The sequence below is a fragment of the Magallana gigas genome, chromosome 4 (genome assembly GCF_963853765.1).
Source record: "Magallana gigas chromosome 4, xbMagGiga1.1, whole genome shotgun sequence".
NCBI lineage: Eukaryota > Metazoa > Mollusca > Bivalvia > Ostreida > Ostreidae > Magallana > Magallana gigas.
Window position 1 is genome coordinate 10081275 of NC_088856.1, and position 72089 is coordinate 10153363.

At 32.7% G+C, this 72089-nt stretch overlaps 3 protein-coding genes and 2 long non-coding RNA genes across 16 annotated transcripts; 2 read left to right on the forward strand and 3 right to left on the reverse strand.

The window, feature by feature from the left end:
- The first annotated feature begins 6705 nt into the window (after window positions 1-6705).
- On the forward strand, window positions 6706-24714 carry LOC105317879 (uncharacterized). 3 transcript variants are annotated; one of them, XR_010712757.1, is made up of 5 exons: window positions 6706-6897; window positions 8709-8786; window positions 15353-15504; window positions 22360-22437; window positions 23407-24714. It is a non-coding gene; the product is annotated as an uncharacterized lncRNA (long non-coding RNA). The 3 variants fall into 3 exon arrangements; XR_010712756.1 differs by lacking the exon at window positions 6706-6897 and adding an exon at window positions 7717-7884 and having other exon boundaries at window positions 23407-24713; XR_010712758.1 differs by lacking the exons at window positions 6706-6897; window positions 22360-22437; window positions 23407-24714 and adding exons at window positions 7720-7884; window positions 16836-16910; window positions 17294-18355.
- Window positions 24715-25949: 1235 nt separating this feature from the next.
- On the reverse strand, window positions 25950-26914 carry LOC105317880 (uncharacterized). The gene is made up of 3 exons (XR_010712759.1): window positions 26737-26914; window positions 26517-26607; window positions 25950-26168 (listed from the first exon to the last, which is right to left on the reverse strand). It is a non-coding gene; the product is annotated as an uncharacterized lncRNA (long non-coding RNA).
- Window positions 26915-29482: 2568 nt separating this feature from the next.
- Window positions 29483-37551, reverse strand: LOC105339752 (uncharacterized). The gene is made up of 10 exons (XM_034450374.2): window positions 37364-37551; window positions 34145-34316; window positions 33759-33904; window positions 33302-33419; window positions 33023-33081; window positions 32781-32897; window positions 32376-32462; window positions 32071-32140; window positions 31234-31320; window positions 29483-31041 (listed from the first exon to the last, which is right to left on the reverse strand). Exons 1-10 carry the CDS (start codon window positions 37460-37462, stop codon window positions 30980-30982), a joined length of 1017 nt encoding a protein of 338 aa, XP_034306265.2. The 5' UTR covers window positions 37463-37551; the 3' UTR covers window positions 29483-30979.
- A 63-nt stretch (window positions 37552-37614) lies between these two features.
- Window positions 37615-60117, forward strand: LOC105339753 (tyrosine-protein phosphatase non-receptor type 13). 9 transcript variants are annotated; one of them, XM_011445460.4, is made up of 10 exons: window positions 37615-37719; window positions 40904-41011; window positions 49616-50428; window positions 50808-50955; window positions 52464-52551; window positions 54062-54100; window positions 55287-55380; window positions 56169-56271; window positions 59009-59054; window positions 59165-60117. In XM_011445460.4, the coding sequence occupies exons 3-10, from the start codon at window positions 49715-49717 to the stop codon at window positions 59775-59777; spliced, it is 1845 nt and encodes a 614-aa protein (XP_011443762.2). In that variant the 5' UTR covers window positions 37615-37719; window positions 40904-41011; window positions 49616-49714; the 3' UTR covers window positions 59778-60117. The 9 variants fall into 9 exon arrangements, with proteins under 9 accessions (XP_011443762.2, XP_011443763.2, XP_019927575.2 ...); XM_011445461.4 differs by lacking the exon at window positions 37615-37719 and adding an exon at window positions 40472-40615; XM_020072016.3 differs by lacking the exons at window positions 37615-37719; window positions 40904-41011 and adding an exon at window positions 42246-42375.
- A 5706-nt stretch (window positions 60118-65823) lies between these two features.
- On the reverse strand, window positions 65824-70710 carry LOC105319285 (methylglutaconyl-CoA hydratase, mitochondrial). Of its 2 annotated transcripts, none has more exons than XM_034450375.2 (9): window positions 70509-70710; window positions 69459-69526; window positions 69166-69253; window positions 68821-69000; window positions 68206-68262; window positions 67587-67774; window positions 67086-67136; window positions 66756-66803; window positions 65824-66038 (listed from the first exon to the last, which is right to left on the reverse strand). In XM_034450375.2, the coding sequence occupies exons 1-9, from the start codon at window positions 70666-70668 to the stop codon at window positions 65961-65963; spliced, it is 918 nt and encodes a 305-aa protein (XP_034306266.2). In that variant the 5' UTR covers window positions 70669-70710; the 3' UTR covers window positions 65824-65960. The 2 variants fall into 2 exon arrangements, with proteins under 2 accessions (XP_034306266.2, XP_034306267.2); XM_034450376.2 differs by lacking the exon at window positions 65824-66038 and adding an exon at window positions 66092-66626.
- Between the last annotated feature and the right edge of the window lie 1379 nt (window positions 70711-72089).

Here is a 72089-nt window from a genome sequence, read left to right on the forward strand (position 1 = left end):
TTTAATTGTTTATACTCTGTGGGGCTAATTCATCAATGTTAATTTAACCATTTTATAGCCACTATATAAGAGCTTTTAAGACATGTATTTGTAGGAAAGAGCATGTACGAATGATCTTTATTTAGAACAGTTTGATGTTGCTAGGATACAGGTTTCAGATCCATGATTTGATTGGTTAATTTAGATATTGAATCTCGAATTTCGAATCTCGAATCTCGTATCTCGAATCTCGTATTTCGAATCTCGAATGATCCTTCTCGGCTTTCGTATATAACAGTGTTTGACTGTCTTGATTTTTTTTTTTACATTTAATTGCTCATTTGTAAATAAAACGTTAACTATGAAAAGGACTTTCGATTTCCAGAAGAAGTTAATAATCAGGGCGATTATCACCTGAAATAACATGTTGCGTTAATGGTTGATACCTGTGCATAAATGTATTCATTGAATAAATTGTTAATTGCTCTGACGGTACATATTCAACCAGTTAAAGCACTCTGCTTAAAAGAAAAAAATTCTGACCGGCCTTGCCTTTCTTTGAGTACATCAGCATAAGAATAAAATAATGGAACCCATATAAACCTTCAATAACTGTACCGTGATATGATGTGCGGTCGGTGCTAGGCTGCTTAAAAATGACCGCAGGAATCTAAGGGAATTCCTTGTTCATTTAATGCTATTCCCCCCCCCCCCCCCCCCCCATGGCCCAGGTCTGAATTTTGAAATTAGCAGCAAGAATATCTCTTGTTAAATATTATATAGGATATTTGACCAATTAGAAAATGTGGCAGGTGGTAATGACCTAAGTACATTTGTTCAACATAGAATTAAATTTATTGAATTTAACGAGCCTCACAGATCCTCAAGATATAGTACAAATAATTGAAAGGCAATCATTTTTGTACTTTAATTTCAAAAGATGTACATTTGTCCTTGACATTTGCACCATTTAATATCTATGTTTACAAAAGTTACCCGTGAATAAATCTTTTTAAGTGTAAATGAACTCGTTGGCTACAAGATGTATCTAAATATAGGTTCATTATGCTACTAAGCTCTATTAATCTATTAATATAAAAAATTGTAACTTAAGCTATTCAAAGCTCATTTAGCAAATTATTGAAATGAAAAAAGTCACTTTTATCATGTTTATAAATTATCTAATGGCATAAAAGTTACATTCATCATGTTTACCACAATCCATTGCAAAACATTGCATAAATATAGAAGTGATGAAAACTGTTTACAAGAAAAAAGTGTGGCTCCCGATCTCGACGTGAATTTAACATACTTCATTTTCCGAGATTGGCTAGCGTGTAGTAAGTAAATTGCCTAAAAAATTCAATGGCTATGATTTTTTCCACAGAATTGATGTGAAAATATGAAAAATCAGTCAAAAACTAGCTGAAATCTACACGCTCCGTTTATCGATTGGTCGAAACCTACAGCGACCAAAAAAAAAATCACGGACAGCCGTGAGTGATCATTGCAGAAAATTTAACATAACTCGCTAACGTGGGTTATGTATTTTTCATATCCCGCATGATTCAACGAAAGGAGCATTTTAATGTTTAAATATTGTCATCATAATAATAATACTCCAACTATTCCTATAGATGATCATCACAAAACAAATGAAACATTTATCCATATTGATCAATCCTCTCCAACATGTGTATCCAAAAATGAATAACAAATGCAGTCGACGTAAAACCAATCAAGCCAAATATTTAGGTAAAACCCAGACATGTAATTGTAGGTGCAGTATTCGTAATTTCGGGTATATATCAGTAACTTGTAACATACAGGAATATTCAGAGCTAATTTTATTCTTCTGAAACCCTATTGCAGACATGAATGCATTTAGTTAACCTTATCAAGTACAAAACTCAGTATAAAATTTAAATCTTCTGGAATGGCAGCCATGTAGTCGAAAGCATTGTTAGGTCGTATTTATTGTGCTGTTTACATGTTGACACTTAAAGGTTTAATTTTGAAGATATTGTTATATTTTAAAAAGTATTTATTTCATCATATGTGCAGAAGCGACATGAACCCAAAACTAATATATTTTAAAAGAGAAAGTAGTGCAAATAATACAAGTATCTTATACATTCATACTCAATTTGCATTTTGTGAAATACGTCCCCTGTAAATTGTTGCATGTACAAAATTTCCTAATGTATATATGAACCATAACAATTTTTTTCGACTTGAATATAAAACAATGACATGAAAGATCTATTACATGTTATTTAATTAAATGAATATTTCATATTTATTTAAGTTAGATTAATGTAGAGTAGGAATATAAAATATCCCAAAACTGGGTTGATAAAATACCACCTTTGCACTGGTGCTTTATTTGACACCGTGGTTTATGCTTTTTAGGTAACCCAGGTAATTTATTGCTATCTTCGTCCGTCGTCGTGCGTCGTCCCTTAACAATTTTATATTACGTATTCTTTTTGAAACTACAAGACAAATTGTGACCAATTTAATTTAAAATATCTCTAGGATGAAAGAAATCTCAATTGTGAAATTATTAATCCTATTACCCCTGGCGCTTCATGGGCGGTGGGATAAATGCTTTAAAAAATATTATTCTTATCTACTTGCATTGCAAATAAATGCATGGTTATAATGTCTATGAAGCCCTCTACCAAAATCATGAAATTATATGCGTATGTGCATAATCATTGAAACTGAATAAAATAACAGGTTGACCGTTTAAGGCCTGCAAGTCTCTTCTCTACAAACATTTTACAACGTTTGGTCCCTAGAGCTAGGGTATAGATTATCCTGAGATTCCTCCCCCGCCACCTTTATGAATTGATGTTTGCACTGATCAAATAATAAAAAACGGGGGGAAGGGGGCTGTCAGAGAAGTCTCGGATAAGGGTAAAGACTTCAAAATGATGCTTAAATGCAAACATGAAAGTCTATGTTACAACTAACAAAGGGCTGTGATACTCGTGACCGTCAGGGCCTGTAGGTTTCTTGGCCTTTATGCGGAGGATGAAAGAAAAAAAAATTATAAAAAGGCGCCCGTGCATAAGACATGTAAAAATTAAACAAATTTGACACAAATTTTTCTTTGAATATATCCGGCTCCTAATTGGGACAACTGTTAATAACGTTGATACAACTCTTAACCTTGAACCAGTTCCAATGGTGTCAAATGTTGCGTTATATAACGCTATTGTTTTAATTGTCAGATTTAAAAAGACTACCAAACTTTGATTCAAAATGATTAAATCTCTTGGGTATTTGTGTTTGTTTATAACGGATGTGGTTTTAGATTTTTTTTCGGGTGAAAAATAATTATGTGTCAATGAAGATATCTTGGATATTTCCCTTTCACGGATTTCAATTACACTTCTTTCACAGGCATGATTATTTTTTTTAAAAGATATACACTCTATAGCTTGCGTCAATTTTGAATGACAGGGGAAATGCATATTCCTGCTTACTTATAAAAGTTACTTTTGTGCTGTAAACCACAATGCTTCATTCGATCACGTAACAAAGATTAATTATTTCTAAACAATAAAAATATTTATTTTCTCCAAGAAAGTAATGCCTCCCTATGAATAACAATCTATAACGTGATATCGACAGCCACTGTTCAACTACCATACATGTACTAACATTGGTGGAGGGTCAACACCTTCATAATTGTTTTAGTTTCACAAAGGAATGGATGGGTTTTTTTTAAGTTCAACACAAAATTTGTCCTATATAGGGTTACGAACAAAAGAAACCAAAAACACTATTATAAGAATGGGCAAGTACATCGTATATACTTCTCTTTAACAATGACTTAGGCCCATGTGTTTTCCCCTTATAGTTTTTTAGTTCGCGTGAAAGTAAGGATATCGTGAATTACACTCCGAATACATGTTTATATTTCAAATTAACAACTGTAAAGCATGTATAAATTTGAGATGGATATGTAATTAGGTAAACAATAACGGCCACCTAATTTCCCGCCGACATGCGTAATGAGCTTGGTGTGGCTCTTCAGTCATCAATATTCATGAAAGGCAAATAAACAATTAAAATTCTATATCTTTGTAACGAGTCGGAATTCACCGTTGTTATATACAAAATAAAGGTATCTCAAATTAGTAAAATAAAACAAAAAAAGAAACAAATTAATATTTTCCAGATTAATGAATTTTGGACCTAAAGGTAATTAGTAATTACTTTTATAAGTATTGTTGTGTCTGGTTTCTCCTCAAGAATAATACATATAGATACATATATATGCATATAGATTACTTGATTTAATTCATTTTTTGATTTGCTAATAATCAATTTAAATATTCATCAGTGGTAAATTAGTAGTGCATAAAGATCAAACAAAAGATAAATGAGTGTACATGTATTAATTGTTTCAAGTTCTCATAAATAGTAGACCAAGGTCATTATCATTTCCGAAACAAAATAACCTGAAACTTGTGGTCTTTTTTAAATGTAGTTTCGATTCAGAAGTAGTCAGCTATTTAAAAACGTCGCGTCTTCACAAATCCAAGCTGCAAGGTAAGACATATGACATGGTACAGTTTAAATTTTGTCATTTAAGCTTTATATTTGAAACAAAAATAGATGGTGTATTTCTTTTGATAAAAAAATTTATGAAACTTTTTAAATATGAATTATCCTAAATTTCATAACTCACAGCTTGAACTTTATTTTATTTTATGTATTATTAATTACGCAAATACATTATCATGATTAATTAGTACAGTTCATTTTCTTTATTTGCATATATACAGTATGCTGGGACTGTCATTGTTTCCGAAATTGCTTTATCCTTGGTCGTAGTTGTTTCGTTCGATGTCTGTTCCAATTTTACCTGATTTGGGTTTGGTTCATAGTTTAATGTAAAACATGTCATCGTTTTGCATCGAAATTGAAAATAATGAAAAAATTGAGTTAAACTGAAAAAAAACCTTTAACAAATTTATTTTTGTCTATGCAACTCGATTTAGGATTCTGTCAAGGAGTTTATTAAAAATTAATATCAGGCAAACTTCCCCTGGTATATGTTGTTACTTTAGGTAGTTATATGATATCGTAAATCGATTGTTCTGAGAAACAATGTCTTTTCATTCATCAGAATATACAAAAACCAGTACATATTATGTCCTCAAATAGAAGGTATTTAAATTTGTTATTAGGAACAGAGATTAAATCGAAACCAAATCTGTTTGATTCGGGGAATTACGTTGAATTACATAAACATTAGTTTACATACAAACTAGATTTAAAATTATCAGCTGAACATATAATTATTTTCATAGCAAATGTCCAAATTGAATAGGACGGCAATCTTCTGCATATTTCATTCTTCTAATAAGTATAACATGTATCACTTGAATATTACATTTTAACTAGTGAAAAAACAAAATCAGATATTTTTTTTTCACTAATACATACTATTTAGATACGGGTAGGTTATTTTTTTCATTGAAATAAATAAGTTAGTTTGGATACAAAAATATCTTTGTTGTATACAAACAACTCTTTTAGAAAGAAATTATTGATAATGAAAATACACTGAGCAGAATCAATTTCTTGTTAAAGTTGTTAATAAATAAAATCAGTAAAATATTACATCGTTTTGTTAAAGTTCAATATCATATTTAAAGGCGCGTTGGCTGTCGAAATGTAAACATAAGAACCATTTTCACACAAATCCTTCTATAAATACATATTACTCAAGATTGGGAAATATATTGGCAATGATATCACCCTTTGCCTTGAACCAGTTCCAAATAGTTCTGCAAATAGTGCATCTATATTACTATTGTTGTAATTGTACGCTTTAAAAAGACATACGAAGCTTTAATCTAAAATGTTTTTGTATTTGTTTACAACAGATGTTGTTAAAACAGAGAACGATTGTGACTGCATTTTTAAAACCTTATAAAACCTAATCAAGTCTTATTTTTATTTGATTGAATTAATGAAATATCGAACTTAACACATTACAAATTTCCTTAAAAGCAAAAAAAATTACGGTTGATTCCGATAGTCTTAAAACCCTTGCCATCGAATAAACTCACTTAATTTCTCAGTTCACATCGCTTCAGTTATGAGACTTTATTGTGATTGGCTTCGGCCGATCACAGTTGTGTACATATGAGGCATACGGCAATTGTTTCTATTTGCGCACGCATTACGGCTTGCACTATTTTTGTCTATGCCTTGCCATTTCGGAAATCAACAAAACGGTGCTACATATAGATCATTGCATGTAGCGTAATGCTTAGCACTACATTAACAAAGCTGACCAATGATATTACATGCCGAGCATAAGAGCATAAATAATAGTCATCAACATTACCTGCATAATGGAGCACATGGCTCAGTGTCACAAACGTTAGGCCAGTATCCCAGTGGTCGCTGGTTTAAGCCTTGCAGTTGTCACTAGATGTTGTGTGTTATACCCTTAGGCAAGGCACTTTATATATTGCCTCAGTTGTCCACACAGCTGAAATTGGGTACGAACATACGCTGGAAGTTAACCTGTGTCCTATTCCTGTGGAATCAGTGACTCTCATCCGTTTAACACCACGGAAACCGGGAATATATACCGGTCTCATATTACCAGCATTAAATTAAATATCTGCAAGTAAACATTTTTGCGTATATTATTTTTTGTCAACATTTACTCTTATTTTTTCTAACAGAAATAAGTCGTCAAATGTTGAACTTGTCACAATAACTACCGACTTAGCGTTGAAAGGTTAAAAAGTTCTCATAATAGCTAAGGAAGTGGGAAGAAAAAGGTACAGTACGACAAAAGGGAAAGCTAACAGAAAGGGCTATCAAACAGATTTCGCTATAGCTATGGAAAACACAGGAATAGTTGGTGATGGGATTTTGGTAAGAAGCCTTCTTTCAACAATAACGATCAATTGTGGATGTACAAACAAAAGAGTTATGCTGTATTATTTATGAAATACACACCATTCAAGCCCTCGATATGTCAATTTATTAGGATACATGATCATGCATTTCTTATCATATCTTTACATTCATTTTCTCCTGTATTTATGAAGCAAACCGATAGTAATTCACAGCGCTATTGAAACTGGCAGAACTGATATCAACACGATCGAGTTCTAAACAGTTTATAAATCGGTCGAAACCTCCAGCAACCTAACAAAAATCACGGACTAACAAAATAATTATGATGATGCCAGAATCAAATTCCAATAAAGAAAACTTGGCTCTTTCTTCTATCTAACGTGCTGATGTACATCAACAAAAGTTAACGTACTTTAACCTATTTTTTATGATTAATTTATGTAAATAAAACATTTAAATTCTATTTTTAATGATTCATGTCGACTATGAAGGTAACGGTCATTGCAAAAAATAACTACATAACCCGCTAACGTGGGTTATTTATTTTATATGCAACGTCGCTACTTTTAAATCCCACATGAATTGCCAAAGATAGCATTTGATATTGTAATATGTTTATTATTCTCCAAATCAAGACCACATCTTATGTGCATACATAGAATACATGATCATGCATTTATAATCATATTGAGTTTGAAATGTATGTGTATACTCTGTAATAGAAAACTAAATAGCATCCAAGTATACCTCGACAACACCAAATGCATGACATTACATAGTAATACCGTGTCTATTTTACTTTTGATTTATCCTCAATGTGGTGATGAGGAACTGGTCGATTTACAATGAGTCGTTATTCACGTAAAGTATTCTACTGTTAGAAGTCAAGATGAGTGTACTGATTTCGAATCCATCTCAGTCTTGGCATTTGTCTAGTCTGTAATGTTCGTCGTCTTCGTTTATGGGAGTTTCTTTGCATAAAATGAGTTCTTGAAACTGATGGTAAGACTTGACATTTATGATTTAACAAACATTGTATATTAAAGTACAATTAACATTGAAAAATCTTTAATTTCCAAATTTACTATTGTTACGTGTATAAAACGTTAATCAGTATTGTTCTACCAAAAGAAAAATTAAACGCTGGTAGATTTTCGAAATAATATATATTCTTATTCAGTGTAGTATTTGTTCAGTTCTCTCCAACCTCAACCTACGTGTGAAATAAAGCATTCACTTTTCAAATATAACGTCACGTCTAACATTTAAAAATAGCATGTCATGCGCTGTGAATACAACTTCAATACACGTGTTTAGTATGACGACCAATGCACATAAATTGAAAAATGCTGAAAAACTATAATAGATACCATATCTTAAATGTGTTGACCATAGATGCCAACAAAATCAATTCAACTCAAGTAGTTTAAGACTATAAGTGTTTTCGGATTATCATTCAGTTTTTCTTAAACTGAATCAAAAATACGTAACGTTTAGAATATTCATAGAGAAAAGTCAGACTAGAATATTTTTTTTTTCATAAATTGTTGCCTGAAATCTATATATTTGTATCTATTTATCTACACTGCACTTTATATAAACTGCATTTAAATTTTCAAATATTTTCTCATCTATGGTGTTAACATTTTGAAACATTTTTTGAAATAATAAATAACACTACAATCGAAATTCTATAGCTCAAAATATCATCTGTGGATTAATTTTTACAATGAGTAAACGCCATCCTAATGATGCTACTTGCATGTGTATATCATTGTGTGTGAGCGTTTTCCCCGACAATATATTTTGTTTTTGAACATTTTTAGAAACCTTTGGTAATGTCAACAAAATATAATAAAGCAGAGAAAACAGATATGATGAAATGGTGCAATGATATCAGAAAGGTAGGGGAATTCCAGAAAAGTCACATTAAAACGAATTAATAATATTATTTATCAAAACAATATCATTTACTTGAAATGCCATTGAAATTCGTAAATTCAAGAAAAAGGAAAAGTTTAAAAAAACTTTGAAACGCTATTCCAGCAGGGCTTTTTTGATTATTTAGGAGGGACAAACAATTGAACTTTAATCAAACCAATACAATTAAAACTTACATAAGCTGAATTTTACAGAGCATTTTGTCTTGGATAGTCTAAATTGACATTTAAGGCAGACGCAGTGGCTTTCGTGTCTGGGTTTTTTTTTACACAGCGTGATAAATTTCGGTCATAGTTTTGTAGGGATCAATGATCATTTAAGATGACATGTATTTGATTTAAAATATTGTACAAGAATGATATAGTGGCTTCAGTACAAATATATTGCTCATAGTTTTCAAAAGGAAAGAAAAACCATAAGTATATGTCAAAAAAAAAAAACTTGGCGGAAAATTAATTGCAGGAAGGGGGGAGGGTTCTACTGCACTTGTTTCTACGGAAGTGCAAGCTAAGACAAAAAAACTGATATTTTTGATACAGTTTGAATGAGTATATCCTTTTCAGTTACTGTCAGATTATGTTTATTTGGTATATTCGATTTTTTCAAATGTTTGCAGAAATAAAACAACTTGTAAAACTAACTCTAACAAAATAGGGATATACATGTCCAAGAGACTTTCAAACAAAGACGAACTGGTCAATTTTGATAAACTATGTCTTTGTTGGTTTTTTGTTTTGTTCTGTTTTGTTTGGTTTGGTTTGGTGGGTTTATTTTTGCTAGCAAAATATATTACTCTTCGTAAATGTTGAATAAAAATAGTATGTAAACCGTATAACTTTTGAGACATTTCCCAAAATATAAAATATTGTGAATTTTTGGAACCCAGTGTGAAGATTAGAATTACTGTAACATTTTTTTGTATATTTTCATTTAACAACTATTATTAGATTTTATTAAATTATAATCTCAAAAAGTATTTGGTACAAAATTTAATAAATAATGAGATCATGCTCACAGTGTTAAAAAATGCCTGTTGAATTTTTTGGACCTTGTATGCTGATGCTCAATGTAGGAAATCAAACTTGCAAATGCATAAATATTTTGGTCTCTGCAGTAACTTAATAACTAAGTTGTTTTGACTGTTCAAATTATAAAAAAAAGTTTGATTTTACACACACTTTTAAAACACTGGGTCTACCTTAAGGCAGAAATGTTGGTAAAAAAAACCATTCATTCAACGTAAAACGAGTTGTTTTTGTATGATTTGACCGTTGTTAACAGCTCATCATAAATTTAAAGATAATGCGTTTTTTTATTTGCAGAGCTGCACATTTGGTTTCGTGGTCCTCCTTATATTAATGGCAGTCACAGTTCTCTCCATCCTCTGTACTATTCTCTTCGGGGAGGATATTTATAAAAGTCTTTTTCAGTAAATGATATATTAGTATTTTGCGATAGAAACCTGATTTTTGGCGACAAACCTTCGAAACTCGGGCTTTCAATATATGTTTTTTTTCTTTAAACAAAGCGTGCCGAAAATTGCAGTTTTTATCGCATGCGAATAAAAATTGGTCAACAGTTTCATAATATGAGGTACCTGTATGTTCCATATATTTAAAATCTTGCCTCTTTGTACATGTATATGCATGACTCAATTGCCGACGATGATGAATACAAACATTTGGTGCAACCATTATCTCATGTTACATGTATCACTGGCTGACATCTGAAAGATGTCGACTGACATCATTAGGCATTGAGTTTGACTGGTATTTCTGGTTTTATTTCAACACTATTATTATGTATAAGTGTATTCAGTCAAAAAGATATTCATGGCATTCTCGTTCAAAAATTTGAATACCCAAACTACTTCTTATCATTTTATATGAAATGCGAAGAAATGCTAGATTTTTGACATAAATCCGTCTTGACCATCTATACCCGGAAAATCTTATAGTCCATTTATGAAGTCATAGTAAATAAAGTACTATAAAGACAATACTTGCCCATTCTAACTAGATCCTAACCTTAAACAGACATGTCAAGTATACATTTTGCTGTTCTAAAAATGAATATATTATATAAATAGTGCCTGTTTGGGAGGTAATAGATGAAATTGATACTCCGAGTAAACCATTGACAACCGACGCGAAGCGGAGGTTGACAATGGTTTTCGAGGGGTGTCAATTTCAACTGTTATCCTCCCAAGCAGGCACTGTTTATTTTATTTTATTACCTAATCAAAGGTATTTTGTTGTTTTATTACAAATATTATATCTGCGTCTATTTTGAACTGCCGGTCAATAGACTGTGATTTATTAGGCCGCCGGTCAATATACTTCGATCTATTGGACCTCCGGTCAATAGACTGCGATCTATTGGACCGCCGGTCAATAGACTGCGATCTATTGGACCGGCAACGTATTTCAGAACGCGTGTATGTTAAGATTCCCGATTGATTTCACAGCGATGTTTAGGAAGTATTTTTCTGTGCATCATACGTTGTGACTTCATAATTTACTTAAGAAATGAAGATAATAATTTTTTCTATTGATCGACGTATCAAAGAAAAAATTTGCTACGCGCTTTGATGAAAAAGTTTCCCGGTCAATTTTTTCTTTGATACGTCGATCAATAGAAAAATTATCGTCATTTCTTATCATTTAAAAAAACATTTTGAAATAAAAATATGTGAAGTGTCATTGATCAAAAATGTATATAATGTAAATGAAGCGGCGCGTATGAGTACAAAACAACAACAGCAACAATATTCAAAATGGATGCGCCTTCAGCTGATGCAGAGCTATTTAGCTGAATTTAATGGATTAAACACAAATAGTGAGTTAAAATCTGAACCGACTGAATTGAAAACGAGAAGAAAATACATGCGATAGCTTGTGATATTATTCACTGTGCAGAAAGATTCGTAATAAAACTGGTTTTCATGTGAGATCGCTGGAATATGCAACTGGACATTGCCATCCAAGGAGAGGCGATTGTAGACGAAATGAGTTGATATATCGACAAAGAATAGTATGTTTAAGCGACTTTTGTAAACATTGTTTTAACTAGATAGCCAGTGATTTACTTAAATGGTTTATCTTGGAATGCACCGAAAGAGTTGATGCATTACAAGGGCTTTGCTTTACGATGCTTATTCTGATGACGATCATGTACGTGTGTAAATTTACAAATCATTGTTACCAAATTTGAACAGCAGCGTTACCGTGAAAGTGTATAAGCCTGTGTGTTCGTTATAATTAATCTGGAAAAGGAACAGCCAGCCTTGCAGTAATGTTGATTGATCTCAAGCAGACGAAATCGTGGGAAGACGCTTAATTTTCTATTTCGTGAATCAAGTAATATGTTTTGTTTATTTTTGAATGTTAAATGTTCAAGTTTTTATGTTTATAAAGTTGTATTTTGTTTGCTGACAATAAAACAGACACAACTTTACATTTTGTTTACAGTGTTTATTTGGAAATTCCCGTTCTATAAATAGTGTTAGATCAGAACAGTTGAGAAAAGTAGATCCGGCGTTGTTTTATTGATGCAGGTATCAAAGAAATTTTTCGACCAATCAAAAGCGCCAATATCTCATCAAACGAATAAATATTAAATATTTTTGACGTCACTGTCTTCATCCTTTCGTTAGTTCTCAGGGATTGTATCGTAACGTTACGCTGTTTTTAGTACTTGGTGAAACAAAAACCTATGTTTTCAATATTAAGTATCAAATATTCAACAGTTTTAAAGCCTCATATAAGGCAAACGACTATTTATAATCAAATGGGTTGGAGACTCCCCCTTCTATGTGTAAACTAATATTAAGTGGAGATGTTTTTATGCATGCAACAGGTTTGACGCATGTAAAAGATGGGGAGAAAAATCTCTGTATATTGCATAATGGCACGAAAACCATCTGTAATATGCAAATTGTAAACCCTGAAAACTAACTAGAAAAAGAAATTAGGTAATAAAACAATTATTTAACGCCTGAACAGTCAATAGAGCAGAATTTTTTCCACTGGTGCAGGGAACAGCTCAGTATGATCTAATGCCCTCGGCCGTTGGCCTCGGGCAATAGATCATACTGAGCTGTTCCCTGCACCTCGGGAAAAATATTCTGGTCTATTGACTGCTCAAGCATTAAATAATTGTATAATATTGAATGTCTTAATTTTAGAGAATTTTTTACTGCTTTACGTGAATTCTACGGCGAACAGTACGCGCATAATTTACGCACATGAAACAATTTGATGTTACCCGTTACTAAGTGTGTTGCTAACGCTGAGGGTAATAGAACGGATTATCAAGTGCTTCTAAACCAATCAGATTTCAGTTTTTAACATGAAAGTATCATAAAAAGTTTTATGACATTTTGTATTTGGTTTGCTGTATGTGTTATCAATTTTAAGATTGTTGATTTTACTTTTCTGTGAAGTGTTTTATAGCTTTGGTTGATAGAGAAAGACTGATTCTGAGTGGATTCTGATTGGACCATCAGGACCATCATGAATATTAACCAATGAAATTAAGTTTAACATTTTCTATCACAATGGCCGGTCTGGTCAAAAGTTGATGTGGCTGCAGAATAAAAGTTCAGTTTGGAGAGTATTTAAAGAATATTATCGGAATTTAAGGATGTAAGTAGCGTGTGTTTGATGAGAGATTTTAAAAGATTAGTGCAAATGTTTCTCGACTTGTTGCAATACTGCTGTTGTCATAGGCAAAATCCCATCGTGAGCCCTGGACCAGTAAATGTCCGAGTATGAAAAATACATGCATATTGCAAATGTTATAAAAAATAATTGATTTATTAGGCTTTTGAAGCAAGCTGGCAGTTTTTTTTATCTGGGTCAGAGTTCGACCCCTTTCTTTATTTATGGTTACATTGAAATCAATGTTAAAACGGGCTTGGCCCCTGTGAATATTTGATAAAAAAAAAAAGCGTTATAGATTTTAGTCCTCAGAATATACAATAAACTGTATATATTATGTCTTCATATAAAACATCTTCAATTTTCATAAAGGACCAGAGGTTGCATCGAAACCGAAAGAGTTTATTTTAAAAAAACTAGAATTTTTTATTTGGCCGTTAACATTTTTTTCAACAATGGAACAGAAACCACCGCTCTGGTCGATGACCTGCCGTTCTAATAATCAAATAATACATATGACTCATCTAATGGCTACTGTCCAAATCGAATTGGTATGGTAATAAATTATCATTTTTAATGCAAACAAAACAGACTTAGATATTCATGAAAATACACTTTCATATATCTATGTCTAATGCAAATGAGTTAAAATACTACAGTACTACATTTTTTCCATATACAAAAAAATAACGGTTCGCATGTGCATAAAAATGTAAACATTAACACCAGTTTGACACAAATACTTCTTTAAATCAATTCTTTGTCAATTATTTGAATAATGCTTTACCCTTTACATTGAACCAAAATCAACGGTGCATCTGTAGTATATCAGATTTAAAGCGATATTGCCAAGTTTTAGTTTAAAATGATTAACGTTTTATTTGCATTTGTGTTTGGTGTCGATGGTAGATGTTAAAACGGAAGGTAGATTTTAAACGGAACGCGTTTGTGAGTACGTTTTAGATTATTGCATTTCCTTTCACTTTCTATTGTATTGCATTTATAAAATTCTGTAGTATACTACAATATATAGGGTATGAACTAATGTATAAGGCTATCAGCACATGAAATAAAGAAGTACGGGCAAACCCTTCTCCTTTTTCTTTGCATGAGCATTTTCATAAGAAACAAGCAAAGGTACATGTATAGAAGATGTTACTTCCTGATGGCACAAGAACTGCTAATGATTTTAGAATTGCATGCAAAAGAATACAACTTTTCCCCCCAAAATATAAAATACCCTAATGTGTTTATTTGATTTGTAATTGAATTGATGAATTGTCGAGTACATTTAGGATTCAATTCGAGAAAAACAAAGGCATAATAATGCAATTCTCTAATCCTAAAATATAAGCACAATAAAATGAACACACTTTTTCATCTCGCAATACTTCTGTTCTGAGTCTTTTTTTCTTTTGACATCAATATCATACGAATATGGCTGCTATCGGTCTTCCTTTGGTTAGTATTATTTCATCGGGCTGATTGATACGGCGCGTACTATGAAAACGGGTCTATATTATATGATATTTATTAAAACAACTGCTCTTTAACTTAAAATTTACGACTTTCTTATTAATACATGTACCTGTAATGATATAATTTTTGCATTAGCTACTATTAATCATACAATGATCTGTTTGATAACAATTAAAGCACATGTGTCTATAACAAAATTTTATGTAAATTGAGGGAAAGGGGGGGGATAGTATAATTAAATACGAGCATTGTGCAATAGCTGCGTTTTTTAATTAAGAACCAAAAGTATTTTTAAACTGTTGTTTTTTTCCTAAATATTTGAATTTTCCTGTAATTTTCTTTGTAACAAACATTTTTAACTTGCTACACCTCTCTACCTTTATAATTAGGTGTGAAAAGGTAGAGTTGAAAACTAAAAGTTCTCGTAATGGCCGAGGAAAATAGAGGGAGGGGATACTGCCCGACATACGGTGAAGGCAATGACAGTCGTCAATTAGATGTGGCTATAACGATGGTAAACAAAGAAACACCAGAGAATAAAGTAGGAAACTTTCATTATTTGTACTGAATACATTTCGTTTAAAATGATACTTTTATTACTTATTAGGTCTTTACACCACAGTGTAAAGGCCAATTGATATTGTTCTGTTTATTAAATCTCATTCTTGCTATCTTTCTTACTTTTCTTTTATAAGCGAAGTAAATTTTTGGTTCGCGACATATCGAAAAGCTTTTAAGTGCAAAGGATGCATTTGAGACATCACTAGACCATTCCCCCTGCATATTGAAAACACCGGACGTTTCGAAGTCATCGTTGCGTTCGCCCTAAAGTTTGTTATCGCTACTCCTTTAAAGCCGTGACCCTTGAGCTCAACAAATATTTAAGGATGTTAACAGTGTGACGAGTTTTTGCAGATCACCGAACGACAAATGGTTTCGCAGTTTCCGATCTGAGAAACTGTCCAAGGAGTTTTTTGAGATTTTGCTTGCAATACTTTGCTTTGAAAATATTCGTAGGAATCTAAAGAAAGTATTTGATCATTTAATGCAATATAATTTGAAACCAAAGACGAGGAAAAGGAAGTCTACTATCGTTTAAAAGAAAAAAATTAAAAAGATTCAAAGACGTTTGTCCTGTTAAAAATAATAGTGACTCACGAAGCGAATATTAATACTGCCACACACAAGGCGAATGTACTTCTGTTGCACGACAATCGTAAGACACAAGTACAGTTCCATCGCGCGTTGCATGCAGTAATATGTCTCCAAATAAAACCGCATATAACATCATTTCTTGCTTCAGTTCTCTTTTATTGCTGTACGAGTTGATCAGCCACGGAAGCCAAGAACAACAAAACCCGTAACACACGCACGTTCACCGAATACATACGAATAGTTTACCAGAGGCTTAATGTTCTGCAGTTGACACATTTGTGAATAACCAGAATATGGTCATGAGATCCTTTTACAATGAGTGTATATTCAAATTAAGAAGTCTGCAGTTGGATGAAGAATTAGTAATGTTGCAGTTTAATCTTGAAAATCTACTCGCCTTGGCCCTTCTCTAGTTCATGTCGTTTTTCTTTGGATTTGAAAGTTTAATTATTTGTATAAAATGAAATATCACGTGTGGAATATTCGTACCTTCATTTTGATGATAAGCAAAAACAGTATGTTTCTACCAAAGTGCAGATAACTCGTAAGAAAATTATGTTGTATACCGACTGGACATTTCGAAACTCATGATATAAACTGCTTAATGATTGAATAAAATCTACGATCAGCTGTGAAAAAATCAGCTATCAAAGTCCAACATCTGTGCTTTATTTATATATATTAGTTAATACTTAAAGTTCACTTATCAATTTTCAGATTCCCTTGATGCCAAAACATTCTAATGAAGCAGAGAAACCACACTGGAGGAAATGGTGCAATGAGATTAAAAAGGTAGAAAAATTCAAAGAGTTAAATACTCATAAAACTACAGCAAAGCACCATACTTTTGTATTAAATGGTCATTCAAAAAAAAACAACTGCAATGTGTATATAACAAAATAAATGTAAATGTAATATATAAATTCTAAAATTCCAAAAAATGTAAGTGAACCGTCAAAACAGGAGAAACTTGTGGGATATGAAAAATGTAATGATTTGTCTTCTTTTTTTAATTAATGTTTATTATATATATATATATATATATATATATATATATATATATATATATATATATATATATATATATATATATATATATATAAAGGAATTATTTTTGAAGGCATGCTGCAGCTCATCATGACGTCGTAAAGTACTGGTTTTTCTTTTATTTACAGAAACGTATATATGCGGTCCCCCTGTTTTTGATTGTAGCCGCAGCTCTATCCATTCTATTTTTGGTTTTTTTTGGGGAGGGTATTTTTAAAAGCCTCTTCAATAAATGAAACACTAAAATTAACAGAGAAGGACATAACATTTTCATATCTGTCTTGTTTATCTCTTTTTTGCAGTTTATAGCGGATTAATGTTTTGTTAAATTGTATACAATTGTAATATTTTTTATCATTGTAAACCAGAGTTGTAAGAGAGATAAAGTGATTTTTGGCGAACGATTTTCGAAACTGGGCCCTTTCATGTACTGTTTATCTTATGTCAATGGTCGTATTTGTCACAATTTCGGGAGTGGGAAAAAAATTCGCGATTTTTTCCCGCATTTTTATCAACTTTTTGTTAACACTTTTGTATTAATATGTACCTTACTTTGTATATACATGTTTTGTTAAATCAAACCTGTTTGTTGATGTCTCGATTGCAAACTATGCATATAATGAAAACAATCATTTTGTGTTACCAATAATTCCTGCTCACCACTAAAAAATATCACAAAGCAGCATATTTCCTTTATGACGTATCATTCTGTGTCAGTGATGTTTCAAAATTATGTTGACTTATCACAAAAAAAAACAACCACAGGAGCGTGTTAATTACTTACTTGTGTTGAGTAAAACGAATGAACTGAACATTTAATAGTCATGCCTTTCTTTGCATCATTTACTAGAGCTAAGAAATAAACCTGCAAATATCTAACATTTAAGATGTAAAAGGTTCTCAATGACTGTATAGCTTGGTTAAAAGAGTATATGGAAACATTATTTTCGAGACATCAACCATAATGACATTCATTTAATGTGTCTAGCACAAAAAATACATTCTAAATGCACTTCACTAGATATGATGTGTCCAGTATTTATTTTGCTGTTCAATGATGAAATATTTCAAGTAACTGTTTCATATTACTTCATTTTGAATTTGTTTAAATACGTCATTCATATTTAGTTAACTTTTCGTTTGTTTGTTTTTTGTATTTTTCTTTATTGTAGCATTAATTGAATGCAGATTTCCACTATAAACAACTTTTATTTATATATATATATATATATATATATATATATATATATATATATATATATATATATATATATATATATATATATAATAAACATATATATATAATAAACACAAACATTGCAATAACTGTATTCCACCTGTATCTCAAGCGACTGTGTAGTGCGCGGCCAGTGCGCTAGGTTCCGTTCGTCATCGAAAGCAAGGTTTTTGTCTTGCCTAGATGGCGGAGTGGGTAGCGCGGTGGCCGCTCACTGCTAGGAGAATGGGTTCCAGAGGTCGTGAGTTCAAGCCTCGGTCGGGGCGGAGGTGGAGCTCCAACAAAAGTGAATTTCCTTATATATATATATATATATATATATATATATATATATATATAAATATATATTTGGGGTCTGAACTTGATTTAATTAGAATTAATATATTTGGGGTCTGAACTTGATTTAATTAGAATTAATCAAGTGCATGGCGCTTTCGACCACAAGGATTATTTTTTGCATAAATTATCTAATCAATCACATCATTGATTACATCAGTAATGGGAGTTATGGATTATTTTAGTTGCAAAATATTATGGCATAAAGAATCAAATATTCATAATTTTATGATTAATTTTATAAACTTATTAATTATTGTTATATAATCATCTATTGTCATTTTCCTGATTATTTCAAACCGAATTTGGTTAAATAATAAAGTCGTAAAAGTGGCAGAGTGCAACATACCTATTTGTTATGTGATGTTTTACTGTACAAAGATGGAGGGCTCAGTTGGTTCAATTTCGAGCAGATAGAGGTTAATTATTTCATGAATATGCGTGGAATAATGCTATATGCAGTAATTGTCTATTTCGAACATTATCAATTATATATATATATATATATATATATATATATATATAGATATAGATATAGATATATATATATAGATATATATATAGATATATAGATATATATTGGTTTAAGCATAAAACAATCTATTCTGTGTAAGAAAGAGTGAAGAAGTCCTGCAAGTCCTCGTTTCCCGTACAGAGGTATTTAAATCAATCTTTCGAAGATTCATTATTCGAAATAGCAGCTGTTCATTTAATAGTGCTGACAACTGTCAAATTTCATAAGGGTGATGTATTTTTCATTCATTAAATACATGTCTCTTCATTCACGTATAATATTACAACTAAACAAAAGCAACTACATTGGATGTTTCGTCACATTTATGCATATTGTGATAAATGCGAATCAGAGACAGGAACGTATTTTAACTTTGTTACAAAGAAATAAAAAACATTATAAACATTTTTTTCAATAAACAACTTCTTATAGAAAAATTCAAAAACTAAATTGATAATAATAAAAGTTGTTAATATATGAAATGAGTAAAAATCATGTACTTTATGTTGAGGCACACAAAAAATACCAGACACGTATGCAGGTTATATGTAAACATTAAAATCGATTTGGCACAAATACAGCTATAAATACATCCGATTCATTAATAGGTAAATATTTGATAGGTGGTTCGTTCATAATGCTATTGTTTCATTCGATTCATATGTATGCATCGAAACCGAAACCAAAGTTCTGAGGAGTCATCCATCAAAATATTTGCTGTTTGAATATAATATGTTCAATGTACGACAACTGTACCAATTGAAATGGGGGTTAATTCTTTTTTATTTCATTTATATAATTTATGCAACTACAAGAAATATTGCAACAAATCAAAATCAAAACAAAATCAGATGTTACTTTAAATGTATGCATATTGTAATAAATGCAAATCAGAGAAATGTAATTTTGGATTTAAAAAAAAGTTTGTTCTGATATTAAAGTATGAGTTTTACACAAAAAACCTTTTGAAAAACTATATTAAGATTCCTACAGAGACATTCGAGAATCAAACTTGTCAGTATATGATCTGAAATAAAATCAAACTTTTTGTTGAGGTATACAAAAAAATACATATGCAGGTTATATGTAAACTTTAAAATCAATTTGACACAATTCTATGAATGCATTCGATTCATCAATGGGACACAGATGTTGCAATTGTTGCGTAAAGTTTAAGTTTGAAAAGTTTCATATTCATGCGTAAACACCTATTTAAAGTTTAAGAGAAGCATCTTTTTTCAATTATTTGCTATTCAATAAAATACGTTCAATGAGCGACAACTGTTCATTAAATGTTTGTATACTTCTTTCCCATAATCTATGCTGCTTTACATAATTGCCACCTGGTACCACGTGTGCCGAAGGATAACGACCTGACACCTGAATCGGTGTTTCAGGAACATCAAGGAGATGTTTCAGGGTCTGCCCTTCATCAGAAGTCCAACCCGGCTTCATTTTAATTGTACACAATAAAAATGTGCATCAGTCCGAGCAGACCGTTTTTAAATAAGCAAGATATTTTATGTATTACCATTTGTATGGAATAGTTGTTCTAAATCTCATTCATCTTTCTAATTCATGTTCTTAGTTTTTTACTATAATCTGTCTGAAGCTTCAACATCTTTACTCAGCAAAGTTTTGAAATTTATTACCACATCTTGGACGCGCTTTATATAACAGAATCTGTTACGTAGCTATAATGGATGGGCAAAAAAGTAAGATGTAGGATACTCTTCCATACATATGATATGTAAATGCATATGACACAAAACTGCATCCCTTACATATCAATACACACTACAACCCTGGCAACATATCAAACACGGTCTTGGAAAATTATCTCTATGCAAACAGAATGGACCTGTGTAAAAATTATTTTCGCGAGCTGCCTTGTCAATACTTCAAATTGAGTCGATAATTATCATATAAAAGGCGGACTAATATAGTAAGCACTTACAAAGACAAAGTAAGTACGAAGACATTGCAATTTTTTATGTTTGATCTGTGACTGAATCGATGAATTATCATATGCATTAAGGATCATTTTCTTTGAAGGATAACAATTCTAGTAAGTTGGATTTTAATAATCTTAAAACTATTGCTACAGTTTGAACATGTTGTTGCCTCGGGCTGATACATTATTATGAATGAAAAAAGTAAAGTAAGGAGGGGGTAGGCGAGAGTTAAAAAATAGTTATGGAAATTACCTGCAGCGTGGTTCACATGGCTTAGTTGTCATATGCGATAGGCCAGTAACCCAAAGGACGCTGGTTCGAACCCTGTTGTGGTCATTTAATGTAAACAAGGCACTTAAGCTACACTGTCTCCGTCCACCCAATTGATACGTGTATAAAACGTTCATCATTATTGTGTTACCAAAAGAAAAACATACTATGATATTGGATGGTTATCATAAAAATTAAACGCTGGTTTATTTTTGAAATAATATATATTCTTATTCAATGCAATATTTGTTCAGTTCTCTCCAACCTCAACCTACGTGTTAAGTAAAGCATTCACTTATCAACTGTAACGTCACGTCTAACATTTAAAAATAGCATGCCATGCGCTGTGAATACAACTGCAATACGCGTGTTTCGTATGGCGACCAATGCAAACAAATTGAAAAATACTGAAAAACTATAATAGATACCATATCTCAAATGTGTTGACCATAGATGCCAACAGAATCAATTCAACACAAGTAGTTTAGGACTATAAATGTTTTCGTGTTATCATTCAGTTTTTGTTAAACTGAATCAAAAATAGGTAACGTTTAGAATATTTCTGGCGGAAAGTCAGACTAGAATATTTTTTTTATAAATTGTTGCCGAAATCTATATATTTGTATCTATTTATCTACACTGCCCTCTATATAAACCGTATATAATTTTTCAAATATTTTCTCATCTATGGTGTTAACGTTTTGAACCATTTTTGGAAATCATTAATACTACTACAATTGAAATTTTATAACATAAACTATCATCTGTGGATGAATGTTTACAATGAGTAAACGCCATCCTAATATAACGATGCTACTTGTATGTGTATATCGTGTGTGAGCGATTTTACTGACAATATATTTTGTTTTTGAACACTTGTAGAAATCTATAGTAATGTCACCCAAATATAATGAAGCAGAGAAAGCAGACATGATGCAAAGGTGCAATGATATCAGAAAGGTAGGGAAATTCCAAGAAAGTCACATTAAAACGTATTAATGATGTTATTTATCAAAACAATTTCATTTACTGAAATGCCATTGAAATTTGTAAATCCAAGAAAAGGGAAAATATTTTACAAGAATGAAAAAGTGGCTTTAGTACAAATATATTGCTCATAGTTATCATTTTTTCAAAAGGAATGGAAAACCATTAGTATGTCAAAAAGACTTTGCGGAAAATAAATTGATAGAAGAGTGGGGGAGGGGTACTTCTGCACTTGTTTCTACAGTAGTGTCATCTAAGACAAAAAATTGATATTTATGATACAGTTTGAATAACTATATCCATTTTAGTGACCGTCAGATTATGTCTAATGGAATATTTGAATTTTTTTAAATGTATGCAAAAAAAACAAACTTGTAAAACTAACTCAAACAATATGGGGGTATACAAGTTCAAGAGAATATCAATACTAGCTTGTCAATTGTGAAAAGGTATGTTTTTTGTGGGGGGGGGGGGGGGGGGGGTTTACAGTTATTGTTAGCAAAATATATTACTCTTCATTATTAGACTATTATACTATCATTAGATTTTCTTAAGTTATAACTTAAAATAATGTATTTCGGTGCGTTATTTAATAAATTATGTGATCATGCTAAGGCTGTTGAATTATTTGGACCTTGTAAACTTATGCTTACTGTAGGAAGTCAAACGTCCAAAGGCATAGATATTTTGAAAGTTTATAAGTTGTTTTAACTGTTCATTTTTTTTAAAAAAGTTTGATTTGACACACATTTTAAAACACTGGGTCTACCTTTAGGCAGAGATTTATGTAAAAAATATTTTTTATCGTGTTTATGAATACAAATTCATTCAAAGTAAAACGAGTTATTTTTGTATGTTTTTGAACGTTGTTTTTCATCAAATGTAATTTTTAGATAACAGCTCATCATAAATTAAAAATTAATGCGTTTTTTCTATTTACAGAGCTGCACATTTGGTTTCATGGTCCTCCTTATATTAGTGGCAGTCACAGTTCTCTCCATCCTCTGTACTATTCTCTTCGGGGAGGATATTTATAAAAGTCTTTTCAGTAAATGATATTCTAGTATTTTGCGATTGAAACCATTTATTTGATGACTGACTTTCAAAACTTGGGCTTTTAATATATGTTTTTTTCTTTAAATCAAATAATGCATTGGTCACGGGAAAAGCGTGTCGAAAATTGCGGTTTTTATTGCATGCGAATAAAAATTGGTCAACAGTTTCATAATACGAGGTACCTGTATGTTCCATATATTTAAAATTTTGCCTCTTTGTACATATATGCATGACTCATTTGCCGACGATGAGGAATACAAACATTTGGTGCAACCATTATCTCATGTTACATGTATCACTGGCTGACATCTGAAAGATGTCGACTGACATCATTATGCATTGAGTTTGACTGGTGTTCCTGGTTTTATGACAACACTATTATTATGTGAAATATGTTAACATATCAGCAAAGAAAGAAACGTATTTACTAGGAATGTGTTGTGAATGTATGAGTGAAATTTTCATTTGATATTTGTGCATTACTTAACTTTTTTATTTAAATCAAAGATCAAAATCTACTCAATTAAAGAAAGTTTGTTTTAAATAAAAGATATGATCATGAATTTCAAACATGGCGCTAAATTTCTACATAGTGTGGTCTTAAATGATGCATCAGAAGATCATTTTACAACAAATACCGGTTAAGTGTAAAGTGTAATTTTCAACGAAATATGAAGAACGTCATTAACATTAGTTTAAAACACAAGAGTTTTTTCAACGTCAGGCAAACTTAATCCATTCATTTTAAAAGATACTGATTGCATATTCGTTTTAAAATTAGAATACCCAAACCACTTTTTTTATCATTTTATATGAAATGCGAAGCAATGCTAGATTTTTTTTACATAATTCCATCTTGACCATTTATACCCGGAAAATCTTATTAGACCATTTATGATCCCATGATAAATAAAGTACCATAAAGACAATACTAACTCATTCTATTTAGATCCTAACCTTAAACAGACATGTCAAGTATTCATTTTGTTGTTCTACAAATGAATATAAAAAGTTTTATGACATTTTGTATTTGGTTTGCTGTTATCAGTTTTAAGATTGTTGATTTTATTTTTTCTGTGAAGTGTTTTATATCTTTGGTTGATAGAGTGCAGAGTCATGATAAGCTATACACTGGATCATCGTAATTGGTTGAGTTTTTTGTTTCAATGTACTAGCTAAAAACAAAAATCTAAGTTTGTTTTATCTTATAGCTGTAAATACATTAGTGCAATCTGTCATGTGCTACTTTTATCATTTTTTTTGTATCATATCTTGAACGCAAAATGATCTGGTGCAATTTTACGATGTAATTGGTTGTTATTGTTAACCAGCAGATATTATGCGTGGTCTTTACATTTTGATCCTTTTAATGTTGCATTTCATAAAAAGGTTAAATGGCATTACCTTGTAAAGTTGAATGTTTTTAAAGCCCAGATATTTTTTAGATAAAGATTAATAAGCATAAAGAAAGATATTCCGATTATTACTACTTTACCGATTAAATAAAATATATGAAACTTTGTTTAAATTTTTAATTTCATTTACCGGTTATATCTTGATAAGAAAAACCGGATTTGTTAAACTTAACACTGTTCCAGATAATTACATGTATGCCAGTGCCAAGGTGGCAGTTTTGCACTCGCTTAAGGTGCAGTTTCAGATAAATTCATATTTACCAAATGATAGATTGACCATCGTCTAGAGATTATATATCCACTTTTGTTTTAAAACTGTGTCATCTGATAGGTGAGATATTTACCTTTAAAAATTAACATATAGAAAAATGATAATTCCTATAAGATAAAGTGATTCTCTTACAGGAAATATTTACAATCCTATAGGATTTTCTAAAAATCCAAAAGGAATATTTCCTATAGAGAATGGTATTTCCTGTAGGAATTATATTTAGACAGGTAGTTTTTGGATTAAATTAGGATTTCCTATCGGATTTTATCAAATCCTGTCGGAATTGAAATTCCTATAAGAATTTCTTGCATTACCTATTTTCCTGTATGAATTTATTTTTGAAAGGTAAATATCTCACCTGACAGATGTTATACCATGATAACAAAGTTGGTTGTGAACTCTTCAAGCAATGGTCTATCATATGGCATATTTGATTTTTTCCACACATGTATATAGCTTAGACAGGTGCAAAAATGCCACCTTGGCTTTGGCATAATTATCTGGCACAGTGTATCTTGCATGACAACGTAAGCTTAATAATCATAAGTTGATCCCTAGAATATAGCGGAGGTGCTTTTAAATACCTTGAGAACGCCATTATCAAAAAGAAGAACTTGAAGTTGCTAAAACTTTTGATAACATCGGTAACATAGCAATACGAATTGTAGTTGTGGTGTTCAAATGTGCATCATGATGTCATAATGCCAACATCTACATGTAGCAAAAGCATTCGATTTGTTGATATTCTTTTTATTTCGTCGACAGTTTTATTTCAAACAACTCATCAATATGACTGAAGCTATCAATAGATCAACACAAACTGAGTTATTCTAAAAGGGTTGCTATTTAGTGTCGCTAATTCGTATTGCACGATAGATTCCGTTTCTCCCGTACAGGAATCGTGTCCCATTGTTTTGTGTATTCACAAGAGTTTGTTGTAAGTTTAAGCCCATCTTTACTTCCTACAACAGATTAAATGACCTTTTAAATGAAATGTGGGGATAATAACGAACAGTGTTCCAAAATCAAATGTCCAAATGAAAAATACAAAACAGGATCAGGTGCCATAGAGAAGTGAGCATCCTTTGCTCACCGGTCACATCCGTAAAACAATTTTCATATCATTGATATATTTTTTAAACATTTAACGCTGCTTTGGCGTTTAGTTGCTCTACGTTATTTTTGTGGATTTCATATTAAACATACATGACATTTTTTTCTATTCAATTTTCAACTGAATTTTTAAGAGAATATTTACGACACCAAAAATAAATTTCCTTTTTTAAAATTTAAGATAATACATGTTTTACCGGATATGACGAAAGTCGGTCCATATCACAACAATAAGCCACATAGTTCGCTTGCTTCTACCCTGATATACCATGGTCGTGTTCCTTGCCACTAAATTTCATAATCCAAATATTTTGAGATTGTAAAAACTGTGCACAGTTCAAAAGTGTTTCTTTTTTTATTATCATTATAGGACATTGTTGCTTTATAACTAATTCACCTTGGCTAACATTTCCTTACCTTGTAAATCTGCTCTACATACACTGTATAAATCCTTAATCCTGATGAGCGGCCCCGTTCGGTATCCCTTACCCGACCACGAATAGCTGTATTAATATAAGTTTACAGAATTTTATAACTGGATACAAATATCAGGAAAAAAATGAAATGCATATAGAAGAAAGGGGAACAAGATAAAGCAATTTATACCCATTTGGTTAAGTCGTAAAATCCAACTTCAAATTTATTTTTTTCCAATTAGATATATTTGATGTTATAATACAAGTTTGCAAAAGGACAATTTCTACCTATTTTTTCAGTTTTGAATATTTTAACCAAATGATAAGAAAAAAATTAAACCCTAAAATTTTTGTGGTATCGAACCCATAATCTAAAACTATAGTTCCATAAGGTAACCTTATGTCAGGGCTGCGTTCAAGATCGTAGCTGCTACGCAGGGCTACGTAGTTGAACGGTAAGCTAGCCTAGCCGCTACGTAGATATTCGTAGCCTAAATATTTTATGCTAAGCATCAAATTTAAGATGGCCACCTTAGTTACTACTTTGTAACAAACATGAAATTATTTTACTTTAGTTTGTGATATTTTGTTCATCCTTTAATTTATAATGATTTTTAACATGCATATTTTCGCTTGAAATTAACAAATTATGTCGATGTATTTAGTCTTTAGTTGAATATTTCCAATTTCAAATCTAAGACCTAACGTCGGGCTAACCTGGCGGTCCGTTCAATAGACCTAGATATCTACGACCTAGCGGCTAGGCTAGCTGCTACGATCTTGAACGCAGCCCTGGTGCCATAACCGCTATACCATTTCGGTCACAACAAAATTCGTGTTTAAATGCTATATTCGACTTTGGACATGAATCTATGGACTTTAAAAAAAAAAAATGTTCAATTGTTGACATACAAAATGACATTTTTAAAGAATAGTGGGTCAACTCTCCACTTTTTAGCTCACCTGAGCTGAAAGCTCAAGTGAGCTTTTCTGATCACATTTTGTTTGTCGTCCGTATGTCCGACCGTCTGTAATCTTCTTTTTTTTTTTTACATTTTAAACTTCTTTTCTAAAACCGCTTGGCCAATTTTCACAAAGCATCCTTATGGTAAGGCAATTAAAAATTGCAGAAATAAAAGGCCGGTTTGCATTCAAAGCCCATGGGCCACATCGCTCACCTGAGGAACAATATGTATGATAAAATCAGCTTAATGGAATCATATTACAAACTATCTAGACAATGTTGTATAATACATGTCGATCCTGTATAAATAAAATCCATCACCCCCCCCCCCCCCCCCCCCCCTGGATTTTCTTATGTTTATAATCAAGTCCCTTTTCTAACAGGATGATTTTATAGTCATATCACGCATTGCAGTTCTAAAAAAGATCCTTAACAATTTTTTATATATATGTCAAACTGCTTGCAAATAAGTAAACCATATGTGATAATATTACAGTTTTTGTGAATAATTAAAATGTTTTCCTTTGTACTATTGGATCCCCAATGTGGCCCAACCCTATTCTTCAAGGTTTTGTTTTAAGCGAATTTGAATCTACACTATCTGAAGTTGCTTCCACTAAAGTTACAGCTTTTCTAAGAAGAAATTTTTTATAGATTTCTCTCTATATATTCCTGTAAAAATGTACATGTACTTTCCATTCTAAAGAACAGAGGTACATGTAGCTACAAAAATACTTAATCCTTATCAACTGCGCTGTGCAATAAAAAAATGAAGAAAAAATTAGAGCTACTAATACACATGTAGATAACTTTCCAGTAAGACGATTCAGAGAAATTTAGAAAATGAAATAAAAAAAAACCGATTTGTTTACATGTTTTCTTCATAAGCACTCCCCATCTACATCATCGTAAAAAGTCCATCCCTATATATTTCAACCGTTCCTTAGATCAAATGGTTTAGCAAATCCTTCTTTAAGGTGGCTCACTAGACCTTGAAATAGTTTCTCAAATCATTAGAAAATTACTTGATTATGATGAATATCATGGTGGATAAGAAGTACAGTGTAATACTATATATAATTCAAAAAGGCGAACACAATTGCAATTTTGGATAAAAAATTATATTTTCAAAATTTTAATTAAGTAAAAGTGAACAAAAACCCAAGGCGGATTCGAACTCATGCTCTGCGGTTCAACAGCCCGCTACTTTAACCACTGAGCTATGGCGATAGTCAATACAAGCGATTGATGTAAAAAAATTAACAAAACATTTAAATTGCCATCTTGTGATCTAGTGGCTTAAAAGGTATAAGATTCGGTGTAGTGAGGTACCTTAACAAAAGATTGTCATGCAGACGTGCAGGCCTGGATTTAAGATTTGTATCCAGGGTGAGGAGTCACTCCACCACCGATACTCTAACCCCCCTTTCAGTTTTTTAACTCCAGTATGTTCCGACAACACCCCCCAATCCCCTCTAAATCCGAACATGCTTGTCACATGCTTCACTCTGTGATCCAACGAAGCCATCTTCTATTTAATATTGTTGATGTCGTTTTACCATAGATACAACCTAAAAAATACAAGTATGAAACAATTTAACTGCAGTTGTCTCGAGGTACTTTTGTAACATACTACATTGAATTAAGGAAGGGGTCATCTTACCATTTAAATTTGGGTATTTTTCTGTAATTTTACATTAGAGCTCTTCTTCCTTGGAAGATCAATACAGCCTAAAAATGACCACAACCATTCAGCCCTCTTAATATAAATTGATAACATCAATGCACATCAACACTTTATTTAACAATGTCATATATATGTATACACGTACATATACATACAGTTTAATGTTAACATTTGATATGTTCAGGTATTGTGAATCATAACAATAATTATCATACTAAGGAAATCCAATACCCAATTTGTATCAGCTCTGTTTTTTAATTCATTACCGGTATTTATCAGATTTTCATTATCTGAAAAATATATTGCAATTTATGCTAAAAATATTAAATATCTGCTTTATAGTAGATGGTTAATGTATGTATTGGTATTAAACTAATTATCCAATGATTACATTTTGGATTATTGTGATACATCTACAAGTACCTTTAATATATCAGTATGTACAAGTAATGAAAAATGGGCTAACTTTATACAATGGAAGATGTCAAACATTATCAATAAGTGTCTCAATATTGCACTTAACCCAATCCCATATCATTAGTTTTGCAAACTTATTTCACAGGACTTTCTCTCCAAACAATCATTTTTCATTAATTAAGTAATTTATATTCAGTTGTAAATTAAATTCTTCTCCCCAAAATAATGAAATTTATTCTTCAGTCCTCCATTCTTTTATGAAATTAAAACAACCCACTGCTTCTTTAAATTTTCAAATTATGTGAAAAAGAAATGGTGAATCATTTCCCTCTCCATGTTGCACAATATAAACAACAATTAATACATGTATTTATACCTATTAGGTAAAAAAAAATTTCTTCAAAATCACAGGTGATAATCTCGTCATTTTCTATAACAAACAATACCCCAACACCCCCTGAAAGGATTTCTAATGCCATATACACATAAAATTCAATGCAAAACTAAATTGCAGGTTAAAAAAAAATTTCAATATACATGATTCATTTATAAGAATGAAATGCACTACTGTGTGTATTTACAACTTGCACAGACCATAGTACATGTACAATAGGAAACATATGTAAACAAGGGGAAACTCAGGTACAATAATACTGGTACTTGTACATTTTACATATGTCATTAAAGCTTGTACAAGTACTTTTTATGTCTTTTACAACTACCCTTTCAGCTAATAAATTCAATATTGAAATAAAACATTTGTCAATGAATATCTTATAATTATATAAACAAATGCAGGTAAATGTATGGTTACATTTCTTAAAAATAAAAAGCCAGTATGCATATGTATAAAATGCAAGTATAAAAATGATTTAACAGTAGATAACAACTTTCATTTTTCAGTTTCTTGATAAAAATAAAACAAGTTTCTACACCCAGACAAATTGATGAATCTATTATGCTGATGTTAAAAAATCTAAAGTATACAGAATATACTTGTATTGCGGTAAAAAAAACCCTAACTGTTTTCTTTCTTAACAGTGTGCTGTTTTCCACATTTACAAATGTCCTATTTTCTCCTTTGATAAGGCTTTTGTAATCACTATTGTCTATCTTTGACATTAAGATTTTCAGTATCTCTCCAGCCTTCATTATTTACACACTCTCCGTCCGCCATCAGTTACGCACCCTCCTCCCTGTAATTAGACTCGTCTTCTCCGAGGCCAGAACATCAAATGCTGCGTAAAACATAAATACAAATAAACAGGATATAAACAAAAAAATTAATATAGACCACATACATGTATAGTCAACCCTTCGACATTTTCTTTAAAAAAATTCTTTGCAAAATCAATGAAACTCAAGTTCTCTTTTCAAATTTCTACTTTACAAAGAGAGATGCATTTGAGTATGTATCAAAATGCACATACCTCTCTCCTTTAGTCCTTGGCCAAAGTTTTTGTAGACAATAGTCAGTTCTACCATGATGACACACCAAATCAGCACACCCAAAGCTCCTGAAATATCGGGAAATTGAATTCTAAAAATTCTTTATTTTAATGCAGTGTTTGTCATTGTTGATAGCAGTTGGAGATCAATCAGAATCTTTATCTTAGATTCATTAGGACTTAGGAAAAACATATAATTCTCAAGATAAATGATTAGATATCCAAGGATTCAAAATATCGCTCCTTCGGAGCGGGGGTATAAAAAACAAAAACAGAGATACAGTGTTTGGGATATCAAGCTCTCTTCATCAATTGATTGTTATAAATACTAAAGCTTGACTGTATATATTTAAAGATATCTTGATTATACAACAAATAAACAAAACAGATAAAACTTATATATCTGATCTTGGTCTAGAAAACTATAAAATGTTTAAAGTTTATCAAACTGGAACATTTCCACCATTAAAGATGAAAATTAAAAAGTGTTATGAGATATATACTGTAATGTTAAAACATTATCTCAAAATGTAGAATTGGTTATTTACGTGGTAAGCTTAAAATTGAATAAAATATCCCCCCCCCCTACGTGTAAAGTAAAAAAAAATAAAGCTTTAGAGTGGTAAATCATGCATCTGTGTATTCAATACCCAGGAGTATTATTTGACTATGGAAATTTAACACATAGGGGAAGATATTGACTTCCCTGTAAGCATGAATTTGTTTTAAGTGAGTTCCTTGAAATCATGTTTTACTGTAATACATGTAGATACACATTTAAGCATTTCTGTATGACCAGCACATTATCCTGTGTGTTACCTGCTACTAGGGTGGAGTATACTATCAACTTCTGGCCCTCTGTGGCGTCATCTTCTAGTTGGCTGTACTCCTGTCAAACAGAATGCACGGTGTGCTGATTACATTTAATTTTTGAAGAAGTATACTCATCACAACAAGTTACTAACTTATCAACAACAAAAAAACAACCTTACAATCGTATAAAAACTATTGATTTTTATTTATGTCCATGAAGTTAGCATGAAAGCATTGCTTTTAAGTTGGAAGAATTAATCATATTCAAAATATATATGCAAAAATCAGCTATTTTTGTCACAGCTGTCTACCTTTATGATTTGGAATATATAGTATGCAGGTTTCGCAAGGCCAAAGAAAGCAAAGACCCAGGTTTGTTTCTTCCATTCTCTTCTTAACTACAAAACAGAACAGATTTAGCAAGGCAGCAAAATCAATCTTCAATCTTCTTCACAAAATAATATCCGATTTTTTACATTCATACAATTTTTTTTTCTTTGGTTAATTTCTGAATTAAGTTAATTACAGGCAGGTATTATTCATCAATAACCGTAAATTCTTCTGCTTCCATAATGCCAATTTGGAACACCATTATAGAGAATCAAAACCAACATTACAGCTCTACATGAACTTTAAAATTACACAGTAATATACCTGTACAATTACCTGTATATGGTTTTACACATAAATGTTCATTATGATACGTGTGCACTTACAATGAACCAGCCGTAGATGTTCCACAGCACAGAGTAAGGGAGACCCACAGAGAGGGCCACCTGTTTGAACGTGTCCACAGTTGTCCCATCTTTGAGAACCAATATCACAAAACTTGCCTATTTCAAAGAAATCATTGGATGCAGTTAAAAAAATCTCTTCTTTTTTTTTCGGAAACTGATTTCTCTTACACCTAAACTGTGATCATAAAATCCATATGATCATATCTAAACATTTATCTTACCGTAACTTGAACATCAAACTTCAATAAGGAGGAAAAAATGGAGGCTTGCTTGTATAGATCTGAAAATAAAAAATGAAATAATTGCAGCGATGATTCAAATGAATAACAAATGACTACCAGTATACAATATATTTGGTTTCATGAGAACTTTAATTGTGTTTGCTTTTAATGTTCATCAAACTGTTTAATATAAAACCAACCACCTGTTTCAATACAACAAAAATGATAAGCATTGTATCCTCTCCAATTCCTCTTTAATCAAGTGATCCTTATACTCACGCTGAAGGTATTCTGAAGCTCCAACAATGCGGAACGTCAAGTAACCAAAATGTCTGGCTACAGACCAAGCCAGTACAATGTTGGGCGGGGCCAACACAGCGACCAGTATTAATCTCACCTACAACGTCAAACAGAACGATCAATCTGACAGTGACCAAAACTAAACGTAGTCTCTATAACCTATACTTCAGTCTCTGTAAGGACATTAATTGATAAATAAATAGTGTAAATGTATTATATTTAGCATGTACAATATTTGGAGAAAAGTGATTTTTCAACAACTTGGCGTGAATTTGAATTTGCGTTTTCTCAGTTTGCTCATTCTAATGCATATATTAAAGGTATTTAGCGATAAACTTGATTTAGCGGAAGCCACTTTCTGCCAAAAATGCTAAAAAGAATACACAGTCAAATGTAATACAGTTACAGTACATGCAAGCATTTGACGTTAACAAACCAGTTTGAGTGTAGACCTTCCTTTCTCATTGACAATGTACTCTACGATGCAGTACACCATTACTACTAAGATGGCCAGGATAAGGACGTACAGTTCGTACTTTTTCTCTCGTAGGAGACCATGAAACACATAGAAGATGGAGAATACTACAAAAACAGAATAATTCACAGTAAGTATGCACCAAAGTGGTCATGCATTTGGTTACTTGGGTGGTTGGTTAATCTTACAAAAGGTAGAAACACATGACTAGTGAATAATTTTTTTGCTTTATTTCCAAAAAAAAAAATTAATCTGTAACTTTTTAAACCCAATTCTACCTATACGGTGTATTCGAACAAGAAAAGAAACTTGCTTTCAAAATTTAACATTACTTAATTTAAAGTTACCTCCATTGATGATAAGAATGAGGGCAAAGGTGAAATCAGCACTGCCCGAATTCCCCTCATCAATGACAGTGATGAAGCGGTAGAGTGTCAGTCCCAGGGCGGTCAGGATATTCACAATGCTGATGATCAGAAACGTGGCCTCCTTGGCATTTAACCCCGCACAGGTTCTTGTCTGTTAAAAGATGAGAAAATGAATTGAAAAAATTATTGCATGTGTCCAAATGTCTTTATTACAAGATAGGAAATGGGGAAGAAATGAAAATTAATTGAATTTGATTGTCTTTATAAAAGAATGGGAAAGTGAATTTTAAAAATTTACTGCATGCGTCTCAATGTCTCTAATAGATAGAAATGGGGGAAGAAATAAAATACGAAAAAGAATGTGATGTCATGTGTCCTTGTCTTTATAAATTGAAGGATTAGAAAAGGAAATTATGGTTTACCAAGTAATTACAAATTTTAACATTTTCAATAAAGAAGATGGGTGAATAAGGCGTGTAAACTGCCCATATGAGGATAGATAAGATACTTCAAAATTAGAATATCAAAAAATCTCATAATTTCTTTCTCAATTATTAAAAATAATGTATATTTACCATAACATCGATTTATAACCTTTAAATATGTTAAATATTTAGAGTAGGTTGATTTAAACTGGAGTATGCGTGTCAAAACCTCCAAATAGTGTCATTTATAGAACTTCAATGCCTTTTCTTTTATAGAGTGGGTCTGGGCTCCATATTTTTGTCATAGTCTATATGAAGTTTAAAGGTAATCAAACTGATTTCAATCAACAAAAACATGGAGAGATGACCCACTATACTTTAAAAATGTCATTTTGTACCCCAACAATTGAACGTTTTAAAGAAATACTACAAGTCCGTAAATTCGTGGTTGAAGTTGCATTTAGCATTTAACAATGAAGTTTGTTGTGACTGAAATGGCTCAGTGGTTAGAGCACCATACATTAGGTAACATTATAGAGCTAGGGTTTTTAGGTTGTGGTTTCCATACCACCAAAACTTTAGAATTTATTTTTTTTCTTATCGTTTGTTAAAATATTCAAAACTGAATATAGTTAGAAATCGTGCTTTTTAAACTTGTAATATGACATCATATAGTATATTTGGTTGGAAAAAAATTAATTTGAAATTGTTTTTTACGACAAAACCAAATGGGCATTTGCGCTATCTTGTTCCCCCATCTTCTTTAAAATATTAAATTTAATTTAAGTTATAAGTTGCACATGATTGTAACTACGCATGTTTTAGTATCAAAAAGATATTTGCATGCATACATTTCATGAAATAAATAAAAATCAATAACATAAATATTTCAAATTATTTTGTTTATTTCACAAGAAGATACCGTATCTTCTTATTTTGATAATCAATCAACAAGGCTTTTGACATGTAAGTATAATTGCCACAATTTTGTCAACTTTAATGTGAATTCACATGAATGTACTTTGATAATAAACTCTAGAAAACTATTAAAAATATAAACCTGTGACTACAAATGGATTAAGTGGATGAGCCTGTTACAATTGGTTACATTTTGATTAACTTCTATCATTGATTTAATTATAGGCCAAAAGAAAGTGTGTTAACTGTCATGTGCTGAAAAAAATAGAGGTTTAGCAGATAAACTAGTATCTACTTGAATGTGTATAGGTTTCAAGCTAGAACTACACATACTAGTTCACATAACTTTTCTTGTTAAGCAGTTATAACCTGTACTTAATTGAACTTATGAATGTTTATATGTAATTTTTACACCCTCTCTTTTTTTACATGTTTTAATCCGAGTCTTGATAGTTTCAGCTAAAAACTGAAGACTACATGTATACTAAGCGTTATTTTTATTGAACACTGTCGTTTCAAGCAAACATATATTATATGTTTTTTGCTTATCACAGATGATTTTTAAGAGTTAATGCATGTTTATTAAGAGGAGATAAATGTTTTAAAACCTCTACAACACAATACATTTTAGAGAAAATTTATATGTCTATATATTAACATCAGTGTTTGCATTAAATATTATGTCTAATGGCAAGATTTAGAAAATAAAGATAATTATTTGAAGAAAAAGCCTACAAGAGAAAATAAGCTACAAGTTAGACCGTATAATACATAAATAACAAGTTAAAATGACAGCAAGTGGAAGATCTCCTGCCAGCTTATGGAAATTTGATGTGGTAAAAAAAGGCATTGCTAAAGCAATATTCAGCCATTATATTGTTTATCTTAAGCCATACTGAGATCTCTACTATAGTCTGTCCCAAGATATCTTGGATTCACATTTTGCTCAATTGCTTGATATTTATAAATACCTCAGGGTTCAAACAATGTTCATTCAAAAGTATAAAAAATTTCCAAGATTTCTCAGTCGAAACGCCCCTGTTAGCGTATCAGGTTTCAATACAATGCTAAAAAATGTGATGTTTACAGAGATTTTGTATTGCAGCAAGCCCGGATGATAACGTTGAAAAATTGCGCGATGTATTCCGAGTGTATTCCGAATGGAGTAAAGATGTAAACATTCCCCATTATAAATCTCCATAAGGAATCTGTTTTCGTTCCTGTGAATTTTTCTGAGTGACAGTTGATAATGTGTCAGTGAAATTATCTTGGAAATTATCCCTTTCAACTATTACAAGTGCACTTCTTCCACAGGTTTGTGTATTTTTTTTAAAAATCGTCCAAATGTGCTGCATAAATATCTTGGGACAGACAATAGTACCCTTTTTTTTTTTTTATAAATATGTGTCTGTAATTCTTTAGCAACAGAATAATAAAGTGAATTAAGCAGTTGTTTTAAAAAATATCTTTATTGTGAGTAATTATATATATTTATAAAAAAAAACCCCTTAAACTGCAGTAACGTTACTTTAATTGATTCAAAATTAAACAAAGTTGAGTGAACCCTGAATCATATAACCCATTAATTATTAAACAGCTTAATTAGCAGAGAAATATCATTTGATGACAGACATAAAAATCTGAAGCTGTTTGATTGAAATTCTAAATGTTAACCTGGACACACGTGACCACAATAACCTGTGCCTATAATGAAAAGATGCGTGTACACACAAACAATAAAAAAATTATAATCCCTTTGTTTTTACATGTAGATAACATTTCTATCACGTGCACTCGTTCAGATCTGAAATGATAGGCCCACGCCTTGCAAGTTTTGAAGAAATCGCGCACTTACCTGTCCTAAAGGTGTGGCGATCGCCGTTTGCGGGGCATCCTTGATTCCATACCTGGAGTATTCTGTCGAATCTTCGACATCGTCACCTGACGCAGACATAGTTATCACCGATTTCTTCGCATCTGTACGTTTGTTTTTCTCTATTCAAAGTGAAAGTAAAAAAGGTGTTCCGAAAGCAAAAAGTCATATGACCAAAATACACACTCGGTACTTCTTGTGTGTTCACCTCACTCATCATCTAGCTTTTCCCGCTTGTTTTCAAAGCAGATAGTTTGTTGTCTTCAGAACCTCGAAGAAAAACACGTGAAAAAGCCAATGAATTGAACTCTAAATTATGATGTCTACACATCTTGAAGGTAATGATCACATGAAAATCATGAAAAACATTTTTTAAAGCATTGGACACATGTATTAATTAACAACAATCCATGATGGGTGTCTATCTTCCCCAGTCAACCGATCCATATTAATGGTTTGTTTTGACCAGAGTATACTGTGAACTGTGTATTATTCAAATGTACATTTCTTAATTGTAAGCATTGTTATATCCGCTGAAATATGTGAATCTTCCATCATACACAATGAGGGTTGTCCCCCTTTAATTGTTCACTTCTATCTATGATGATTATGGTGATGGTTAGAGCATATAAAAGGAAACACAGAAGTATTAAGCCATTGTCTGGGTTGTGAATATTTTTACTCATGTTTTTATTTTCACTGATTTAATATCTAATTAAATTATATATCCTTTAAATGCACAGATCTAGAGGGGTGTCGGGAGAGGGGTCCAGATTGCCCCCTGGAAAATTTAAATTTATTAAAGTTTCAGAAAGAGGCCTTGAACCCAACCCCCCCTTCACCTAGAATCAAAATTATCCCTTTGACCCCTCCCCCCTGAAAAATTTTTGGATTTGCATGCTTTAAAAATATTGTCAATCACAATAAAACTCAATCATATAGACATACAGTACCTTAAAAACAATGCATGCATTAATTCATATCAATGTATTTAAATTTTGAAGTGTTTTGGAGCTATGATGACTTTGTAAAATTTTGACGGGTCTTCCAAAATATCATAAAGGAAGGACCAATGGTTTTGAGATGTGGGTATAAGCATGATAAGGGTCTATCTAGTCCTTCTGCCGATTGTCTGACATTTCAGATTGAATCTGTATAGGTCTCTCCTGAACTGTCAGTGGATCTATAGAAATCTAAATGGAGAGACCTCCCATTGCCTATCTTATTGTTTTATCATTTAAATAGTAAACATATATTTTTGGAGAGATTGTAAAGCGATATTATCATGATTATTGTAAACACTTTGTCTTATCATAAATCTGCCAGTTTTTTAAATCTGATTTGAGCTGTGCAGAATTATTAATGTGTGTAATGAATATAGATATATAGTCATGAATTCATGAATAAAAATATCCTTTTAAATATATGAGAATGGACGCGGGTATGATAAGGCAACTCACAGCGATCAAATTCCTCTGATCGATATGACGTCACAATAAGCAGCATGATGTCATATTTTACTCAGAAACATGTCGATTTTAACTTTATCTCTGGTTTATATTATAACAATTACAGACATAAAATATCACTAGAAACTCTTCTAACTGAATATATCTTCGATTTCTCTCTATTACGTATAATTATCATTGATGACGTCACAAGCATGTTTAAAAGAGAAGATCATGTCGGGAGACAAATTATCGGAATGCAGTGTAAACAATGCCGAAATAAGACTTATTTAATACAGATACCTAAGATTTAGATGAGTGTCAGTTCGAATATAATCAGGATAATACAGGAATGGATATTTTGTTTAATCAGCGAGTGTTATAAGGTAAGCGGATCGACATTTATATGGCTTGACCAGCCTTTCCTATGTCAGTGTGTACAAAAAATGGCAAAAGTGTAACACTACCCTGGATATTAGGAAAAATGATTTTGGTAAATATCAACGGTATATGACCTAAACTACATGAAAAGTGCTGCTAGAATCCTGTGCTTTGTTGTTTTAAACGAAAAATACGTAGTATTTTCAATGAAATTTTAGAAGTTGAGAGGGTTTCCGATAAATATTTACAATATTTATTTTATGCGATGTACAGTAGGATTCTAGCAGTAATACTAATAAACATGAACTAATTTCCAATCGAATTATTGTAGAAAACATACAAATGAACTTCGGGGTAGTGTTACACTTTTTGATTTTTTGTTAAGGTAAAAAAGTGATCTATTTTTAACTGTCACGTGATACCATGGCACGGCAGCTTCAAAGATTGAGTCGATTCCGAAGTAGAAAAATAATATCTTGGTGAACTCTTTCACTTGGTATTAATATCCAGCGCTGTTTTCATAAAAATAAACATTTTTTAAATTGATCATAATTTTGACGGTCATTAAACTATGAGTTGCCTTAACCTACCCGCGGATCATGTTGATAAGTTCCAATTCTGGTCCATGTCTGTAAGTGTCCTTAAATCAGCAATGTGTAAAATGGTATAATGACATTAAAAAAAATACTATATATTATTCTCATTTCATTTTGGAGAATTACATGTACATTCTTAAATGCACATTTAAGAGGTACTATTTAGCTGCAGTAATAAAATGCTAGCTCACCGATTAAAAAAAAATCATTTTAGTATGTTTTTCTGAACAATTCCTCCCCAACCCCCAACCACCACACACACCCACCCACCCCCAAAAAAGGAAGTGGGCTACATTATTGCAGCTATACTATAATTTTTTTTTATATGCAATGTACGTATCGGTACATGTAATATAATATATAATTATATTAACTTTAGTTATTGTACTTTAAAATACTTAACAGCTAGTATTTATGTTCAACAGTATAATGAATAAAGTTTAATGCCTGCTATGTCATTATAACACATTAGTTAAAATTCCTACCATTTTTCTCTTTGATTACACTGTTCAATAACTGCCGCAAAGCTTTTTAAACATTCGGTACGCTAGTTTTAAGATGTTAGATAACTTGAATTTTGTCAGTCATGGTTGCGTGAACATATTATATTTCACCTAATTATCAAGTTCTAATAGGATATTTTCACCCAGTTTCTTTATTATACCTATTGTATTCTAGTCAGTCGATGGCTTTGTTAGGGTTTTTTACAGATGGCTCGTCAAGTCATTTAAATATTTCCAAATAACCGAAGAGTGTCCTTCCAGAAAAGAGAATTTTAACCCTGCAAAGACATTGATCAATGGAACCGGGTGAGTTACAGCATGTTGGGCCACGCTTAGTCCGATACTGTGTATTTAAAACACCCATCTATTCGCTAGGGCAGATTAGTATCGGGGAGAAAAACCTCTTGTCTAACATTACAATTGTACTTCAGTTCTATAGCAGTAAATTCAATATTGACAGTCATACCGACCTCTTTATGAGGCCTATTGCACTATGAGAAATAATTTGCTCCTTTGATTCCGTAGTGAGAATTGCTCAAGCTCCAACTGGAGTGTGACTGTGTGTACTTAACCAATCAGTTTTGGATTTTCCAGGATCCAGTCCCTGACTTTGTATGGAATATTGGTCTGGGTGGAATTGATCAAGTCTTAGACTAGATACAACTCCTAACAATCTGGATACAGCTCACCTTATTAAAGCAGGTATGTTATATAATACAAAATCACAATGTGTTTTTATTGATTGTATAGTGGTTCAGTTATTTGTAGATCGACTATGTGCTTTGTATAAAAATCATCACAAAAGCTTTATAATTCAAGCTTTCAATAGTTCTGCATAAAAGTAAACCAGTCTATTCATTCCTTTTATCTCTTGGTCGGGGCTTGCTGTGTGAAATACTGCATGATTGCACATAGTGCCACATACTCATGTTATATTAATTCTTTGCAAGCATTTGAATAGCTGCATTGAGATTTGTAAATGCATGTGTTCCTTGAATTTTCATCATTTTGAGCAAATAAAGCATCATTGTAATACTTTGACTCATGCCTGAGACTGTAAGTTTTTTTTATTTCTGTGAAATATATGTTGCATATCGATGTTACTTGAATTATGTATGTTCTAAATTTATTGCAATATGTACTGTATTGAAATTCATCAATCAATAGTTTTTGCATTAATAGTTGTTTTGTTGCTGCTTCATACATAAAGTTTTGGGTCAGTTGTGAAAATCATGATTGTGTAAATAAATTAAATCACAACAAAAACACGCAAGTTTGCATGTTTCTGCATGAAGTAAGAAGCAAGATCCAAACACAACACCAAAATGAATACATTTAGATCAAGCAGATTTTGCTCAGAAACCATTTGCTCAATTATGGCATAATTTCACAATATGAATATAGAGCACAAAACATTTGATAATTGCGTAGAAGTTTGAAGCTCATCAATATTCATTATTGAGTGATGATTATACTCTTGACTGGTCAATACCGCCTTCCTGTTAGATATGTGTTGAAATCCTGAATTTTCTTCCCAAGATGTTCTATTTAATGCATCAGTGTCATAAAGAGAGTCATTAATTGACTTTGGAATCCTCGAGTCTTCTATATTGAGTTTATTGATACCTACAATATCAGATGGCTGTAGTTTCATTTTCTCAGCTGACAGAGTATCGATGCCAAGTCAATTTTGTTTGAATATTATTTTTAGCCTATTTCAAGTATACCTGCAAGAATATGCATGGATAGATTCATTCACCATTTTCTTTGGTTAATGTGCATTTGTGAGTGTAGTACATGAGTCATTGCTAGTCATTAATTGGTATATCACATATAATGACCCAGAATATTGACCAATGTGTTTTAAAAAACCCAGGCGTGGGAAGAAATATTGACCTCTCTGACAACTCATCGAAAACGAGGGAAATTCTAAGTCCCAATGAGATCCTTAAACATCGCAATGTGTACAGTTTGCCAGAAACAAACATTCTATTCGTTGAAGTGACTGAGTTTAAGGGGACCTACTCACAGGATATTGTTACAACAATCGCAGACAAAGCACAAGGGTAAATATGTCACTCTTGGACAGAACTTGGTTTCTTAAATGGAGAATTCATGCTGGTTTTAGTATATACATATAGTCATTGCAAAGCTAAACATAAGTATTGTAAATATTTAATAAGTAAATAATGTATGTTGAAGGAATTTGAAGTACTCAAAAGGGTTATCTAACATGTGAATTATTTAGATTTTAATGAATTATCTAAAATAAAATTCCTGTCCCGCATGTAGGTTGGGTGAATGCATTTTATATCTGTGCTAGAAAAAAAAAGAATTTTGAAAGGCAATGAAAACATTTGAACAAGGTCTCGGGTTTTTAATTGATGACTATTCACACAATTCAAGTGTTGTGGAATTTTTCTACATTATTCCTATGAGAAAGTAGGGTTCTTTTTTTGTATAGGTTTCTTCTGTAGAATTTAAAAAAGAATTTTTATGGTCCTGGTCTTTGTGTTGGGTCTCAGAAATAGTTTTAGCCCAGGTATTAAATGTTTAAAGGAATATAAATGTAACTTTTTTGCTCTGTAATTAAGGATTATGGGACAATTTCCCTGTAATCTGGTTTAAAAGCCAAGCACAATAGAAAACAACTCAGTAACACTCGCCTCTTAGTACTACATGTATTAGTTGTGTCAATGTAGACACCACTGGTACAAGTTGTAAGTTATTTAATAAGTCTCTGTCTATACCCCACTAGACAATACTCTCAAGACAATGCCAGAGATAAAAATAGCCAAAAATTCTGAATATGCAGGGTACTATAAAAAGACAGATCGTTGTAAACTTTAATTTTGAGTGCCCAAAAAAGTGATCAGTAGTAGTCAATCATCTTGTAAACGGTATTCAGGAGTTCTCCATTGTCTGCACAAATACAGATTCCATCATCTGATTCAGTATGTGTATAAAATTGAAAATAGGTAAACATGTGAAGCTGTTACCTTTTGAACATTTTGAAAACTGATACATGCATTTACATGTATATAAACATGATTGTAAAGGAAAAGTCTAAACTATTAATGCTTTCGGCACAGAACTTAAAAGAGTACCACATATAGCAATGGTAAAATTTACTTGATCTAAGCAGGGGACTTAAAAAATAAGAATTTTAATTGTATATTTGCTCAGAGCTGTAAATGATATGTTTTGTTTGTTTAATGAAAAGGCTTTTGGGATTTAAAGGTATTAAAAATAGATATATATAGTATACACCGAAACAATAGCTTTCACTAAATGAAGACTTTTGGTAGTACAGGAGCTCTTTCAAGAATTCTTTCTGACTGTCAAATGCAAGTTTACGCCTAAAGGATTAGATAAATACAGCCCCTATAATTGTTGTTTGGAATTATCTTTAGAGTCAACAAGATCTATCCTAATGACCTACCGTCATTGAAAAAACTGGTTTCAAGAGTTTTTGAATTATTTAAAATACCATTTATATTTCTGAAATTGGACTCTGAATGAAATGCAATTTCTAATACATCTTTTTAAAATGGTTTTCAGGCTTGTGTGCCATTTAATATACAAAACAAACCTTCAAAACAGGTTTTATTGTGCAAGTTTATGATATTAAGACAGACGGTATATTATATCTTTTATAAACCAATGATGATATAAAGAATTTTATTAAAAACAACATTCCAGGCATACTTACAAAATGTAGTATTTTTTGCAGTTGAGGATATAATGATGAATCTCTCTCTCTCTCTCTCTCTCTCTCTCTCTCTCTTTACACTGATATTTATTTCCTTATTTTGATTTATGAATGTTAGTCGTTCACCATAAAGGTTCCAGTTTATTAGCTAGAATTCTGAATGTTCTACCTTAATGGTTTCTATTACCTGCATGCTACCTGCACTTCTCAATGTACTGCTGTATTGTACAGTACTGTAGTGAGTTGGTCAATCAAAACATGATGGGACTGCTACCAAGATATACACCCATTGACTTATATACCTATGATTATCATAATGAAGATGATGGCCCGACACTCTATAACTAGTGTCACAAAGCGATCCAGTTTATAACTACCCAGCCATCTCGCTGTCATAAAACGCGACTGAATCCTATCTGATAAATTGATGTGAGGTATGCTGCATTATTGTCACCCTACATTCAGGTATAGGTGTGTTTTCACTTGATCTAGTTTCTATTTGACACCTCCTGTCCTCCTCTCATGTGTCACTCGTCGGTAAAAATCAAAACCTGTGACATGTGCACCGTGAACATTGTGAATTAATTAAGTCTTGTGTTCATTTGTAATTTATTACGAAAGTGACAAGATAGTAAGTTTTCCCACCAAACAAATCGGCACTCTGCAGTATCTCTGTACTAAATGTAAAGTGTTGTTGTATGAGCATGGATCATCCTAGGTACGTCTGGACCATACATGGACGTGTTCGCCCATCTCCAGATTTCGAGAAGGTAATTAAATGCCTGTTATTGATTGTAGTGATTAGTTTACCTTCAACTTCATTACGTAGGTATTTTTTGTGACTGTGGTTTAGAAATCAAAGGTTAAATACCTGTAGGATTTTTGTTTTGTACTGGATCAACTTTTAAATTTTTCTTATCTTAAAAAACTACTTCTGCAAATCTTTTAATTAAAACATTTTTTTCTTGTTGGGTGGGTGACACAGGGGTTGTTTGTTTAAATTGAATGATTGAAAAAGGAGTTTTGATATTGATAATTAAATACATTTCAATCTTATTTTCAGTAATAAGTTAATAGGAAATTCTGGATTCTAAATAATTTCTCACTAATTGTTTCTACAACCTATTCAGCGAAAAGTACATCAGGATCAGCAGTGTATATATTTATTACGATAGAGACAGCTAGAGGACCAGTCAAAACATATATTAGACAATTTACATGATGTTGATTGTTGGATGATAAAAATCAAGGTCTAATTATTGATTGTTTGTATTTTAATACATGTATATTTGCGTCTTAAAAATGAATTTTTAAATACCCTCGGCCCTTTTAATAGTCCCATCACCCTCTGATGATCAGGGCTGTAGTGTATTCAGTTACGTCTTTCAACGGCTTAATGGAAACGCTGACACAGATCTAAAGGAAGTAGGCCAGGCAAAGAATTGGAGTGTATTTGTGTTTTAAAAACTAAATCTTAATTGGTTACGGGCTAATTCAGACTTTGAAAGTTCCGTCATAATGTAACTTGGATTGAACAAAGAAAGGCTGTCGTTCACCGGAGGTGAATTTCAATGTTTGATAAAAGTGTCTTGAATGGAGGAGACCATATAGGGACTTTAATCACTCGTGACACGCACTACACACAGCACAATATTTTCTTTTGAGATTTTTTTGGACCTCTTCAGAAGACAAAGCTAGTATTTGAAAACACAAGAGGGGAAATAGTCAGAGCTGTTAGGCCATACCTGTTTCTTGATTAATAATGCAAACACCCCACCTTCATGCAGATTATTAATGGTTGTTTGTGAATCAAGTTGCACCTGAGAGATCAGACGAGATTTCTTGTGACGTGCAGCAGACCATGTGTCCAAATGCCTGGCTTAGCTTTCAAATAGCTGCTTTTATTATGTAAAAATTGTAATTTTTGTAGATGGCAGATAAACCCAACTACCCGAATCTCCTCAAATAACTAAAAACTTAAGATTTCATCAATTTGAAAAATTATGTAATTGTTGAATTTTGCACAGGAATATCTTTTACATGGTACTTCTTGCTGAATTTCATTATTTCCTGCTTGGAAACTATATTAAATTGAGAGTTTTCAGATTATTCCTGATAAGAGAGATAGAATGTTATCAGCATAGCTACAATTATAAGTGTCAGAAGCAAATTGAAAATGGGGGGGGGGGGGGGGGGGATGGGGTGGGGGCACACTTGTCCGAAATCTTGCCAAGCCCCCCCAAAAAAAGAAAAAAGAAGGAAGGACAAATCATTCTCGCCAATCCTTAAAATCCTTATCTGGTGGGGGGAGAGGAGGGCTTGCCCCGTCTCTCCCTTCCAGCCTCCCAGGTTCTGATGCCTGTGATCAGTATGTATAGCACCTCTCCAGTAATAGATCACATATTTGGAATGTAAAGCCTTTTTGTCAAATCACTTTGTCACGTTTAAGTACATTTGCTTGATTTTAAACAAAGAACCCAATAAAACTTTAGAATCAATTGACCATGAAATCTACATCTATTGATTAAATCAGGGCACACATGGTACCCTATGGCTCATGGACCCTTGAGTTAAAGCATTAAGTACTTGTACTTGTTGACCTCAAGGGAGATAACCCATGATATACAGGTCCATCTGGTGGGTTACGCTTGAATGGTTTGAGTCTTATCTAGTGTTTTGCAATTAATTATCAACTCCTAGGATTGGGATAAAAAGCCATGAGACACAGAGAGACAACTGTGTTCTCATGTGGACCTCAGACAGGAAAAGGCTTCATTTTAGAAATCACCTTGCGATTTGCAGAGGGATTATGTAAGATTAAAGGTAATTTCCTGTTAATTCATACTAAAGCAATTTTCATCTATTCATTGCATACAGACTTGACAGACGTCAGCCTGTCTCATTCTGAGAAGCAGTGTAGGGTATGGGGAAAAAGGCTGCAGTGTTGATATATTATTTTTTGTGGAGCAGTTTCAATTAAAGGTATTTTTAAAAACTTTTTTTAGGGAAACTTTTCTTCATATCCTTCTATCTGTCTGTGTCTGATGCAAATTGTGAGAATATACAAGTATATCAAATGATATTGCCCATTACAGCATTACAAAGACATTTACAATGAAAGAAAACATTTATTTAACAAGTTAAAATTGTTCCTTACTCATACCTTGACTTTGAGTTTCTTTCATTATGTAGATCTGTTTATTAATGCTTTGTGCATGCCATAAAAAAGTTAACAAGGTACTTTGATTTAAATATTGATTTCACACTGGACATGTATTAATTCTTTTATTCATGCATGATTACACATGCTTATACATGTTAGTCATAATTGATGAGTGTCTGTCAGATGATTGGTTTTCCATAGTGTGTGGGCTAAATGAACTAGAGGCACTGGGACATTGTGGTTATTATATTCATATGACCCTGTGTTAAAATACTAACTACCCACGGGAATGAATTCAATAAGACAGATCAAACTACTTATTGTAAACCTCTTTCAAAGTTCTACTGGTAATGTTGGCGCTAAAAGACAAAGGCTATACTTTAAACTTGGGTTGGCTTCTTTCTATCTGGTCCAGTTAATGCCCCAATGGGCTCATTTTTCTCACCCAGCTATAATCTGTTGTACACTTTGGGAAATATTTGGCAATGTGACCACTCTGTCTTTGTTTAGAGTATATATATGAGACTATGTACTCATTTACGCCCCCGTTTTGAACTATGTCCATACCACACATTTTCATTGACATTTAAAAATTTAAGAGATCTTTAAGTTGGAATATAAACTTTGATTGTCTTTGTACAGTACTGGTCACTTGTGCAAAGCTAAAACTTATTGAGAAAATTGTTTCCGTTAAATAGTAGTGGAATTTACAGCAAGGAATTTTTCTGTGTGTTATTTTGTAAGTACATGTACAATATATACCTTGTAAATTGTAACATGTGTAAAGATCTAATGTTCCCATTCATGAATAACCAATGCTCTGACTTGATTTCAAGAGATTTTTTAGAAGCTTATGTACCGTACATGTATGTTGATTTTTTTGCTGAATGAAATATGTACCGTACATGTATGTTAATTTTTTTGCTGAATGCAATATGATTTATTTATTGCTATTAATAATGTACCAGGTATAGCAATCAATAGGTGGCTGTGAATTCACATTATGACTTTTCTTTTGTAGCGGTATCTGTGCATGTCAATAGAGTTGTGTTAATAATCAGATATTGAAGTTCACTGAAGGTCCATACTTGTAATAATTTCACATCCACAGGCAATACTCACCTAGAGTAACCTCTGACTGACGGATCTAGACTGTTAGGGCCTGTCTGACACTATAGGTTTGAATATATTTTATGAGCACACTTAAGGCATGAGGCAATGCCCTGTTCTTGCACCACTGATTTTCACAGTCCAGGGTGGATGTTCCGGTCCATTTAATACAGGGCCCTCTTTCTAAATGCTACAAGTCCTTTATTGATTTAATGGTTTCATTGACTGTTTAACAGACTGTTTGCTCCTTGTAATGAATTAGTCATGACTTGCTTATGCTGAGTATCCGTTCTTGCTTTCCACACCCAGAATTTCTCCTTACTATTAGACAAAGGATATCTTGGTTTTGGACCCAAAAATCAGAAAATAGGATTTAATATTGTTGATGTTCAGAGCAATGAAATAGCTACACAAAGACTAACTTACCAAAAAAAGACATCCTTTCAGTGTGCAAACGTTATTTTTTGTGCTTTAGAATTTAGAGGTTGTCTGGAGCAAACAGAACTTAATGTGCTGATGTTGACTTGGGAGAGACTAATTGTGTAACAACTGTTTTTTCTGGCCCTTGCAGTGTTTGTAGACCGTGGGTAAGGTATTGTTCAGTGACTCACAAGAAGCAAGAACGTTTTGGGTGGATGTCTGCGCTGTGGAACATTTTCTCAGTCGTAATGCTTCATAGCTTCAGTACGGAATCAAATACATCAGAAACATACCCAAAGGTGAAATCAAGCGGCATGCGATTTTATGACTGCTTATTTGTTGCAATGTAATATTCTGGTGTACCATAGGATTCCTGGTCTGGCAGACTCTGTTGACACTAATTTTGTTAATGTTCCCACACAAATTGCGATTTGTGTGTGATGTTTTATTGTTTTTCCCCCCAAACCTGTTATTGGATATGTTGTCTTACATGCGATACCAGTCATTCAGAAAATCTCATCAGAGGATTAGTACACAGAGTATCTAATAAGAGACTATAAGATTGTGGCCCAAATATTTGCTAATAGAAATCTAATTCTTTGCGGACATAGTGTTTTGATTGTGAAGTGATTAGATTCATTGGGTGTGTTGAGGCCATTCTCAGCTTTAGTTTACCTAGCGGATGTAATATCCCTAAATGAGCTGTGATTTGCAGAGTTGACAAATCACCAACAACATAATAGTCATTGATTTGGAGACACAGCTCATCCATTTAATTGTGTGTGCAATCTTCTGATTGATGGAAACATTATAACTTTTGGCCATTTTACCTTGACAGTATTTCATAAATCACCTGCATATTTGAAGTGCATTTTATTTAACAAACATGAAATATTTCCAGGCAACATTCCCTCAGAAAGAACACAGAACCTGGAGGCCGCTGGTGAAGAGTAGAAAGAAAGCTGTGCCAGTACCCCCTCCCCGACCATCCACGTATGTCATGGGTGAAACCCAGAGGGGTGAAGCAATCCTCCGAAACTTGGCCCAGCAGCTCTTGTCAAACAGCGAGTATCAACACTTCAAATACGCTGTGAATAATTTCCAGCAGACCAAGTCTGTGCCGACTCTGTGCCATCAGTTGCGTCCTGTGATCAATTCTACAGAGAGACTACTGTTGTTGGTAGAGCTGTGTAACAGGTTACCAAAATCTCTGCAGGAAGACTTTCATAGAATCTGCAGCATCCAGTTTCCAAACTACGAAACTTATTTACGGATCTACAGTAATGATAACGCAATGACGGAAATTCCAAAAGTCATTGCTCAAGATTCCTCCGGAAAATTCAAAATTGTCTCTAATGGCAGTGAAAAGAAAATCTTAGTTGATTACAATGGATACAAAAATGGTGACCTGGTATCCCAACATGGAACCAGTGTTACAAGTGGAATTTACAGTGAACAAGATGACTTGACGTCGTTGAAACACTTGGGTAATGAGAAAGACGATGATGTGTTTGTTTGGACTCCCCAGTATGGGAGAATCGACTCCAGTAAATCAGCGTTCGTTTCCAGAGAATCCTACGACGGTGCCATCAGACGAGTGTTTATTGCTAGGAGGGATGATGGCAGTCTGGGGCTGGGGATTGTCGGGGGTCGAGAGTACGGAACCGACATTATCATCAGTGTGGTGGATCCAGAGGGGCCTGCTGCTGAACAGGTATCAGAATTATAATTTACAACAATACATGTACACTTATTTGATAATTTAAAGTTAAACATTCTGTTTTAAATATTTAAAGAATTTACTCTTACTATTGGGGTATTAGCATACGATTTGTTGGTTTTACATATATACAACACAAAAAGTGCAAAATTGCTATTCTGGCAGACAAGTCTGACAGTATTGGCCTTCATGTACCAGTAATAATTAAATACTGGTATATTACACTATTTAAACATGTAACATTTAACATGTACAATTTGAGTATAGGGTTGCAACCATCATCATGATCATGAAATGAATTACATGCTGTACTCATAGTTCTTTTTTAATAAAAATTTCTAGATGTTTATGAATAAATTTTACTGTTTGACAGGGTGTTCGTGCAGGAGATAGAATTTTAGAAGTAAACGGTACAGACTTCCACCAGATGTCGCACGCGGAGGCTGTTACGTTAATGAGGAACGCTTGGAACGTCATCATGAAGGTCCAATCAGCATCTATCTATAGACAAGGCAGCCAAGGTAACCAGACAATTACTAACAAGATGACATTCTGGTACTGTTGAGAATTGATATATGGTCATTTTATGTCATTTGGCAATTTATTCCAATGATTTTGCATTGTATGGCAAAACTAATAATATGAGCAGTAAAACTAAGGTAACTATCAGGGGAGATAATTTGTTACCGTTTTGAGTACTATCAGTGTTAGATGAGATATAATATTTTCTTTAAAAAAAATAAATGCTGAACATTAAATATTCTTCAATTCTGAAAAGTTCCTTTTAATAATATTCAAATTTAAACTACATGAAAATGAATTAATAGATTGATCGCTAACTTGTTTCAAAAAGCTCATGCACCTGTTCTTTACTTAGTTAATTAGAGGTTACTTTGCTTTGAAAGAAAAATTTAAGTGAAGAAAGAAAATTAAGATCGCCATGTATAAAAATTATTGATGGATGATATAGATTTTTAGATGAGAATGATTTGCCACCATTTGTAATGACATCAGTATGAGTACTGATCAATATCAAGATTATCATGGGGCGATGGAGTTAAGATGTGTGCACCAAGGTTGAGACTGATTTTAAACGATGATAAACTTTTAAAGTACGAAAATAGGAAGTGGTTACTGTGAAAGGGTAAAATCGACGATTGTTCCGAGTGATATTAGATTCTCCTCTTTAATTTGCATTTTGAATTTCTTTTTTTTTTCAACAATTATACTCTACCCTGTTCTTGTAAAAAGTAAACCCCCCCCCCAAAAAAAAGGGGGGGGGGTTAAAATTATACTTATTTCTATTGATTATAAAATAGTAGCTGTCACTCTCAATTCTCTACCAAGAGAATCAAAATATTCGTGTGAACATAGACAGGCCCTAGCAGTTTAAAAATTGTTTTAATTAATAATTCAGTGTTCTAAAAATAAACATTCAAAACTCTATGATTGTTTTGCAAAACCAATAGTGAAACATTTTCTGCATGAGATCACAGCTTTCTGTGTGTCTTTTTCACAGTTCATATTGTACTAGTCTTTTTTCCATAGATCCTTATAGTAAACGTAGGATGTCAATCAATGATTGATAGCGGTATGGTGGTTTTGTGATGTATAGATCGACACTGGAATTTGACAATGAGGAAAATCTATTTGAAAGTTAAACTTAAGTGTCAAAAAGAATAAACATTTACAATTGAAGTGGAATCGCTCGGAGAATCAATACCAAATATGGCAGCAATCATGCAAGTTTTAGAAATTATGGAATGAAAGAAATTGTTTTAAATTGAAAGTTGAAATTAAAAAAAAAATCATAAGCATTACAAAAGAAGGAAATGGGCTTGTAATATCTTCATTTTATCCACTCACGTGTTCTCTGGATCTTGATTTTAAAATGACCGGCACAGAATATGTATAGTACACATATAATTTGTATTTTTTATTTCTGTGTATCTATGGTACATTTGGTATCTGAAGGGGAAAATAATGTTTAAAGATATCTAACGGAGGTCTTGTTGTTTATGTTTATAAGGTGATCGGCCACAAAATGTCCATGTGAGGGACATTGAGCTGATAGTTCACCCAGGGGCGGATGGGAGGCTGGGCTGTTCTACAAACAGGTTTGTATATATTGTACATCATTAACATTTAACAAGTTGTATGTATAATGCTGTTTGCTTTGGCTTTTAGGTGGTATGGGACTCTCAGATACTATTGAATATTGATAAAAGTAATATTTCAAATGATATACGAGGGTTGTTCGGAAATTATTGAGACAAATCGATTATTTTCTTTTCTAAATGACGAATTTTGGTAAAAAATGGCATAGACACTGAAGAAACACCAGCAAATAATAAAACAAAGTAATATTAAAAGAATATTTAATATTTTGTTTACGACGGTAGATAAACAAGTCGGTGGTTGGGGTACCCGGCGCAGCCATGAACTCGGAGATTAAACAACTTAAACATCTACTTTATAAGTGTCCGTAGAATTACAGTTAATGATAAAAGAAATCAAATTAAATATGTTCATTTTGCTATTCTTTGCGACTAACTGTTGATTAAGTTTCACTGATGTTCAAGTTGAAATACGGATATGGTACACATATATTTACCAAACAATAAAAATCTGACAACGACTTTACATTGAATTTTGACGTCAAGGCGGCACAACGAAAACCATTAAACTGGTGGAAATCTCAGAAGAAGACCTTTTAAAGCCACGCAATTCCATAAAAAACTATACGATGACAAGACAAGGTATAGAACTTCAGTTCATCATATTTTTTTTCACTGATTGTTTAACTAGAATTAGGCCAAAGGGATTAATTAACAACTTTTAACACACTAACTGTTGTCAACAGTTCTAAAATATGTGAAAAATGACTGCAGGAGACATTCACAGTAATTACTTTCGGGTAAAAATAACTCGATTTTTTCTCTAAAAAAAACAAGAATGAGAGAAAATGTAAATGATGACATCTTGAAATTAAAACAAACGATGAGAAATAAAGAATAATTCTTATTTCAGTTCGTTTGTAAGGTGTTTAAAACACGGGAGCAATAAGAAGCGTTAAAATGACGTTGCGAAAAGTTTGCGGTTGCGCCGGGTTACAGGACGAAGGGACGTTGGTCAGCTTACTAGGAATGACCTAGTCATGCCATGAACAAGAAACTTTTCACATTGATAAACTCTATCCTGATTTACGTTTTGGTAAAATTTCAAGAGTTTATCTTTTTTACTAAAAGAATAAGAGAAAATGTCTCAATAATTTCCGAACAACCCTCGTATATCATAAAAAATTTTGATATTTAAAATTTTCAAAAATTGACTACAAAGATGTAGAATGCATTCTAAAAATTAAACAAAAATCAAAATTGTAAAGATCTTAGCTTAGTTTTAAGATCATATGACGTGTGGATCAAAAGTTTTAATATATTATGCTTGGTGCTGTCAGATTAGGTGAAAAAGAAAAATTAACAAGTTTGTTTAATTTCTTTATGTTCACTGTTTGCTTTGAAAGAAACCATCTAAGTATGGATAAGTCCCATTCCCCCATTTAAGATGTGTTTGTGATTTGTACTGTTTGCATGTTCTGAGAAAAGAGTGCTATCTGTGTTTTGACAGTGTTCTTATGGAGAACAAAAAGTCCGAGAATGTAAAAAGGCAAGTTGAAAGTAGGCTGACTCCTCCAGTCTGATTTTGTTTTACTCTAACCTAATTTGTTTTATCAAAAATTAACTTCACATGTTTCTTTAGTGGTGTGTCTATTTGTGTGTGTGAGATTGTTGTTTGGAATTTGCAATTGGTTTATATAATTGTAATATTATGCATGAAACACTCACAAATGTTAAAGTAAACTTTATTACTTGTTTGAGGTATACACATTGTTTTGATATTTTGTTGTTATTTTGTTGTTGTTTTCTTGTTATTTTGTTGTTGTTGTTGTTTTCTACTGAGCACATAACCAGTTCTCCATCCATGCATTTTGTCTTTTATTTTTGTCATGTGGATCAGAAGAAAAATAGTTTCACTGGTTTTATGATTTTAGACACAACCTTGAATACTGTTGATCTCTCAAAGCTGAGAAAAATAACACAAACATTCTATTCATGAAAATATATTGACATGCAGAAGAACTTTTACTTAAATGTTCACACCATATATTGCACAAAACTGCACTTATGATGTATATAGTACAAACATTTAGAGAATAGATTTTAAAGTATTAATTGATTAATTGTAGAAATACCGTTAGTATACATGTTTTCAATAATTTATTATCATGTACGTCTCATAAACATAATGAAATTAATCAAGATCTGTTCATTAGGAGCATTTTATCTTAATTTACCTTTAGTTAGTTTTAATTATTGTGGGTATTCACTTTGATGATTGAATGCCTTCCTTGCTTTAACAGTCTGAATTATAACAGGTTTAAATTTTATAGCAATAGCACAGTCTTGGAGCTGAAATTATTACACTTAGTTCCTTTTGTTCTGTTCTTATATTTATATTTACCAGTATTGGTACATGTACACATTTTTCAACTTTGCCTTCATGTACACTGTACCTAATTCTCAAACTCTGTAAAGTGTATTGCTTAATGTCATCAAAGGCTATGGTACAATGTATCAATTAATGATTGCGTAGGACTAAAACAGGTTTGTAAAAGAGCTTGCCTGCTTTGATCACCAACTGTAACAGTGGTCTCTAAGACTACAAGGAAAGATGGAATAATTAATTAGAGTTGCGTGTGACTTTGAAGACTCTTTCCGTGTTGACGTTATTGTTACAATGGAAGATAATTGATTATGCCGTGAGATTTATTGATTGTGGTTTTATTTTTCAGACAAAACAAGGTTCGTTACCTAGTGGTAAAAGATGTGGATAAGAACTCTCCTGCACAGAAGGCAGGAATAGTGGTCGGTGACTATATCACCAAGGTAACACATTCCCTAGAAGTCCTTGTTTGACTTTCAGAGTTTTAAATAACATTTTAATATTTCATTCAGTTGATACTCTTTTTATGCCCCTCTTCAAAGAAGGGAGGGCATATTGCTTTGCTACTGTCTGTCGGTCAGTCGGTCCACCAACAGTTTCCATTCATTGTCTTCGCAGAGGATGAACATATTGAAATTTGGTATACAGGTTTATCATGATAATATTTAGGTCAAGTTCGATATTGGGTACGATCGAGCCATTTTCGACAGAGTTATGGTCTGTGGACGTAGAAAAATTCCAGTTATTTGCAGTTTCCGCTCATTTTCTTCACAGAGGATGAACATTTTGAAATGAAATTTGGTACATGTATACACACAGGTTTATTATGATAATATCTAGGTCAAGTTTGATATTGGGTACGATCAAGCCATTTTCGACAGAGTTATGCCGCTTGGACGTAGAAAAAATTCCAGTTATTTGCAGTTTACGTTCATTTTCTTTGTGGATGTTTCCCAGGGAGGGGGGCATAAGTGTTTTACGAACATCTCTTGCTCATTTATAAATATTTTTCCTTAAAGTATTACTTAGTTAACCTCTATCAGTAACACACCTAGAGTGAACACATTTCTTTTCAATAGAAATAGATTTCTATTGGATTGGAATTGTGAATAGTATCAGTGTGTTTGTTATTACAATATTGAATTCAAGCAATTCTATACGGTAATAAAAAAGATGTTTCAATATAGCTACCATTACCTGTTTGAATACATCTTTATTGGTTATTTTTTAGATTGATGGAGTGGATATTAGAAATCTGACAGAGAGACAGATTACTTCCCTTACCCGCTCCAAACGCCTGCTGGTTTGTGTCCGGCGACTGGTACAAGATGATGGTAAGTGTCAATATTTTTGTCCGTCTTTAACTGATTCATTGATCTCTTATAAATGTCAGAAATCAGTGCACATTCAGTAGATTATTACTTCAGACACCCTGTTCTATACGTAGACACATTATTAAATTTTCTAATTGTTTTTTTTCTCAATACTTGTTTAGAACATTTGAATTTTTTTTATCAAAATTAGATATTGATGAATAGATGGAAGTTTTTTCTAGTTACTTTTTTTCTAAATTCACATAGGAGATAATGTTTTTGAATGACTGTTGTAGAAACTCATTGTAGATTGTTTGATGATGACTTTTTTTAGGATTTGGCTGTAGCTCTAACTTGTCAGTTGACTCAAAATATATCATTTAAAAATAAAAAGATAACAGAGAGATGAAATTTGACTTATTAATACTAAACTGAATATGGGATACTTGTGATCAAGAAATCTTCTCATCGAATGGATATATTATAATCATCCTAATGATGGTTTTATTTGGGAGAGTTATGAACCACCTAACTGTGTGGACTTGTAGTGGTTATAATTTCAGTAGCCGCATATAGAGGCAACATATCATTTATAACAGTTACTGCCTCACCTCTGTAACACGTACCACCCTAAAAATTAAGGAATTAAAGTTGAAGTGTGAGACTTTATTGCTTTACAAAATGAGAAATGCTTAGTAGTTGATGGAAAACTGTTCTACACTTGATCTTTTCCTTTAAGCCTTCCAGTTAATGCCCATTCCTTTACCAAAATATTAGAAGCTTAGCAAGACTTGCTAACTATAGTTGCTCTTTCTGTTAAATTTTTAACAGTCCTCCCAAACGTTTGTGACTAGGTACCATAATGATAATAATGTATTGCTAAATGTCACATGTACCATAATAATTTACATCATTTGACTCAGAAAATATTTAAATTAAACTGAATCATTGAATAATTCATAAGTGTATGTACATTTTTGGTAACCTTCAGTTGGCAGTTTTCTGCCCATTTCAAACTGGAAAATAAAGTAATGCAGTTTGTATATGTACATAGGAGAAGGGATATTGTTGCTAGAATTACTGTTTCAGATCTGATTGTATATTATTTCAGTTTTCCTTCCCGGTTACACATATTAGAAGTCTCCAGCCCTGTGTTGTGTGGTACCAAAATTATCCTTGTTCGTTCTAACTCATCTACTTAACTCATCTTAATAACATTTGTAATCAGAGTTAAACAGAAACACTAACCATGCATGATCCAGCTTCATTTATTAAACTAGAGCTTCTTAGAGTTACTGTAATGTACAACAGAGCTATATGCTGTATACCAAATTTTAGAAACAATTTTATATCATTATAGTCAAAAGTGGGTTATGATTTCAAGATCTAGATTTCATTTGAATGTAAAGTTATTTTATACAAATGTTTTCATGCAGTGGATCATCAAATGACAAATATTCCCAGCAGAGAATAAAATCGGACATACAGTATATATGCTTTGGGACATTTCTTCTACAATGAAATGCTAATTACTGTTGCAAACTATCCTTGATTAGAATGATTTCCCTTTAATTTTGATTTTGTTCATTGGACAGAATTCATTGCCTGCATTATAATCTCCCTTTCTTTACTTCTTGTGTATCTTTCCATGATTACCAGTAGTGATGGTAAACAATTTTCATCTTTTTGACTTAATGTGTTTTCTAACCCTCACCAAGCCCCAAAAGAAGCAGCAGACACATACCTCCTTGATTAAAAATCATTAAGCAATCACAAACCATGGGAGAATTTATAAATATTCCCTCATTGTAACCTTTGCCCTAGTGGTTTAATAAAAAATCACCGAAAGAAAATAATTTCTGTACAAACTGGTAACTTACAATAATTTATGAAATGGTACTCATATATTTCTTTGTGTAATTTGTACTGCGTTTTGTCCGGTAATTCAAGGACACAATGAATTATAATCAAAACAGGAATTATATATGATTACCCGTTATATATAATCATATTAATTTTAATGATTTGAATTTGCCTCGTTTTGAATTCACCCATTAAGGATAAACTGCACAACTAAAACAGCTAGGTCCAAAATGAATGCTGTAATATACAATACATGTATTAGTTTAGTCAATGAAGTATTCTAGTCCTGTAGAGTGAAAGCTTTATGTAGTACATATATATGTACAGGAACTTTTATGATGAAGATTATTTTGTGTAGTTTGTAAAGATTATTATGATAATAACTGATTTTTTTCTGGGGGTGTAAATTTTAGCATTTTGCTTCAAAAATATTTTATTTATTTTTTGCAATTTTGGAATTCTCTGTAGTAAAAATATTACAAATAATATACATTAATTTTTACAATTGAAATTTTTGTGCTTGAGATGATATTCATGATATCATCTCAAGCACAAAAATTTCAGCAAAAAATAAATCCGAAAAACATAGCACCCCTGCAGAAACATCTCGTTATACAATAATCAGATCATGATACTTTTCTTTTGCCTGTATACTCCAGCAAATTAGAATCTCTGTATATTTAATCAGAAAATACAAAATGCTAGACAAAATGGAAGCTTGAGTATCAAAATTCAGAACTTTGATTTAAACTTATTGACGTCGCTTATTTTTTTCTAGTTTATTCAAAATTTTCATCTTGCTGATTTAACAGTTATGAATGTTGATTTCAAAATTCTCTCAGTTCTGCAGACTTATGGCATTGACTTTAATCAATCAACTTTTGTTTTTTTGCAGGTACAGGCCATTTAGTTCCTTTGGGATTGAAAAATTTAACAAATTTGTAAGTGTTAACCTGGTTATAAAATCTTGACTACAATCAGCCAAATATACTCGTATATAATTTCACTCGTATTTTTGCCTGTCCGTTAACAGAATCATGTTGTTTTGCAGAAGTGATGAATTTTCTCCTGATTCCTCTTCCTCTCCTGTCTCCAAGAAATTCAATGGATCCTTCCGTTCCGACTCCCCGGATAGGGACCAGGACAACGGTCTCTTGGATTTCGATTCCTCTGATTACGACCCCATCCACCATGTTTACAAGAGTCCCAGCCAGCTCCACCTGGCGACAGAACCACCAGAGAAAAGCCCCCACCATCGCCGCCCGAGTATCCATGACTCCACCAACAACTGGCTGTTGTCTCCCAAGGGACAGGCAGCCAGGAAGTACTTTGAAAAACTCAGTTTTATCGCCCCACCCAATGTAGCCACTCGCCAACCTCATTCTCGCAGTCACTCTGCAGACAGTCTCGGGACTCAGTTTGAGCGTCGAGGGCGGGCCACTCAGAAGAGTGCGTCCCCCGTGGCCTGGGGTAGACATGCTGCCAGGTACGTGAGGAGTAGATCGCAGTCGCCTCATCAATTACAGAGACAGCAGAGGATGTCACGGCGCGATCAAGATGTGATGATGGCGCTACAGATGGGTATGGAGAAACGCCAGCGCGCAATTAGACTCTCTCTCTACCAAACTTCTCCACCAAGTGATGACTTCAACTGGGACATGTAGTGGACCATTCAACAACTTTCATCATTTACTTGAGATTAATAACCCTTCATATTTTAACACAATCAAAATAAAAGTTCTGATATTTATTAGTACCGGTAATTTGGAGTATGTTTGAGATTTGTATTTCTGCTTGAACTTTAAAGTGGAGTGTTTATATAATCTCAAGCATTTTCTTCTAGATACATGTGAATGTTACCAGGTAATTTCATTTTCCCTCTGAATGTTAGATAAGAACTTGATTGTTACTGGTAATTAGGTAATTGTGTTTTACTGTTTCATAGCTTTGTCTTTTTGTACACTGTCAGTCATATAGACCTGTGAAATACATGCATGTGTGTGTGTAACAATGAAGAAAGATATCTGTGATAAAAGACATTGTTCAATGTTAGATTAACGCTTGCTCAATATGCCTCCTTTGAAAACACTTTTTGTATACATTCGTATGTGCTAATGAAAGCTTGAAAGGATGTGAACATTTTATAGAAGATATATTTGTGCCTGTTTTATATATTGTGCATCTAACCATACAGTGACGTGATATTTATACATGAACTTAATTTGGTGGTCTGACAGATGTAGCTCAGACCTATAAGTAAAAGCTTAGGCCATTGCAAGTTTTTTCTTTGTTTAGCATCCACCCAAAACTCAAAAACCTATCTTTCTGTCAGGGAAAAAAACACAAACCTTAGAAAAAAAAACCACAACTTTAAAAATTCAACAAAATAAAATTTGTTATTAATTTTGAAGTATTTTCTTCACTTTCTAACAAAAATAACAAATACCTACTATATGATTGCCATTTTGAATGTTGCTATATTTGATTTCTGATCTGGATTTAAAAATGCGATCCTGAGCCCGACATATGAAAAAGCAATCTAATTTTATGAACAAGAATTGTGTGTTTTTTAAAATTTTTACATCTCAAAACCAATTCGTCTGCGAACGCTAAACATGGAAAAAACTTGGAATGGCCTTACCTGGACACATGTGTCTTTGCTGGTCATGGTTTTTTAAAGTCTGAGATCACTTTTGTATGACATCTGTCTGTATGGAGATATATAAAATCTTTTTGTTCTGGGTTAGTTGTAAATAGTTTTATTGGTGTTTGCATGAAGTGTGAATGTTTTGATTTTCCTAGACACTAAATAATAATTGGAGGATGTGTACAAGTCATCTAGTATTGTTTTTTTTACATATATTTTGTTATACTTTTATTTCTTGAGGAACCGGTGGGAATATCTTTGGTGGAATTCTCTATAGCAGTGCTTACGACCTTTAACTGTGCTAGAGTTTCTTTTACATTTACCCATTAATGCTTATTAGCACTATCTGACCAAAAGCTTGAACTATGTATCTCTGAAGTTTGAGACTGCTTACTGGACTTATCAAATAGTAAACCTCTACAGCAAAGGCTACATAGGTCCGACACATTCATCTACATTGGTTATCAAGTTTGCATACATCTTGTGACCACCACACCTGCATATGCACAAAAATATAAACTGGTATCTGTTTTACAACCCTGAACATCCATATATAAACTGGCCACACATTCATCAATCTTTAGTAGCAAGAATAGTTGTAGATATCATTTTTTCAAATAGAAAAAGGATTCATCTTCCCCTCTGAAATTCTCTTCTAAAGAAATCATATTTCATGGATCAGTATCACAAGGTACATCTTTTCTGAGCAAAAATCAACAAAGAAATTTGAAGGACATAAGGTGCAATTATCTGCCCAAATGTTCCAATACATTTGTCTAATATATCGGTCATTATACATGTAACTGATCTCCTCATATCACCAATACAAAAGTTCATTCTTTTATGTTAATGATATTTCCAATGTCGATAGAAAATAGATTTTTAATGGTGTTTGAAGAATTCATATTTTTTATTTAATAATTGGTGTGTGGAGGATATGGAATTTCCATACTTGGCTTGATCCTAGCTATATACATGTACAACACATTTCCAAAGGCAGTTCTTTTATTTACAATTCTATATACATGTATTTATATATCCCTGAGAGAAATAAAATTTTCATTTTATTTTTTGCAAGTGTTTGTTTTTGTTTATCATCTCTTGGAGCTCTTCGAATTCAAGCTTATTTGTATGGAGCATGGCAAAGACAGTTGAGGATTGCTTCTGAATTTACTGAAGGAGAGTTACTTCCCCTTGTCAGTACGTTGTATAATCATAATGTGTGCATTGCAGAAATCGTGAATTTAGTGTTCATGAAATTATTTTTAGCTCACCTGAACCGAATTAAGGTTCAAGTGAGCTTTTCTGATCACCCGTTGTCCGTCGTCCGTCCGAAATTTAACCAAACTTGGTACTAAGCATCCTTATGAAAAGGGGATTCTAAATTGTTAAAATAAAGGGTACAACCCTTTTTAAAGGGTAGATAATTACGAAACAGTGAAAATAGGGTGCATGTCTTTAAAAATCTTCTTCTCAAGAACCACTGCACCAGAAATGCCAATATTTACACAAAAGCTTGCATATATAGTGAAGATTCTAAATTGTAAAAATCGTGACCCCCGGACCAAAACTGGGGCCCAAGGCGGGGTTCAAAATTTAACATGGAAATACAGTGGACAAATGTTTAAAAATCTTCTTCTCAAGAACCACTGCACCAGAAATGCCAATATTTACACAAAAGCTTGTATATATAGTGAAGATTCTAAATTGTAAAAATCGTGACCCCCGGGCAAAAACTGGGGCCCCAGGCGGGGTTCAAAGTAAAACATTGAAATACATTGTAAAAATGTTTAAAAACCTTCTTCTCAGGAACCACTGCACCAGAAATGCCAACATTTACACAAAAGCTTGTATAAATAGTGAAGATTCTAAATTCATTTGTAAAAATCGTGACCCTCGGACCAAAACTGGGGCCCCAGGCGGGGTTCATAATTTAACATGGAAATACGTAGGAAAAATGTTTAAAAATCATCATCTCAAGAACCACTGCACCAGAAATGCCAATATTTACACAAAAGCTTGTATATAAATTATAAAAATCATGACTCTCGGACCAAAACTGGAGCCCCAGGCGGGGTTCAAAGTTTAACATAGAAATCTCCATAGGATACATGTTTAAAAATCTTCATATTTAGAACCACTGCACCAGAAATGCCAATATTCACATAAAAGCTTTTATATATAGTGAAAATTCTAAATTGTAAAAATTGTGACCCCGGACCAAAACTGGGGCCACAGGCGGGGTTCAAAGTTTAACATAGAAATTCATAGGATAAATGTTTAAAAATCTCCTTCTCAAAAACCACTGCACCAGAAATGCCAACATTTACGCAAAAGCTTGTATAATTAGTGAAGATTCTAAATTGTAAAAATTGTGACCCCCGGACCAAGACTGGGGCCCCAGGCGGAGTTCAAAGTTTAACATAGAAATCCATAGGATAAATGTTTAAAAATCTTCTCAAAAACCACTGCACCTTTTACACAAAAGCTTGTATATATAGTGAAAATTCTCAATTGTAAATATCGTGACCCCCAGACCATAAATAGGGCCCCAGGCGGGCCGGGCTACTACTTAAACATAGAAATATGTAGGAAAATTGTTTAAAAATCTTCATATCAAGAACCACTGCACCAGAAATGCCAATATTTATACAAAAGCTTGTATGTATAGTGAAGATTCAAAATTATAAAAATCATGACCCCCGTACTAAATCTGGGGCTCCAGGCGGGGTTCAAAGATTAACATAGAAATAAATAGGATAAATGTTTTAAAATCTTCTTCTCAAGAACCACTGCACCAGAAATGCCAATATTTATACATAAGCTTGTATGTATAGTGAAGATTCTAAATTGTTAAGATTGTGACCCCCGGGCAAAAACTGGGCCCCCAGGCGGGGTCAAAGTTTAGCATATATAAGAAAAATGTTTAAAAATCTTCTTCTCAAGAACTACAATGCAACAGTTTGGGATATTACTATGCATACATCCTTGGCAATTGTAGATTCTAAAGTGTTAAAATCATGACCTCCGGACTAATACTGGGGCATCAAGAGGGGTTCCAAGTTTAACATAGAAATATATAGGAAACATGTTTTAAAAAAATCTTCTCGAGAACTACAATGTCATATTTGTGAGATTACTTTACTTGGATCCTGAAAAACTTGGATAGTGAAAACTTTAAATTATAGAAGCTATCTAATACTGGGGCCCCAGGAGAAGGGGTTCAATGTTTCACACAGAAAGATAGGAGGGAACATGTTTAAAAATCTTATGAGGGAGAACTACAATGCTTCAATTTGCGAGATTACTATGCAAGCATTCTCAAATTGTAAAGTTTCTAAATTGTGGAAGCCGTGACCCCCAGACTAATATTGGGGCCCAAGAAGGGGTTCAAAATTAAAGTAGAAATATATAGGGAACATGTTTAAAAATCTTCTTCTCAAGAACTACAGTGCAACAGTTTGTGAGATTACTATGCAAGCATCTTTGGCTATTGTAGATTCTAAATTGGTAAACTTGTGACCCCCGGACTAAAAACTAAAAGTTTAAAATAGAAATAACATATGCTATGAAATAGAAAGTTACAAGGAACCAATACTGAGGCCCCAAGTGGGGTTCAAAGTTTTACATAGAAATATATATGGAAAATGTTTAAAAATTTTCTTCTTAAGAACTACAATGCTACAGTTAGTGAGATTACAATGCAAGGATCCTCAAATAGTGTAGTTGTTAAAGCCAACCATAAACCCCGGACCAATACTGGGGCCCCAGAAAGGGGTTCAAAGTTTAAAATAGAAATAACATATGCTATGAAATAGAATGTTACAAGGAACTGTTGTTCAGGTGAGCAATGTGGCCCATGGGCCTCTTGTTTCCTTTTTTTGTTTGGGGGGGGGGGGGGGGGGGGAGTACGTAGTTACTTCCCTTGTACTGTAGACCATTCAAATAAATTCTTGTGACGCTTATTGACAGTATTTAATAATGTACCATTGCCATAGACGGTTGACTTTTAGCTTATTTGCCATAGAGATTGATTGCTTCAAAATTTTCCTAAGAACAATTGAGAATTTTCATACGAAGGACCAAGATACTTTTGTAGAGCAGTTTTAACTTTATAAACTTGATCTCGAAGTCGGTATGCTGATATGTTAAGTTTTAGTACCGGGTATTGACTTACGATGGATTAGATTGCATGCGATATTCAATATACCAGTCAAACTTCATTATATTGAACTAAGTGGGACTGTTAAAAAATTTCGAGATATCCAAGTATTCGAGATAACGAGGGTAAAATATTTAAAAAAAATAAATGGTTGGGACTTACAAATTACTTCGACACATCCATTGTAAACGAGTTATCAGTATACAAGATATCGAAGTTCAACTGTGGTCGAATACTATGAAGTACTTTGACAACTTATATGTCACACAACCCATCTGATGAACAGGAAGCTAGGGCCCAAGGAAATACACGACAAATATCTTATAGATATAAGTCTAGCAATATAGAAGTATGGCATTAATGTTAGCTAGTCTATCAAGATGTGACTGCATGATCACTAGAGCTTTATCTTGTTTGCAGGCTAAAGAACAGGCCAATTAATGTCAGACAAGTTGTTTGACTTGATAATATACAAATTTCATCAACCATAGTGTACAACCTACATTGAAATAGAACTTTATCAACTTCATACAGTATTTCCATAACAGCTGTTTGTCTTTTAAACTCAAATATCAGTTGTTTATTTATTCAATATAGAATTTAAAGGTCATGATTGGAATAAAATTTTTTAAAATGCACAAGATCCATTCTTACTTTTTTTCCATGCTCTGTAAAATATTAAATAACACATCTTTCTGAAAAATCATGATGTTTCTCTACGCATTTCCTCAAAAAGAAAAAGGAGGTTGCGTGTCTCTTGTAAGAAATTTTGCCTTTTCTTAAACAACTTATCATATAGAATAAAATAATGATTAATCAACTACTCCTTGGACCTTACAGTCTGGCAAGTTTGCAAATAAGGAATTTTACACTTTTCATAGCAGAAAACCAAACACCGAACAAAAGGAAAGATGATTTAATCTTATCTTGTTTCTTCTTCAATAGATGAGGTAATTGAGAACACAAAAACATTATCACAGACAAATTAATTAAGAAGCACTATATGCTAGACTGAGACTTCATGCAATGTGTCCAGGGTTATTCTCCTGAGAATCTTGGTGGGCGTTTCTCCTTAAATGCCGACAACCCCTCCAGTCTGTCTTTGGTATTAATCACCTAAAATCGTAGCAGTATACAATTAACGATAAATGATTCAGACACACACACAATGAAGAAAAAGAGACATTTAATTCCTTTATCATTAAACAGTTGTATAAATGAAATATATTTGATTCACAAACATTGCAATAAAATTCACAGTATTCATCCTGTATGATTTTTAATCCACTAGAAATACAGCACGCAACCAATCAAAAATACAACCTACCTTGACCAACAAAATTATTACCCTCCCCCCCCCAACTCTTTCTCTTTTTATCAAATTTTCTGATTGTGTATCGTTTATAATAAGATGAATACTGTTATTCTGTTTACAGCACCTAACAATTGGTTATTGCACAATTCATAGTAAAACAAAATTATTAACAGATTAATAATGAAATGGCACATTTCTGTTAAGAAGCAAAAAGCTAAAGTGTTGGTTATGGATCTAGTGGTGTTAGTAAAATTGTCTGATGTTCAGATCATTTTTTCAGCAGATCTTCATGTGTTGTCTTGACAACACATCTAGTAACCATGGTAAACAGGTTTTCTCTTTTCAAGCCATGCCTGCATAGCCTCCCTTCTATCTTTGGTGGGAATTACCTACACAAATAGAGAAAAGTCATCAAGTCTTTTTTGTCCTTGAACCGGTAATACCTAATTTATTTTATCTCCATATCACAAGCCATCAAAATCTTAACAGTCAAACTCCTGCATTGAACAATTTGTTACCTGTGAGTATCCTGCCTCTTCAAAGGAGAGTCCACTTGCTATGTCCACCTAAAATACACATAGCGTCATTTCATAATGTTCATTTATGAAAAAAATCCTTAAATAATTTTTCATCCTGTTGCAATGGGTATTTTTAGTTGAAAATGAATGCATATTATTGTATCCACCATGTAATGACAGAGTAGTGTGCATTTAGTAGAGTAAAGCAATATTCAAAGTACAAATAGAACATGAATGAAAATTTAAATAAATATACATAATTAAGTATTTCATCACATTCTTCAGCTTTTTTTGATGTCTACTAAAAATACAAAAAGCTATTGCTCTTACCTCGCTTCCTCTGTTGATGGCAAACTTTGCAGCTCTGAGTGCAACTGGTCCCTAAGAATTAACAAACAACAACTTTTGATCAAAAGATGTTGGAAATACATGAAAAAACAATTTTGGAGGTTAAACTCAGGATTTAAAAAGATTATGTCATGTTGCAATGGACAATGTAGATCAACACTCAAAGAATAAATTGTGAGTAACAAAAAATATAAATGTGAAATTTGTAAATAAGAAATATTAAATGTTATCCACGTCCAATCAACTTCAGATTAATTCAAGTTGCCTCATGGCCTGATGTCTCAGTGTTTATGGAATCCAACCCATGGTAAATCCCCATACACTCTTGATTGAACCTGGATACCTAAACATAGCTGTGGAAGGATTTCCTGTTATAGTAGGTTTATACACATACCTGTGGAAGAATTTACTGTATTTGTATGTTTAATACACAAAATACCTGTGGAAGGATTTCCTGTATTTGTATTTTAATACACAACACACCTGTGGAAGGATTTCCTGACCAAGTTTCAGTGCCCTTTGATAGGCAGCATCTCCGTCGGAGTTCTGCTCCACGCTGTGGTTGACAACCCCCATCTCTGCTGCCTCCTTACCGTTGAACACGCGGGCAGCAAAGATGAGCTCCTTGGCCTTGGCTGGTCCGATGGCTCTGGCCAGTCTTTGTGTTCCTCCTACAAACCACAGTGTATACATATGAATGTTGGTAAACTACAATAATTCAGACCTAAGCAAAGAAATTGCTTTTATTGACTCAAAACAGTACTTTAATTTTAATGAGACTATCTAATAATTATGATTGGGAGAATATTGATAATGTTAAAAAAGAAAGAAAATGAAGAAGAATTCTCTTGTCAAATATTACTGTATATTGGGGTTTTTTTCGCCCTGTAACTCTTGCCTTTCTACAACTGAAGAAAATTTTGCCCCGTTTTAAATTTGCCCAGACAGTTGTGTTTAAAGAGTTGTATTTGATACATTGGAGTTTGCCCAGTCTTAATTTGTCGCTGACAGTGAGGGCAAAAGGGAAGAAAATAAAATGGGGGCAATATTTCCCTTATACAGTATTTCTGATACATTGATGTTTATATGAAATCCAACCCACCTCCTCCTGGGATAATGGCTAATCTTGTTTCCACTAGCCCCATCTTTGCATCATCAGCTTTTTAAAAGTAAAAATAAATTTAAGCAATACATTCATATTACAATTATATTACATTTATATAACATTTATATTAATAAAATACAATACTTTTATTTACAATAAAATTGATTGGGATAAAAAGATAAGGTCTGAACTGTTGTGAAAACAACACAGGTTAAACATTATAAAATCACTTTATCTACAATGGGGGCTACATTCTTTTATTATTCTAGTAGCTGCTAGTAGTTGCTTTACAGTTCACTTAAATAAGGCTGGATGGTCAACAAATTAACCATATAAAGGTTAAAGGTTAACCAAAACTTTTAAAAAGTTAAGTTGTATTTTGGGCCATAAACTATAATTTATTAAATAAATGGTCCAAATACTTTGGCTTTAATATTTGAGTATTTTCCTACATCTATATACAGAGCTCTTTGCCTAAAGGAGTTCAATATAGCCTAAAAATGGCTACCCCCATCCAGCCCTCTTAAACATACATATAACTTGTAGCAGTTTATTATCATTATGATACATGTACATGTATATATAGAATTGAGTTTTAGACCAGAAGCTTACAAGATACTCTAATGTCACAAGCCAGAGCCACCTCTAGTCCTCCACCCAGGGCGAACCCATCAATGGCCGCTACCACGGGCATGGGAAGGTTGGCAACCTCACTCACGCTCGCTCGTAATCCTGCCACAAAGGGTCCGGTCTCTTCATTGGTCATTTTAGCTCTCTCCTTTAAGTCTGCCCCTACAGAACAAAAATGTATAATCAATATAGGCACTGCATGACTGTTTTCAAGAAAAAAACAGTTGTTTACGCAATAACATCAAATTTTGTGTCCATCATGAAATCTATAATCATTAAACTCTATGCATTTAAATCATATCAGATTTGACAGAAGTATGATTTTACCTGCACAGAATACACCTTTGACCAAGCTTCTTAGAATGACCACTCTCAGGTTTTTGTCAAACTTTACAACATTTGTACAGTCTGCAAACTACCAAAAGATTTAAATGAATAATGTAATAGTTGGTCATTTCATAAATTATTTCTAAATTCAAAAATTTGATTAATGAACGTATTTAGGTTTTAAAATTCAACTTGAAAGACTTTATAGCTTCAAATTGAATTATTATTTCTTTTACATATGTATAACATTCTGAATACATGCATTATGAGCAGGAATCAGGAAAAAAGGTTACCTCTCTTAGAAACTGTTTTCCTAAGGCATTCCTGGCTTCTGGTCTATTCATAGAAATCACTGCAATACCTGCCCAAAACACACACACACACACAAATATTAGAGATAAAACCAACCATTGGCAGCAGTGCTATAAATCTTTCTGAATGAAGAATGTTCCAATATTATACAATTATGAGTACATAAAAATTACCATTACATGAATTATGAAAATAAGTTCGATAAATTTTAGCAATGCAAACATTAAATGGACATCACTGTCATGGACAATCTCAATGATATTAACTCTTTCATTTAAGCATTGAATAATTATTTTTTTAAAGATATAGTGTCATAACTGCAGCGGTGTGTGCATACAAATTGAGTAACGCGCGCTAGCGCTTTATGAAAATTTGTATGCACACACTGCTGCAGTTATGACACTATATCTTTAAAAAAATAATGATTTTGTGCTTATATTTACATTTTTTTAACTTCTTGTCTTGTCTGCAAATGTGATTTATAGGTCAAAATTTCTGTTTTATCCTAAAGTCAAGTTCAAATAAATGGAAGAGCCACTGTAACAGCCGCAAGTGTGAACTTTGATTCTCGCTTGTGAAGTTGCATTTTACAGCGTTCAACGTTTGTGACGTCATAATAAAACTCGTCATTTTAACCTTTGAGTACCTTGTGTGTGCTACGGTCTTACAACTGCAGTACATTTTCACACACTTTACATGCAAAAAATATTTGGAATGTAAATATATCTACATGATCTATGTCTCATGCCTATATTACTAAAGAAATATGAAATTGTTAAACATGTGCATGTGTGAAAAGTACTATGTCTGGACTTTGAACCACTTATCGCAGTATAAATTATATTGGGGGTGTGCAATATCGAGTAAATCCACATTATACATTTAACCAAAACGCAATATCATGTTCTTACACACTTCAACATTATGGACAATGTCTAAATATTTAAAGCTGTTTGAGTATAAAGTTGTATATAATGCAAATCAAACATAGATCGACGCAACTGACATTTTCAATAGTCAAGGTTGTGTACCATTGTTTTCTCCACCGAGATATTCTAGTTTGCATTGTTCATTTTTCCTCACGCTTTCAAGTGTTGACAGTTGTGCACGTTGAATAAAACCTGCAAAGAATGACCTGCAGTGTGTATTTCTGCACAACAAGTGCATTCTATTCAAAGTGAAAGTCGCCATCTCTTCGCCGCCGGAACAAGTGCTTGTGTCGGTAAAATTCGAACTGGTATGGTTCTTGGTTCGAAAAGTACGGCTGTCAATATTTGTCATAAATGGTTTGAAGAACTAACTTCTTAAAAGGGCTCGATAGTCGTGGCCATTTTAAGTCAGTATTTATCTCCTTTACAAGAAGAGCTCTATTTAAAGGGTACATGAAAATACCTAAATTTTAAAGGTACATGTAAAAGATATAGATTTATTTTTATAAAAGTTTATAGCTAAACAAATCATATCTTAAAATTTCATGCAGATATTACCTTTATCTAAAGAGGCCTATCCGGGGCTTCAAGGTCGTATATTTTCTTCCCACTTGGCCAAATCTAGCTTTAACTTTACCCAAAAAAGGGTATGCAGTAACGTTGAGCAAAGTTTTTAGGTCAAGGTCAGATCCTCCAAATTTCCATAAAACCACATATATAATGGTGGCTGCAGCTCCTCACTATTTAACAATTATTATTTTGCACTAGATTTACTGTATTTATTTAGATCTATATAGTAAATGATTCCAGAGTGTCTTTTTGACGCTAGAACTATTATGACGTCATAATCGATTTGAAGAATATTTTTCCCGTACTTTACCGCTTTAAAGGAGTTATGTAGAAAGTTAAACAATATCTTGTCATTCTATATTAAATCATGGGAAAAGTAATCCAGATACCTATATTCAATTTTAAAGAGGAGCTCAAGAGCTTGTTTGATTCCTTTTTTGGGGAGACTGAAGGCATTCTAAATATATTTTATTTGTCAAAAATTGACAAAACTCCCGAAATATTTTAGCCCCGGTACACCCTATCAAACAAAGTTATTGTTATGAAGCATCATTGAAAGAATTTATATCTTAAATTTTATGAATTTTATGAACCTGTAGGCACCTTTCATTTACTAGATCTTGACCTTAATACACAAAATTTACACATCATACCTCAGCCTGAATTATCCTTGTTTGGTCAATGTTGCTTTTCTCCTTGCCCAGTCTTGCTCATGCAGACAAAACAGAAAGAGTGTCCGCATGTAATAGGTGTGCAATGACCTTGAACCATGTATCTACATATAGGTTAAAGATCATAAAAGATCTCTTACAATGTTTTGAACCTTAATTTTTTTTCTCCCATTGACCAATTTTTGGTCAGACTTGACCAAACGATTGCCTGCAGGCAAGTGGTGTACAGTGACCTTGTATCAAGTTTTATAAGTAAGTCATGTTTGAGGCAGAAATTCTTGTCTGAAAAATATTTTTCTTTTCTTTGCCAAATCTTGCTCAGATTTTACCAAGACATTTTGGAGGTAAGGAGTGTGCAATGACTCTGAATCAAGGTTATGTCAAATGTTAAGGTTAGGGCATACAGACCTCTGTGCAATATCCTGGTCAACACCCTCCCCCT

Excerpts from the sequence above, each read along its gene's own strand:
- LOC105339753 (XM_066081235.1), top strand. The coding sequence starts at position 48,930 with ATGTCTGCGCTGTGGAACATTTTCTCAGTCGTAATGCTTCATAGCTTC. Across the intron at positions 54,101-55,286 it reads AAGTCCGAGAATGTAAAAAG|ACAAAACAAGGTTCGTTACC; the intron begins GCAAGTTGAAAG and ends TTTATTTTTCAG. Across the intron at positions 56,272-59,008 it reads GCGACTGGTACAAGATGATG|GTACAGGCCATTTAGTTCCT; the intron begins GTAAGTGTCAAT and ends GTTTTTTTGCAG.
- LOC105339752 (XM_034450374.2), bottom strand. The coding sequence starts at position 37,462 with ATGTCTGCGTCAGGTGACGATGTCGAAGATTCGACAGAATACTCCAGG. Across the intron at positions 33,420-33,758 it reads GAAGGTCTACACTCAAACTG|GTGAGATTAATACTGGTCGC; the intron begins GTTTGTTAACGT and ends TTGACGTTGTAG. Across the intron at positions 32,141-32,375 it reads ATATATTCCAAATCATAAAG|GAGTACAGCCAACTAGAAGA; the intron begins GTAGACAGCTGT and ends TCTGTTTGACAG.
- LOC105319285 (XM_034450375.2), bottom strand. The coding sequence starts at position 70,668 with ATGGCGACTTTCACTTTGAATAGAATGCACTTGTTGTGCAGAAATACA. Across the intron at positions 69,001-69,165 it reads CAAAGGTGTATTCTGTGCAG|GGGCAGACTTAAAGGAGAGA; the intron begins GTAAAATCATAC and ends TTTGTTCTGTAG. Across the intron at positions 66,804-67,085 it reads CCATCAACAGAGGAAGCGAG|GTGGACATAGCAAGTGGACT; the intron begins GTAAGAGCAATA and ends TGTGTATTTTAG.